A 72,089-nucleotide genomic window follows, 5' to 3' on the forward strand; every position below is an offset into this window, starting at 1 on the left:
ACCTAAAAGTGGACAGCTGCTGCCCTCACCCTGTCTTTGGGACATCTCTGAAGGACAGTGGTGAAGGGAAAGCCTCCCTGGAGACAGAACTTGAGGCAGTTAGCTTGGCTGAGGGAGAAGCACTTGGGAGGAGAAATGGTCAGACACACCGAGTGATCAAGGACTTGAAAAAGTCATGATTGGCAAATTGGTCACAAAGAAAAGCAGGGAAGAGGGATGTGGGCAGACTTCTTTGAATAGTTGAAAGACATGAAGATATTTGTGTCTTATGTGAACGTTTCTCAAAGGGAGATCTCAGCAGAGGAGGATTTTAATTATCAAGTAGATAGAATGATACAATATTTATTCCCTCTGCCTAGAATGTGCTTCCTCAGCTTGGCTTGACTGGCTCCAAAATGGTATTCAACTCTGAACAGGAACATCACTTTTGCTTATGCAAATAAAATTCCCCAATTTTCCCTAAACTTGCTTCTTACCTTCAAATCATTTGTGATAAAAAAAAAAATTGCTGATGTGTTATTTAAAGTTTTGCTTTCTGAGGCTACCTTACCTAGGAGTTGGTGACTACATGGGGACAGAAACTCTAATTTTTTCCTCACCACTGATCGCTCACGTTTTGATTGAGAAAATACTTGGGGATATCTATTTAAATATTGATCTTTGAGCTGATCACTGATTAGAGGTCTGCCTCCATCAACTATTGCTCTCTACTGTTTGGTTTGTAACATCAGCATATTTATGGTTTACAGTAACATTTTTATGTTTGTTATTAATTTTGCATAAATTCACCCTCTAGGATTTGTGTTCAATAATAATTTGTGTTATTTGTGTTCCATTTTCTTCCCTGGAGAAGGAAATGGCAACCCGCTCCAGTATTCTTGCCTGGAAAATCCCATGGACTGTAGCCTGTAAGGCTCCTCTGTCCATGGGGTCACAGGAGTTGGATACAACTTAGTGACTAAACCACCATCACCACCAATAATAATTAGCTGAAAGTCTAATTTTATATGTTAGGTTCTGCTGGTTTTCCACTCATCTACTACTGGTTTTTCAGTATCATGTGTTGAAATAATTTTGATAAGTGCAGAACTATTTTTTTCCCAAAGTTATTTTGATATTAAACACTAATAATACATGTTCCCCTTTTTTCTGAAACTGATAAAAAAGACTTAGTGCTGAAAGCCTTAGTAAAGAAATTCTCAAATCAATGAAAACAATTGCAATTGAAGCTTTAAAATTTAGGAAGAAATCTTCTGGTTTAACTGTGGCATTGTTCTTCACAGAATATTTCTATAATTATTAAATTTATTTAATTTTAGGTGTTAATGTATACTAGAAATCAATTTTTTATATATTTCTGAAAAGTCAACTTGGCTTAAATGTCTATTATTATTATTGTTATAATTTAAGTGCAACTAGGTTAGGAGGATAGGGATTCAAAATTACACATTTAACACAATTTAATTCATGAGAAAATAAGTCACATGTGTTAATTCTTTTTTAGCTCTGATAGCCATATAAGTTTTTTTGCTGATTTTTCTGAAGAGATTAAATCCTTAAAGTGAAAATTTTTTTTTTCAAAATGGTGAACTACACAACTTCAGAATTATTTTGACATAGAAGATTGCTTGATTTTAGGCAACAATTATACATTTTATTTGATTTAACTGTTATGAATGAAATTTAAATTCCTCATCAAATGTACTACACTCAGATGAAAAAGGCTGCATTCATCTGCAATGCAGATCTCTCATTTTGCAGGAAGCACAACTTGCCAATACTGACTGGGTCATTTTTGGTGGTATCAGGATGCAAATTTGAATACAACCTTGATTCTGAGAAGAAAGGGAGAGACCAGAAAAAAAAAATGAGCTGAGTGAATCCTTACTTCTCCCTAAGGGAAGGAAAAAAAAATTATATATATATATATATATATATATATACATATATACTCATATATATGTTGATTCCAATCATTTGTAAAAGCAAATAAAGCAAGCACTTCTCATTTAACAAAATGGAACTAGATGGGCCTCACATACACATGGGAAAGGGTCTGATTTTGTGGTAATTCAGGACTTTAATCTAAAGACAGGTTTCTCTTTTCAAAGCAATTTCTTCAGTAGTACACACATTATGCCAAATATTCAGCTGGATCTCAGAACTCACTTTCTCTATATAGATAACAATTAAACTGTAAAATCTTGCATTGGTATACATTATTATTTAATATGATGTGAAAAGGGGCTTCCCTGATTGCTCAGATGTAAAGAAGCCACCTGCAATGCAGGAGATGCAGGTTCAATCTCTGGTTCAGGAAGATCCCCTGGAGAAGGAAATGGCAATCCACTTTAGTATTCTTGCCCCCAAAATCCCATGGACAGAGGAGTCTGTTGGGCTGCAGCCAAAGGGTTGCAAAAAGTCAGACACAACTGAGTGGCTGAGCACACGCACGATGTGAAAATGCTCCAAGTTTATTTACAGTTTTGAGGGCTTGACCTGTCCCCTTTAAAAGTCTGTAAGGATTTAAGAGGAGCTCTATATTATTCTTTTCCACATATTTTTCTGAGTGTCTTTTGGCCAGGCAAGTACAGTGTTGCCAGAGGCCCACAAATTTATTCTCCTAATATAGGTCTAGTGTTACCAATTTATGCTGCATGTCTGGCCCCTGAAATAATCTGAGTTTGAAATGAGATTTGCTTCAGTCCACTTATTTGACAAAAGAGAAAATTAAAACCAGATTGTTTAAGGGATTTGCCTAAATCCTGATAGTAGGACTATTTTATGACTTTCATTGGTTTACTCATTTCCTGTGACTGCTATCATTAATTCCCACAAACTTAGTATCTTAAAACAACAGAAAACAATTATCTTAGAGTTTTGGAGTTCAGATGTCTGAAGTGAGTCTTCTGAACTAAATTCAAGCTGTCAGCAGGAGGCTCTGCAGGGAATCCATTCTCTTGCTTTTTCCAGCTTTTAGTGAAAGCCCACATTCCTTGGCTCATGGCCACATTCTCAATCTATGAACACATTGCTCCCACCTCCCTCCTGTCATCATATCTCCTCCCTCTTTCTCTTACATCTGCTCTGTCTTGTAAGTACCCTGGTGATCACACTGAGGCCCCTGGGGTGGTCCAGGATTCTCTTACCATCTCAGGATCCTTAATGTGCAGAGTCCCTTTTGCCTTTGGAGGTGACACACACAGGTTCTAGGGATTAGGTTGTGGGCATCCTTGGGGTCACTGTTCTCTCTAACATCGTGGGGTTTTTTTCTGGTGGGCTACTTCATTACAAAGCATTAACAGATACACTGTATCACTGTCTTAGTCTAAAGACAAATATAATTCAGGCTCAACTTTTTATGAAACACATTATTATTATATTCATGCTTTCTCCTAATTTTAAAAGAAATGAAAATTAAACCAGTTCAATGGCCTGTCATACCTCATAGATAAGTAGGCCCTGGATGAAAAAGGTAAAAATGCAACACAGCTTTGTGAATTTTCATTTTCTTCATCTTTACACTAAAATTTCAGGCCTAATTTGGAGTTTCAGATGAAACTGTTGTTAATTACACACTGCTTTGGAATGTGCTACCACTTATGGCTACCTTTAACTTGAATCAAGTGTTCACTAAGCAATACAATGTTTTGGCCAATGCCTGTTGTCACTAGACTGTTTTTAGACAAAATCCAGCAGCCACACAGGAAAGACAGACATCACATCTACATAATTCTTTTCTCAGCAGAAAATGCTTTTCCCAAGAGGTGCACTACTTAATTTCCTGCATCCCATATTCTTTTGTGCATTCTAGCTTAGTCAAAGATCCAGGAAGAAATTTATTTTCCTCTGAAGTACAAATCTCCCTACATTCCTTCTCCAAATTGCCAGTGCAGTCATTAGCACATGGCATGAAAGAAGAATCTGATGATTTATTCTGTGACTTTTCAACTATTAAGAATGGCACATTGGTGTCAGTGTCTTTCCCCAGTGAAGGGGCAATAAGACAGCCCAAATTCTCAGGCTGCATTGGGTCTCCTGAGCTCCCTGATTTAGTTTCTGTTTTTTGTTTTTTTAAATTATACAATGTTTAAAGTTTCCTTTCCTTTTACAATTATTACAAAATATTATCTATGTTTCCCATGTTGCAGAATATATCCTTGAACTCCTCTTCCACCCAATAGTTTGTACTTTTCCACTCCCGCACACCTCATGCCCCTGTCTCCCATAACCACTGGTTTGTTCTCTATATCTGTGAGTCTGCTTCTTTATTGTTCTATTCACTAGGGTTTACTGTATTTTTAGATTCCACATATAAGTGATAACATAAAGTATTTATCTTTTTCTGACTTATTTCATTTAACATAATACTCTCCAAGTCCATCGATGTTGCTGCAAATGGCAAAAATTTCCTCCTTTCTTATGACTGAGTAGTATTTCATTGTGTGTGTGTGTGTGTATATATATATATATATATATAAATCACTTATTTATTCATTCATGTGTTGATGGACACTTAGGATGTTCTCATGTCTGGCTATTATAAATAATGCAACTATGAACACTGGGGTGCATGTACCTTTTCAAATTACTTTTCTTGATTTTATCAGATATACAGCCAGAAGTAGAATTGCTGAGTCATATTGTAGTTCTGTTTTTAGTTTTTTGAGATACCTCCATACTGTTTTCCACAGGGCTGCACCGATTGACATTTCCACCAATAGTGTACAAAGGGTCTCTTTTCTCAAAATCCACACCAATATTTGTTATTTGTAGACATTTTTTTCCATTTATTTTTATTAGTTGGAGGCTAATTAGTTTACAATATTGTAGTGGTTTTTGCCATACATTGACATGAATCAGCCATGGATTTACATGTATTCCCCATCCCAGTCCCCCCTCCCACCTCCCTCCCCACCCCATCCCTCTGGGTCTTCCCAGTGCACCAGCCCCGAGCACTTGTCTCATGCATCCAACCTGGGCTGGTGATCTGTTTCACCCTTGATAAGCATCGAAACATGTATATTTGTAGACATTTTGATGATATCTCGCTGTGGTTTTGATTTGCGTTTCCCTGATGGTTAGCAATGTTGAGGATCTTTTCGTGTGCCTATTGGTCATAAGCATCCCTTTTTTGAAAGAAATGTCTATTCAGTTCTTCTTCCCATTTTTGAATCAAGTTATTTGGTTTTCTTTTTTTTTAATACTGAGTTGTATGAGCTGTTTATGTTGGTTATTAATCCCTTATTGGTCATACTACTTGAAAATATTTTATCCTATTCTGTACATAGTCATTTTGCTTATAGACTCCTTTACTGTGCAAAAGCTTTTAAGTTTAATTAAATTCTATTTATTTTTTTTTTATTTCTTTTGCCTTAGAAGACAGATCCAAAAAATAATGCTTTGATTTATATCAAAATGTATTCTGCCTATGTTTTCACCTAGGAGTTTTATGATATCCAGTTTTACATTTAGGTCTTTAATCAATTTTGTATTTATTGTTATCTACAGTGTTAGAAAATGTTCTAATTTCATTCTTTTACATGTAGCTTTCTAGTTTACCCAGCACCACTTATTGAAGAGACTCTCAATTGTATATTCTTGCATCATTTGTTATAGATTAAATGACCAAAGTGTGTGAGTTTAGTTCTGGGCTTTGTATTCTGTTCTAGTGATCTATGTGTCTGCTTTTGTGCCAGTAGCATACTGTTTTGATTACTGCAGCTTTGTAGTATGGCCTGAAGTCAGCTGAGCTCCTTGATTTAAGAACCAGCCTCCATGGGGGCAAGCTATAATTCTGAAAGCAGAAGAGTCTTGTCTTCATCATTAATACACTGTTTGTTCAGTTGCTCGGTCATGTCTGACTCTTCACAGTCCCATGGACTGCAGCATGCCAGGCCTCCCTATCCTCCACTATCTCCCAGAGTTTGCTCAAACTCATGTCCATTGAGTCAATGATGCCATCACACTGTGATGTACTTTTAAAAATGCTATCTTGATCCAGCATAGAGAGCTCTGGCTAGAGGCAATCAGTTCCCATTCTTGAACAGCCTATTAACTCCACATCCAGTCGTTTCCCTTACAGGGCTTTCACGTGTTTGCCCACTAGTCACCTGCCTTAATCGCTCCAGGGCCTGGTAGCTGACAGTTAAGAACAACTGCTCTGCCTCAGAGCCCACTGGAATTATTTCAAGTAGCAAGTCCTAAGCCTGCTTACCATGAAATGCCCATTCTTTCCCAAAGAAACCACAATAAAATCTCTTGTCCATAATTTCCATTCATTCGCTCAGCCTCCTGCCCTCATTCTGGTGATTCTCATGTGGCTCTCCATGGTGTGGTGTGTTCCCTCCTGTTGTAATCTGTGAATATAATAAACTACCTTTTCAATGACCACCATCTGGTGATCTGTTGGCCTTCCTAAAATTAAATAGTAATAAAATCTATTAAAGCATACACCTCTCTACAACAAATACTCATTGAAATAATGAGACTCTTAATCCAAAGAGTGCATGGAACCCAGAGTCACACATGTAAAAGAGTTCATAAATTTAACAATGAGATTTGTAAGTTAAAATATTGAAACTATAATATGAATAGTAAGCCATTTGGAATGTAAAGATGAATGAAGGTATGTTTAAGTAAAGAACTAATGAATAGGGTCTGCTTCACAATTGGTCTTATGGGAAGAAAGAAAAATGCTCATTCATTGAATATTAATTGCACATAAAGCATTTTATAAGAACTGCCTTAGTTAATCCTTATCACATATGTCGAGAGGTCTCCTTATTACAAATTTAGAAATTGAAGATCAAGAAATGAAAATAATTCTCTAAAGTCATATAACTAGCAAGATGTACAGCCAGATTTTCAATCAAGTCTGACTCATCCTTGCCATTTTCAAAATGTAAATTTATACTTCTAGGTTTCCTCAGATGTTTTTGAAAAATATTCAGGAGTTAGGAATTGAGGCCAATTCACAGTAACAAGTTGAATATGGAAAAAATCTTTTAAAAGGATGCCAAAATTTTAAAGTCATTTTAAAAGAGAAGAAACTACAAAATGTGTTGGGTTTGGTAGGGAAAAAAAAGTCATCTCCATATCTTCAGAGACAAGTCAAAGGCTCTGGTTCTTTTGAAGTTGTTTACTTTATCAGGGAAAGGTGAAAGCCTCTAAAATGTAAGGCAAAGGGTAGGAAACCTGCTGTTAGAAGCTGCCTTGATTTCACTTTTTAGTCCCTGCCATTTTCATTTAATTCAGGTTTTGACCTTGCTATTTCCTCCTGAGGGTACTGTAAACAGAATGTTCAATTGCAATGATCTCAAAAGATTATTTTCCCAATAAAATTTTGATTATAGTCTATTAATTCTTTGATCAAAGGTTTTGCAGTGCAGTTTTGAATTTTTTTAATTACTATTTTTATTTCATTCTAAGTGTTTCAATAATTTCCATTCCTTTCTTTCTATGTTAATTGTAGAGAAATAATTGATTTATTAATTCTTCCTTTTGTAACATCACATAATATTTTACTCAGTCTAACTTTTCTCATAGTGCATTTTTGTGTGTGTGGACATTACTTTAGTTAATCAGTTGCAATTACCCAAGGTCTTACAGATTTAAACTTTGTCAACTTTTACCCAAAATGTTTTACCATGTGCAGTTTTATCTTTTGTCAGTATTACTTTGGACCAGTTATTTCTACTGATTATAAAATTTTGCATGTTTATATTGCCATTTTCAATATTGTCAAACTATGTGATTCAGCAATATTTTTACCTGCAATCAGTTAGTACTGTCAACTCTAATTTATCTTGGCTCCTTTTACCAGACAAATCACTACAAATTAGGTAGTTTTAGATGTGCCTACCATCATGTTTTTATGATATATATTTTAAATTGCTTATAAATGATTACTTGACCCAATAAGAAATCACCTACATATTCTCTTCAGTTGAAAAATATAATGTTTTTCATCCTACAAATACCGAAATAGAGGTATTATTTCAATAAATAGTATTGTTGGGAAAGATGATAGTACATAACCTGCCATCTCTTATATAATCTAATAAGCGTGGCCTCAGGCTTGGAGATTTCCTTCCTTATAGCCTGTGCTGGGCTTATTACTTGGTTTGCGAATATCTTCACCTGTTCTAAATTTAGCATGTTCTTATTTGTTCTGTTTAAAGGTGCACATAACATGACATCTGGCCAGCCCCACTGCTTTATCTGTTCCCACCAGGGAGGAAATGGTTCCCCTGAAACCAAGAGGGGTGTGTGCACAGCATCACCTTACGTGGGCTGTGGGTGAGACCCAATGGCCATAGGAGATTAGTCACTATTGAGGCTAATCTCGATCTGTCTCTTCTTTATGTGAGTAAAGCATTGTTCCATCCCACGCTTGTGTAAATTATCTCTTTTCTGGCAACCCCAACATCTGTAAGCCCTGCAAGGGGCTGACACCCTGGCACTATTGCTCCTGGTGGTGGGAGCCTCCAGCAGGGGTATCCTCCCCTGCTTACTTGACAATAATGACAAGACTCCAGCTTTATTTGACCTTCCACACAAGACTGTTTGTTCAGCTAAATAAGCATAATATTAAGCTTGCCTTGGATTTAGTAGAAGGAGTGTCCTATATTTTTGAGAATCTAAGAAATATCTATAAATTGAAAATCATTCAATCAAAACCAAAAAATTCTAAGCCATAAAAAAAAGTTTCTTCATCCCTTTCTTCCCTCCTTCCTTTCTCCTTCCTTCTTCTTTTCTAATGAAAGTATTCCCTTGACCACAATTTTTTATTATGAAACCTTTGAACCTCATATTGGTATTTTTGTGTTCTCTATCAAAAAGATGCTGTAAAAAAAAATATATCAAGCTCTGTAATTCAAAAGGTTAAGGTTGACAATGTGATTTTGACACATTTATCTAATCACACTAGGCTTTAGTTTCCTCATCTGTAAAATGAAGTTGACAATACATTTATCACAGACCTGTGTGCAGACTAAATGAACTGATGAATCTGCATTCACACTCAGAGTTACTGGCATATATTAGATCATCACTGGCTTCCCTGGTGACTCAGTGATAAAGAATCCACTTTCCAATGCAGGAGACACAGGGAACATGGGTTCAATCCCTGGGTTGGAAAGATCCCCTGGAGAAGGAAATGGCAACCCACCCCAGTATTTTTGCCTGGGAAATCCCATGGACAGAGGGCCTGACACAACTTAGCGACTAAACAATAACAAATTAAATCATCTATACACAGTAGTCATTAGTGACTTAGCTTTTTTCCATGAGGAAAGCCTAAATTTAAAAGCAAGAGCTCAAATCTGGACTGAATTTTTTCTACTGAATTCTATCAATAGATATTTTTCTCTTTTCCAATTACCTAAATCCAAGCAGCTCTTCTGACAAGCAGACAAGATTTAGGAATAAAGCTCAAACTGAGGGAGAAGTTTCCCTCTATGCTTCTCAGATCTTTTAGTTAATAAACAATATAAATATGATCATTTGTCTTAATACTACATTTCTCCAATGATGACTTTATTTTCTATGTATGTGTATCTTTATGGATGAAGCAAGATGGGGAATAAAGGAATGAATGACATTTGGTGAGAACCTATGTGTCAGGTGCTGTATTAAAAGATTTCTCATTATTTCTCTTTATTAGTTAGTTCTCAGAGCATCCCCTGGAAGTAAATATTATTCATTGATTTTATTTATAACAAAATTAATACTTGGAAAATCTGACCCATCTTTGCAAAGATAACATACCCAGGAAGAAATGAACTGGGTTTTGAATTCCTGTTGATTTTATGTTCTTTCTACTATACCAGGTTTCCATGGACATAGAGACTGTATCCTCATAGTCGAATGGTATGATTATTTGTATTACTTTTCAAAGATTTCCTATAATAAAATATGCTATTTACATCCACCATAAATATTTTTATTGATTATATGTATTGCCTTTAGATTGAGTGTTTCTATCACCATAAACTGCAGGCTTAGCTGGGCAGAATCCTGAGCCTTCACTAGATCTGCGTATAGTGTTGTTCTTATTAGAACTCATGTATCCAGCTCTCCCACTGACCAGAGCCAGAGAATATGGGCCAGAAAGAAATTACAAAGTTATCAGGGGAAGTAAGCAAGACAAAGGAGAGTTGTAATGTTTTCTGTCTTCAGTGATAGAAGAAGAATACATTGAGTATCCTTCTTTTTTGATCAGTTTTTATCAGGAGGCTTAGAATTGACCACAAAGACTTGAGTTATCATATTGTTTAATTTAAATTAGTATAATCTATTGATTTTTTTAAAAAAATGTATATTAGACCAACTTGGTGAGAATATATGTGACTCATAAAAGTGATTTAAATTGAATTGTGTCAAATCACATTTTTCTGAAACAAATTTAATGTAGCAAAGAGTTTTTCAAATGTTAATGCCAAATTGTAAAAGAATGAAAAGGGAGGTGCAGTTGAATCTGAGTAATATACACAACCAAAATACAAAACACCACAGTAAATAGACAGCAATAAAATATGGTATTTCATTTGCACTACACTAGCTCAACATTCAGAAAACTAAGATCATGGCATCTGGTCCCATCACTTCATGGGAAATATATGGGGAAACAGTGGAAACAGTGTCAGACTTTATTTTGGGGGGCTCCAAAATCACTGCAGATGGTGATTGCAGCCATGAAATTAAAAGATGCTTACTCCTTGGAAGGAAAGCTATGACCAACCTAGATAGCATATTAAAAAGCAGAGACATTACTTTGCCAACAAAGGTCTGTCTAGTCAAGGCTATGGTTTTCCTAGTACTGTGGACTTCAAGGACTGTGAAGAAAGCTGAGCGCCGAAGAATTGATGCTTTTGAACTGTGGTGTTGGAGAAGACTCTTGAGAGCCCCTTGGACTGCAAGGAGACCCAACCAGTCCATCCTAAAGGAGATCAGTCCTGGGTGTTCATTGGAGGGACTGATGCTGAAGCTCAAACTCCAATACCTTGGCCACCTCATGCGAAGAGCTGACTCATTGGAAAAGACCCTGATGCTGGGAAAGATTGAGGGCAGGAGCAGAAGGGGACGACAGAGGATGAGATGGCTGGATGGCATCACTGACTCGATGGACGTGAGTTTGAGTAAACTCCGGGAGTTGGTGATGGACAGGGAGGCCTGGCGTGCTGAGATTCATGGGGTCGCAAAGAGTCAGACACGACTGAAGGACTGAACTGAACTGAACTGAATACTTTTGGGAGCATTGAAATGAAGCTTTGACATTACAAGGTCCTGAGCATCTTTGTGTAACAGTGTCTCCATCATTCAAGCTCCTGAGATTCAGTCCAATAGCAACAATGAAAACAGTCCACATGCCTGGTTACAACAATTCTCTCCAATCACCCTTTAGGTCACTTTCAAACTTGAGCCTTCTGATCTACCGAGAGTGTCTGTTGCAATACAATAATGAGGCATTGCCATACATTATGAAGATTATTTTTTGATTTTATGGAAGATGGTGGCAGAATCAATGGCATCAGTTTTCCTATGTAGTCATCACTTGAGAGGACACATGATATACGAGAGATCAGTCAATGAACTTCAGGATATTTGTATTTGCATACATCCAGATGACAAGCAAATATGACACATCCTTTCTTGCCATTTGGTACACTTTTCCTTGAAAGTGTATTCACATCTATAAATAACTCAATTTAAGGAGATATATATTTTTTCAGTGAAAATTTTAAATGCTTAAATCACAGCAATGCCTTGCACAGTAAATCAGAGAAATAAAATGTATAGGTCTAACTCTCCAATTCATCTGGAGTTCCAGTTTCTACCTCCACTTTTGATTTTGCATCATATTTCTTTCTGTGCTGAACATTTCCATTTGGAGGTTCATATTTATGATTTTCCACCTGACAATATCTGTGCTTTATGATTTTTAGCTTCTTGTTCAAAGGAACCATTTTTGTTGTAGATCCTGCACTCAGAGCCATGTTCATCTGAGCAAAATAAACTCAAAATTTAATTTAAAAATCTTCCTCATTAGGAAGTCTGTATTTATGATTTTCAAATAGAATATTGATTATTCTTTATGTGGCAGTTTCATTTGTAATCATATTTTACATGATTTGTAAAGTAATGAGAAATGCAAGGCATGTTTCAATGCTTTGACTATTTTCTAGCTGCATGTATTTTCTCCTTGTCGCTAACTTTTCATAGTTTGACTAGGAAGTACCAATGTATTATTTTCCTTATCCTGTTTAAGACTTAACAAAAATCTCTGTGTTAAAATTTTTCATCATAGAAAATTCTCAGCTAGTATCTCTTTAAATACTTTGAATTTTGCCTCTGCTTTATTATTTTTTCTCCTATTGAGACCAATGACATATATCTTAGAAATGTTGAGGATATCTTAAATGTCTTTTACAATTTTAATCTCCTTGATTCCTATTTTCTCTTGTTGTGGAACCTGGAGTCTTCAAACACACTCGGAGGACACCGAGACAGTGGAGTGCGGCTCGTTAAACCAGCGGGTCAGAGGGGTCCGTTCCCAACAAGGACCCTGGTGTCTCTGAGAGGCCCGGTTGCACACCCTTCGCTCTATGACTGGTTACACGTCAGCAACCTTTTTGTTGTATATGATTGAGTTTTACAGCAAATAGGTGCTAAGAGGACAAACTATTAAGGTTGGGGGGGGCAATGATTTCACCTCGAGGGGGATGTCTCCCTGGCTGATCTGCCAGCGGCAGCCTGGCCTCGGCTACAGCCTCTGCCGTCTGCAGGGCAGGAGCTCTCCACGAGACTGGTTTTCACTGGCCGCAGTCTCCTCACTCTTGGGCAGGGTTCAGGCCCAGCTCACATCCTGTCTTTAGGATGGATGACAGGCTTCAGGATGGAGTCTCTCCCGCTTTCCTCACACTGGCCCCAACAGTCTCTAATCCGTTTTAGATATTTTCTATTGATTTGCTTTCTAGTTCAACAATCCTGTTCAAACTGCTCTTAAGTTCACCGTTGTCATAATTTCAGATACTGTATTTTTCAGTTCTAGAATGACCATTTGATTTTCTTATAGACTGAGATTTTCTGATAAACCTTCCATTTTTCTCTTCTTCATTTATTTCTTAAATGAGTCAGTTATTTCACTTTTTTATTTTTTAATTGAACTATAATTGATTTACAGTATTGTTTTAGTTTCTGGTATACAGCAAAGTGATTCAGTTAAACATATATATGACTACATTATTCATTTTACTGGAGTATAATTGCTTAACAATTCCGTGTTAGTTTCTTCTGTACAATGAAGTGAATCAGTTATATGTATGTATATATATCCCCTCCCTCTTGGATGTTGTCAGTAAAGCTAAGGAGTCTCATTCAGGCTCAGAGGCACAGAGCAGAGCACTGCTGTGGCTCTCAGCCACCCCTGCTCTGAGTGTCCTAAGAAAACCATGATAGATGGGAGAGCATCTTGGAAAAGTTAAATGCCTAGAGGAGGTCTGGCCAACTACTCCCTGGACTCAGCAACATTCCAAGATTTGCAGGACAAAGCAAACAGGATTGTAAAAACTTAACATAATACCAGAGCTGCAGTTTTGCTCACAAACTAATAGTGATATGGGTTTGTGACATGGGGATTATAAGCAAGGACCTGAGAGAGCGATCTAAGTCTCACCCACGGAGCAGACGCACCGCCTGGGACGTCCTCCCGGTCGGAACCCTGGACTGCTGTTACGCAGAGCTTCACAGCGCTCTTCACGTCCGGACGTTGGCAAACCCAGTTTGGTGATCTACGTACTATTGCTCTCCACTGCTGTCTGTCTTTTTTTTTTTTCTTTCTTGTAATGCTAGTGTGTTGAAAGTAGACTAGATAAACATAAATATTTGTGTTGTTCATCTGTATATAACAAATGGCTTAGTTTGTTAACAAATCCTTTGAATCTGAGATGAAAGTGAAAACTTTTGGCAAAGCAGATGTGCCTCGCACCATCCGCGCCAATCACCTGCCTAGATCTCCAGAGCTCCAGGCTGAGCTCGCTGTGCTGCAGGGCGTCTTTCTGTTCGCTCTCTGTCTTACACATGGCGGTTTACACTCTCTCAGCTCATCCCGCCTTCACCACCCCTCCATGTCCACGTGTCCCTTCTCTGCCTCTGCTTCTCTGCTCCCACCCTGCAAAAAGCTTCCCCTATGCCATTTTTCCAGGTCCCACATATACGCATCAGTATGCAATGTTTGTCTTTATATTTCTGGCTGATTTCACTTTGCATGACAGACTAGGTCCACCCTGCATCTCTATGAATGACCCAATGTTGTTCTTTAACATGGCCGAGTAATATTCTATTGCGTATATGTACCACATCTTTTGTATCCATTCGTCTGCCCGTCGACATTTGGGTTGCTCCCAGGTCTTGGCCGTTGTAAACAGTGCTGCAGTGAACACTGGAGGGCAAGTATCTTTTCAAACATGACCCTGCAATCCCCCTCCTGGGCATGTATCTAGAGAAATCCACAATTCAATGAGTTATCTTAAAGTCCTTGTCAACCACAGGTAAGAGCTGGACTATCTGTGATTCTGTTTCTGTTGTTGCTTTTTTCTCACGATTACCAGTTACAGCATCTTGCTTCTTTACATGTCTGGAATTTGAGAGTGTGCCTGGCCAGTCATTAGAGGACCCAGTGACATCTTCCACCACTGAAGGTGCTTTCCTTTGCTATTCACAAACCATGAGGGCTGATTCCCTATGTCAGGGGCTTAAAAATACTTAAGGATAAAATCTGCCAACCCAGAAAACAGCTCCACAGAGGTATGTGTAAAAGAGGCCTTTTATATAACCAGACAGACACAACCCATTTCATACATGTAAATTGTCTTTATGTATCAAAAAGAAAAGTGAACTTCTGCCATCTTTTCAATAAGCAGGAAGTCACAACCCGAAGCTAAGTGTCTAAGCCTGAGGTCCCGGAGACAGGAGGGCAAGACAGGAGGACATCTCTTTGAAACACAAACAGCAAGGAGGACTTGCTTCTCATTGTTTGTATTTCAAACAGATAGCTCCAGAATCTCCAAGAAAGGCATTCCTAGCATGTAAGACCAGCAAGAGTCTCATTTAACTTTCAAAAAGATGTGCATACACAGGGAGTCCAGCCCAGTGCTCTGTGATGACCTAGGAGGGTGGATAGCCAGGGGAGAGAGGCTTTAGAAAGGGGTGATACACATACAGTTAGGGCTGCCTGCAATGTGGGAGACCCGGGTTCAGTCTCTGAGTCAGGATGGTCCCCTGCAGAAGGAAATGGCAACCCACTCCAGTATTCTTGCCTGGAGAATCCCGTGGACAGATAAGCTTTGTGGGCTACAGTCCATAGCGTTGCAAAGAGCCAGACACGACTGAGTGACTAACGCTCCGTGGCAGAAAGCAACACAACATTGTAAAGCAATTTTCCTCCAATTAAAAAATAAAGTTTAAAAATGTGTGTACATCTCATAGAGGTAGGAAGACCACTTACAATTTCAAATTTCCTAAAGAAAATGCAAAAGAGGAGTGAGGAAGATGAAGTTATTTTGATCTTGGACAGCAAGGTAAATTTTAAACTTAACACCTGTCAGAGTTGCACTCCATCAGGATTGGGTAGCAGTTTTAGTGAGCTTTCTACGTTTGTTCAGTTCACGTCTGTTCCTTTCAACTGAGAGTCCAGTGTATCTAGTGGTTGCAGAAGATCCGTATCCTCTTTACAGCTTACTCTTGATCCAGCCAGACAACCGCTTCAACATCTCACAAACGTCTTGAGTGAATAAGTTATTATGTGTTACAGGTCCCTCAAGTCCCCGACTCTGTCACTTTAGTCCCTGCAGCTTTTCCCCAGCAAAGCCTTCTGCCAAAGTAGCACAGAGCCTCAGGCTAGAAGCAAGGATAGAGCCCAGGGTCAACTCGCTGCTCCCGCTAAGGTCTCATCTCAGATTACCTTGTTTCCAGGCCCGACCACTATAGGTCCCTGTTTCCTAAAGACCCTGAGACTACAGAAGGCCTACTGTTTCTCGGAAGTTTCAGCACAGCTCTTTCACCTTCCATGCAAAATTCACCCAACGTCTTCTGAGGAAAGCCAGAATGTGCTTAAAACCCCTGAAGACTCCCGTTGGACGACTCTGTGTAACTGCCAAGAGCTTTGCCACTTTCACTTTTTCCCAGAGGTTGTCCTTGATTTTTGCCGAGCCCGGGTTCTCAGCCAATGCCCAGAATTAGCAAATACCCCTTAGGGGTAGGGAAACTCTCAGCTTGCCTGGAATTGTCATCCCTCTTGACAATTGTACTTCACCTGGTTTTCATGCTCTCTATAGTCCTCCAATGTCATTAAAAATACAATCTTTGTAATATTTTCCTTTCTAGGTATTGTTAGCAAGACTGATGGTGCATATTGGTATATATTGGAAGCCTAGAATGCTCTCATGTTATTCCTTGAGGTTTCACTTTAAGGACAAAACATTGACCCCTGTTTCCTAATTAAAATAATATCCAAAACCTACAAAGAACTCATAAAGCTGAACATTGAAAAACCAAACAACCCAATTTAAAAAATTGGGCAGAGTATCTGAATGCACATTTTTCCAAAGAAGATGTACATATGTCCAATAGGTACATCAAAAAGATGTTCAACACCATCAATCATCGGGAAAATGAAAATCAAAGCCACAATGGGATATCACCTCACACCTGTCAGAATGGCTGTTATAAATAACAATAAATAACAAACGCTGGCCAAGATGTGGAAGAAAGGGAACACGCATGACTATTGGTAAGAATGTCAATTAGTGCAGCCACAATGGAGAACAGTATGGTGATACCTTAAAAAAATAAAAATGGAACTACCATATAATCCAGCAGTTCCTCTCCTTGGTATTTGTCTGTGTGTGCTGAGTCGCTTCCGTCGTGTCCGGCTCTTTGCGACCCCATGGACTGTAGCCCGCCGGGCTCCCCTGTCCATGGGATTTTCCAGGCAAGAACACTGAGTGGGGTGCCAAGCTCTTCTCCAGGGGACCCTCCTGACGCAGGATTGAGCCTGCATCTCCCGCGCTCCTGCCTCGAAGCTGGATTCTTTACTGCTGAACCATTGGGAAGCCCACGGGTATTTGTCTGAAGAAACAAAAACACAAATTAGAAAAAGTACGTGCACCCTTATGTTCATTACAGCGTTATTTACAATGGCCAAGATAGGCGAGCAACCTAAGTGCCCATCAGGAGATGAGTAGATAAAGAATATGTGGTGTACATACACACAATGGAATATTGCTCATCCATAAAAAGGATGAAATCTTGCCATGTGTGACAACATGCATGGGCCTAGAAGGTATTACGTTAAGTGAAATAAGTCAAAAGAAAAACAAATAAGGTATGGTTTCAACATGTATGGAACCAAAATCAAAAGAACCAAAAAGTAATAAAATCAAGAGTTTTAAATACAAAGAACAAACAGGAGGTTACAGACCAGAGAGGGATGAGAGAGGAGAGAAATAGATGAGAGAGATTACGAGGTGCAAAATTCCAGATGCAAAATAAATGATTCACAAATATGAAGTGTATATATGGAAGTATAGTCAATAAAGTCATTAAAACTATGTAATATCTTTTTAGTGTGACATATTGTAGCTAAAATTATTGAAGTGTATACAGGAATATTCATTATATAGGAATAACTATGTTGTATAACAGGAACTAACATAGTGTCATAGGTCAATTATACTTCAAACAAATAAACAAACACACTATGACACTATGTTAGTGTCATGGCTACCTACCCCAGTATTCTTGCATAGAGAATTCCATGGAGAGAGGAGACTGATGGGCTACAGTCCATGTGATGGCAAAGAGTCAGACATGACTGAAGCAACTTAGCATGCATGCATGCATGCACAGATTAAATGAAGAGTACAATGCAAGAAATATTCACCCTGAAGAATAAAGAAAAGAATGTGTCTTTGATGTGTCAGAGGTCACTTTAGAGAAAAGTAGCGATCTGAGTTATTAATTGACTTATTCATTGATACAACAAATATTGATCAAGTCTTTTATTAAAAGCTTCAGTGACCACTAACTGGTGGCTGTTTAGAATTCTAGTTGGTAGAGAAAGTGATTAATCATTTGCAAATGGATTTGTCAGATGACAGACATTGATTAAAGTGCTGGAATATTAGATATCAAGGGGGATATTAGCAGATTACCCGAAGAGGATATGAACAGCAAAATATGAGATGTTCAAAATTCCAAGTAACTTAAGTGCTAACAAAAAATTGATATGGGCCAAAAATAGTTTATCCCCTTCATGTATTATAGACATTGATTAGTAAAAGACAGTTCAGTTAAAAGCAAATAGCATAAATAACAGAAATTTTGGTTAATAATACCAATCTCTTGCTGTCTACTCCATAGAGATGTATTTTTATGTTATCAAGTATGAAAAAATTGGAAGTCTTTATATTTACCATGGGAAAGACTATAAAATTTTTAGCAAATGGGAAGATAAGACCATTTGTGTGTTCATTATTTAAAACTGCAGCAGCGGGGAGTCCTGCCTGTGAGATGCTTGGATAGTCTTAGGTTAGAAGAAATCTAGCAAGCAGTAGGGTACCAATGAGCTGGAGTCTGTTCTCAGCAACAGTAAATGTGTACGATATTTGAAGTAGTGAAGAGGCCTGTGTCTCCCCAAGGTGCAACCAATACAGAGAAATTTCCTTACACCTTATATTCTTCATATAACACCAACATCACCGGACTTTCGGTTATTCCTGACTCGATAATGCCTGTGGTCACAGATACTTGCATGTTGCTAGGTGATAACAAAGTCCCATCAATAGCAGCAGTCTTATTCAGCCTATTCCTGCAGGTGAGTGATATATATTTGGGTCATGATTCAAACATTAACTCAAGAAAAACTTTTAAAGCCATACCCACTAAATAGGATTAAGGAGTCAGAAGATCTGGGGTTCCTCTATCAAATTCAACTCCCATCTCTAGATACTGAACAGTATTCACTTGGGGAACTATTGATGGCAAAATACTGCAAACATCAAAACACACCTCCAGTTCCGCCCTGGGTGGGAGCTTGGTCATGTGGACCTAATCTGGCCATCTCTTTGTGCGAGAAGCTCCACCACTGAACCATGGACCCAGGAGAAGTTGGGGGAGTGAAACGAAGCACGGAATGCTTGGCCACCAAGGATTCCGCTGCTGGGCTAAGCTCACCAACAGGTCTTTTGAAACTTTATTGAGTAAAACAGAGTTTATTTATTTTTAATTTTTTATTAAACTTTGTGTTTTTTTAGAGTATGGCTGATTAACAATGTTGTGTTCATTTCAGGTGAATAGTGAAGGGACCCAGCCACACCTGTACAAGTATCCATTCACCCCCAAATTCCCCTCCCGTCCGAGCTGCCACATAACATTGAGCAGAGTTCCTCCTGCTATACAGTAGGTCCCTCTTGGTTATCTATATTAAATATAGCGGTAAGATGGAGCTTTAACTGTAAATAAAATAAAGTTCTCTCGTTGTTTTTGTTCAGTTGCTAAGTCGTGTCTGACTCTTTGTGACCCCATGGACTGTAGCACGCCAGGCTTCTCTATTCTCCTGTATCTCCTGGAGTTTGCTGAAATTCATGTTCACCGAGTCGGTGATGCTATCTAATCATCTCCATCCTCTACGGCCCCTTTATCCTTTTGCCTTCGATCTTTCCCAGCTTCAGGGTCTTTTCCAATGAGTCAGCTCTTCACATCAGGTGACTAAAGTTAAAGACTAAACTTTGAGGATTCACAGAAAGAGAGACAAAGCCACCTCTGAAATGGGTGTTAAAGTCTCAAATACACAGGGCAGCCACAGTAACCAGACCTGCATGGGACCAGAGAGACCTATGTTCTCCGAAACAGCGCGAGATCAGCATATGAGGGTGGGTGGAATATTAGGGAGATAGTTCCAAAGAAGCATGAGAAGCGGGATGTAACAAAGTGAGAGGGAAGAAAGGAAGGCAGCTCCAGGTGCACAGAGGAGCGCGTGACGGCTATGAGAAAGGGCTCAGTCACACAGGGGTCCCTGCGGGGCAGCACCCCTCAGAGCTGTCCCAGCTGAAGGATGAAGTATCTGGAGCATCGCGCCACCAGCTGTGCCACTGACTGAGAGATGAGACGGCAACCCAGGCACATTAACTTCCTGGCACTTCTGATCTTCCAAATGTGTATAAGCTAGACATGCTCTTCCATAGGCAGAGAAAGTTTCAGACAGAGCCCTGGGAGTGCTAGCAATAAACCCTTAGCATTATGGAAACGTAGGCGCCAACAACACCTTCTACACACAAGGGTGAGCGGCCCGGCAGAGCAAGTGAGAACGCTAGAACAAAGATGAACTTAAAACCACCACGAGGAAGGTCTTTTCTGATTTCTCAGCAGAGAGAAACCAATAGTGATACCACAAATTAGGAGTCATTAACCACTGCAGACGCAGAGTATTTCTATTTTGTATGCAGCATAAATTTAACAAATATGTATCCATATTTATATTTATGCTTACTCTAATGGAGTATGTTTCTCATTCCTTGCCCTGAGCCAAGAAATTGGCTTTATCTTTTCTCATTTATTTATTGCCTAAATTAGATAAGCACTGATGTTGAATGAATTAAAAATATGAATGTGCTTGCCAACTGGACAGCCCTTTGTAGAATGAGTGCAGAACCAAGTTTATCTGGGCATGAGTGAGTCATAGAAAAGTGCTGTCAAGATCCGTGAAACACTGCACAAATAGTTAATAAGAGAATGATGACCTGGGTGTGACATTGTGCATGGCAGAGGCTCCAAAAGAAAAGGGACATTCCCAGGATTCTTGGCTGCCCACAGATGGAATTTCTATTTTCTCTTTGACCCCATGGGGTAAATCAAATCTTGTAATAGAGCATGGGCCACAACCCACATGAAAATGATAATTACATACTCAAACAAAAAGTATGTTGAACACTGGAAGTCTGATTTTGTGTAGGAATCCACTATTAATTTTTTAAATTAATTTTTTTATTTTCAAAATTAATGTATGTTATAAAAGTTCTGAAATTTTAAAAATGTGCGTAGGAGAAAATATAAGTCCTTTGACATTCTAACCCTCTTAAAGTAGATGAGTTACTTTGGCATGTTTACTTTCAAAATGCTTCCAGTTCGTTTCTTTACCATTTGAGCACAGCTTTCTACATTTGGCATATTTATAATCAACAATGCCAATGTCTGAATATGACAGCATTTGGAAAGTGGGAATTGGTGATCTAATTTTTTGTAGATGGGTCTCTGTGTTCACTGAGGAAACTAAGGGATCTCAGGAGACCATCCATCCCAATTTGCCTGACCTGAGCATCTGGGTTAAAGACACACTCTTGGAGAGCAGAGATTACGCCCATGTGCTGAGACTACAGAGAGCAATGAAAGATGTGTGTTTATCACAAGCGTCTCACTCTATGATATTCTACTAGCAGCCTAAATTGTTTAAGACAGAAATTATTTACCAAGAGGTAATGGTCTTGCTGTAACAAAATACCATAAAAATTGTAGAAATGACTTTGAAACTGGGGAATGGGTAGAGACTGGAAGACTTTTGAAGTGCATGCTAGCAAAGTGTAGATTTCTGGGAACAGACTTCCAAAGATGATTCTGGTAAAAGCTCAGAAAGAAAAGAGAGCTGTAGAGAAAGTTTTCAACTTCTTCAGTTCAGTCGCTCAGCTGTGTCCGACTCTTTGCAACCCCATGAACCACAGCACGTCAGTCTTCCTTGTCCATCACCAGCTCCCGGAGTCCACCCAAACTCATGACCGTTGAGTCGGTGATGTTATCCAACCAAATGCCTAAACTGCTGTGAATAGAACATTGGTAGAAACGTGGACAGCAAAGGCCATTCTGATGAAGTCTCAGATGGACATGAGGACATGTTATTGGACAATGATTACAACTTTTATCCTTGTTATAAAATGGCAAATAAATTGGTTGAACTGTGTTTGTGCGCTAGCATTTTGCAGAAAGTAGAACTTTCAAGCAATGAACTTGGATGTTTAGCTGAAGAGATTTTTAAGCAAAGTGTTGAATGGGTCATTTGGGTCTTCCTGGCTGCTTACAGTAAAATGGATAGCAGGCAAATAAATTGCAGATGGAATTGTTAAGCAAAAAGGAACCAGAAATGATCGGTCTGCTCATATGACAAAAATCTGTGTTTGGGAAGGGGCACTAACAATGTGGCAAACCACCCTTTGGGTGAAAGGAGAGCAGAGTGGGTGAGAGCCAGGGCCTTCATCATCTTAGCAAGAACAGGAGTCCATACGAACTGTGCCAGTGAAGCACTGCAAGCTGGGAAATAAGGCAAAGGAAAACTGCCCTTCCAGGCTTCTTAGACCCTACATGATCGACCATATTCAGCTATGAATACGCATTACTGTTTAAGACAAGGGAGGCAGGACGCTGAAGATGCTTCAGAGATCATCAGGGCTGCCACACCCACCGAAGGACCAGGGAGCAGGGGCGGGGTGGGGGAACAGGTCCACTCGACTTCAGTTTCAAAAGGTGGAGCCCAAACCCAGGGCAGCTGTGAGGGCACAGCTGCCTGGCATAGCCACAGACAATTCATAATAAATGAGTGTGATTGATTGTTTTCAAATAGAAGTTTATGGTCACTGAAATATGAATATCAAATAATTCTAACTTATAAAATATACTTCTTTTGATTTTTCCTAACATCATAAAATATAAAATCTCTTCTTCATTTATGTGCCATATAAGAACAGGTTGCAGGCCCAGTTTGACTGGAGGGCTGTAGTATGGTGACCCCTGCTTTAAATTTTCACATGGATTTTAGAATCATATTGCCTTATCTATAAAAATTCATGTCGCTATTTTGTTTCAGATTGCATTAAATCTATTGATGAATTTGAGGATGAATGACATCTTCACTGGATTGACTATTCCAATACACAGACACAGTATGTGTCTCTATTTATAGACCGTCTTTGATTGCTTTCATCTGTGTTTACAGCTTTTAGCATATAGATCCTTTGCATATTTATTAGGTTTTTAACATGGGTAGTCAGCCAAAACACAATTAACATTTTGGGCTGGATAATTCTATGTTATGAATGGTTACCTGTAGCATCACAAAACGCTTAGTGCCATCCTTGGCATCACTTATTAGATGTCAATAGTGTGCATACCCCCATGCAACAACTGAAAATGCCTTCAGACATTGTGAACCAACCCCTTGTTAGGGATCATTTTTATATATATGATTTTATATATATATGTGTGTGTATATATATATAAAGAATCACATATATATAACATAATACTTTAATATAATACTGTATTACATATATAATACTTTAGACAATACTCTTTCAAATACAGAAGTATAACTCATTTTTTCAAGTTGACTTTTAACTTGCAATATTGCTCACTCATGTTTGCATTCTAGGGACTTTTTTGCAGAGCCCTAGGAACTTTCTGGCTTCCCTGGTGTCTCAGTGGTGAGGAATTTGCCTGCCAATGCAGGAGATGTGGGTTCAATCCTAAGGTTGGGAAGATCCCTTGGAGAAGAAAACGGCAACTCACTCCACTATTCCTGCCTGGAAAATCTCATTAACAGAGGAGACTTATGGGCTACAGTCCATGGGGTCACAAAAGAATCAGACACGACTCAGCAACTAAATAATAATAATTTTCTACTTAGGCAATCATATTGTTTACAAACAGAATATTTTATTTCCTCTTTTTTCAAAAATTTTTTCCTTGACTTATTGAAATTGCTAAAGTTCCAGTACAATATTGAATGAGAATCAGGAGGGCAGAAATCCTTGCCTGTTTCCTTACCTTTCAGTTTTTCATTATTAAGTACAGTTTAAGCTGCAGGGCTTTCTTGTTACCTTTATCAGCTCTTTTAAATTCCTAGTTTGATATGAAATTTATTTGCTGTTTTTTAGGAGCCAAGTCATGTTCAACTTTTTGCAACACCATGGACTGCAGCCTTCCAGGCTTCCCTGTCCTACACCATCTCCTGGAGTTTACTCAAACTCATGTCCACTGAGTCAGTGATGCCACCCAACCATCTCATCCTTTGTTGCCCCCTTCTCATCTTGCCCTCATCTTTCCCAGCATCAGGATCTTTTCCAACGAGTCAGCTCTTCTCATCAGGTTGCCAAAGTATCGGAGCTTCAATACAAAGTAAATAAGCCAGCTTACTATGTTCCCTATGTATTCACGAAAGCACTGAGTCCCCAGAGTTTTGATGTGAACACCTGCGCCATCAATCACATCCTCTTATTTGTAACCCAGTACCTCCCAAACACCAACAGAGCCTGCACAGGGCTGGATTTGGGGTTCATAGGGTCGCTTAAGAAAGACATTTTAAAAGACACAGATGTGCATGATCTGAACCTGGGGATGGGGTTCAAGGTGGCACATGTATAAGAACCACTGCTTCAGCTCATATTGTACAGTTTTATTTCCTACAGTCCACAGCAATAGCCTTCATAGCAAACTGCGTTTTGAAGTATATAGAGCATTTGAATATGTACACGTAGGAAAGAGTCATTCAAGCAGTCGTGATAACCAGTCACAGAAACAGTGGCAGCGAAGAGTGCGTCCTGCAGTGAGTCTTGATGACCGCTGGTCCAGCTCGATGGCTGGTTTGCTTGGAGTGTGGAGTACAAGTGCGTTTAGGAAATATCTGGGATGGGAGTGTAGATGGCCTTGCATGTCAAGTACATCCAGGTTCATTGCCCAGGTAAAAGGGAGTCAGTGGAGGTTTTCAAAATGAATGAAGATACGGTAGAGTTATGGGCCAAGGACATACATCTAACTGCCGACTGTAATAATAACTGATGTGTTGTGAATGAACGTGAGAGGCAGAAGGCAGGGTCAACAGGTGAGAGGAACCAAAGGTCAGAGGCGGCCTGGGGAGCACTGGGGAGCACTGGGGAGCAGATATTGGACAGTAGAAGGCGAGGAGGAGGAGATGTGGAGACAATTGCATTTCAGCCACAGATTTCAACTTTTAAGGCCAACTATAAAGTTTAAGTGGGGATCAGTGTTTTAATTCACAAAATCAAAAATCCACACTTAAGATTTACTCAGTGCAGAATATCCTGTGGATACATATTGGATAAATGTGCTAACATTTCCAATGTAAATTTAATTTGCAGTATCTCATTTCTGTATAACTTTTTGAAGACTTCTCAGTCCTTTATTAAATTGCATCAGAATAAATGAGTTAAGAACTTGGATTACTTTCTAGTTCAAGACCTATATGTAATTATCCTCTGTTGTCTTACATTATTGCTTTTTTACCTATGCTATTTCTTAACTTTAAGATTTTATTTCTCATTACCCTGTATCCACACTTAACTTGAGGAAATATAACCAGAACTAACTTCTGGGACAGTCTGTGAGAATTTGAGGACTTGAGGGACATTTTTAATGAGAATTTTTCCAAAGGATAGAAATACAGCAAAGTATGACCAAGGTATCCCTCTAATATACCTCAGTCAATAACCTCTAAGTCTTAATTCACAATATGTCTTTATTTCTGACTGATTTTTTCTCACTTTATGAAGGAGAATTCAACCTTCACATTTTACCATAGCTTTCATTATATGAGCAGTAATGATTTTGATTCTATCCCCTAAGTTTTTTTTTTTTTTTTTTTTTTTTTGCCAGGCCCATTTGCTTTTCCCCTTGGGGGCAAGGAAGCAGGTAGGGTAAAATCATATTTCCCTTTATCTTTCTTCCTTCAGATACAGCTGGTGGCCAGGAGGGCCAATAGGGAAGGTGAGTGTGTGGGGATAACCAACCTTCATTGGTTCCATTTTATGAATGAATAAAAGTTACCAGTTTGAAAGTTTATAAACCTAGCTTCTTTCACAACCACCCCAAAGTGGAAACAATCCAGAAGTTCTTCAACAGGTGAGTGGATTAACAAAGTATGGTACCTCCATACAGTGGAGTACTATTCTTTAACAAAAGGAACAAACCATTGATTCATGTGACAACATAGATAAAATAAATGGATAAAGTTTAATGCATTTTACTACTAAGATTGCTGGGAGGTGATGGAATTCCAGTTGAACTATTTCAAATTCTGAAAGATTTATGCAGTTAAAATGCTGCACTCAGTATGTCAGCAAATTTGGAAAACTCAGCAGTGGCCACAGGACTGGAAAAGGTCAGTTTTCATCCCAATCCTAAAGAAGGGCAATGTCAAATAATGTTCCGCTTACCAAACAGTTGCATTCATTTCACGTGCTGGTAAGGCTATGCTCAAAATCCTTCAAGTTAGGCGTTAGCAGTGTATGAACTGAGAACTTCCAAACATACAAGGTGAGTTTAGAAAAGGCAGAGGAACCAGGGGCAAATTGCCAACATTCCCTGGATCATAGAGAAAGCAAGGGAATTCCAGAAAAACACCTACTTCTGCTTCATCGATTATGTTAAAATCTTTGACTGTGTGGATCACAATTGTGGAAAATTCTTAAAAAGATGGCACTACCAGGCCACCTTACCTGTCTCCTCAGAAACCTATATGTGGGTCAAGAAGCAACAGTTAGAACCAGACTTGGAACAACAGACTGGTTCCAAATTGGGAAAGGAATACATCAAGTCTATATATTGTCACCCTGTTTATTTAACTTATATGCAGAGAATATCGTGCAAAATGCCAGACTGGATGAATCACAAGCTGCTGGAATCAAGATAACTTGGAGAAATATCAGCAATCTCAGATTTGCAGATGATACCACTCTAATGGCAGAAAGTGAAGAGGAACTAAAGAGCCTCTTGATGAAGGTGAAAGAGGAGAATGAAAAAGCTGGCCTAAAACCAACATTCAAAAAACTAAGATCATAGCATCCAGTCCCCTTACTTCATGGCAAACAGAGAGTGAAAAAATGGAAACAGGGACAGACTTTATTTTTTCAAGCTCCAAAATCACTGTGGATGGTGACTCCAGTCATGAAATCAAAATACGCTAGCTCCTTGGAAAAAGCTATGACAGACATAGGCAATGTATCAAAAAGCAGAGACATCACTTTACCTATAAAGGTCCATATAATCAAAGCTATGGTTTTCCCCTGTTGTAGTGTATGGATGTGAGAGTTGGGCCATGAAGAAGGTTGAAGAATTGATGCTTTTGAATGGTGGTGCTGGAGAAGACTCTTGAGAGTCCCTTGGACAGCAAAGAGATCATACCAGTCCATCCTAGAGGAAATCAACCCTGAATATCAATTGGAAGGACTGATGCTGAAGCTGAAGCGCCAGTATTTTGGCCACCTGATGTGAAGAGCTGACTCTTTGGAAAAGACCCTGATGCTGGGAAAGACTGAGGGCAAGAGAAGAAGGGGTGGCAGAGGATGAGATGGTTGGGTGGCATCACTGACTCAATGGACATGAGTTTGAGCAAACTTTGGGGGATAGTGAAGGACAGGGAAGCCCGTGCTTCAGTCCATGGGGTTGCAGAGTCAGACATGACTTAGTGACTGAACAACAAATACAGTTTGTGGTAATTATGCCTCCTTACTACCTACTGTGAATCCTGCAGGTAACCATGAAACCTGGGCTGAGAAACAATGGACATCATGTTGAAAAATATTATAGACAATGGACAGCAAGGCTGGACATCTAGACTAAGATTCTTAGGAGAGTACTTGTAGATAATAGAGAGTGTTGCACATATTTGACCAGAAAAATATGTCTATCAAGCCACAGCTTATACAAAAAATTGTGTTTTTTTTTTAGCTATTCCTAGGATAGACTGTAGAAGATAAAAGTAATATGATGAATTAATAAATTATTATAGGTGTTTGGATTAAAGAATATGAGCAGACAGTAGGAGGGCAAAAGAAGAAATTGATTTTTATAAGAAGGATTTATAAGGAAATAGATTAACATGGGAGTACTCAAAGTCTGCAATAACTGAAAGGCATCTGAAGAATGACCTACATTTTAGAGATTGAGAAAATAGGAGAAAGAAGCCTGCAGGGGCAGTTGCTTTCAGAAATGACAATGATTTTTACTCCAAGAACATTTGCAGTGTTTACTGCCAACAGAAAGAGAGAACCCAGTAGGAGCTAGATAGAAAGTGCATGCCTGGGGCACACAGCCTTTGGTGTGGTGGAGGTGACCTAAGTTCCATTTTCCTTCTCTTTCACTGAGGGAGAAGGCTTATCTGGTCTTTCCCTCTGGAAGGTCACAAAGACCTTTGTGACAAGACTGGGAGGCATGGGTAAGGCCTGGACACAGCGGTGGAGAGCAGGTCTTCCTCGCTGCCTACCCCTCTGACTTCATCAGAGCAGCAACTGCCCAGTCTTCCCATCCTCAGAGGTCTTTGGAACCAGGTGATGTGCAACACTTTATGCTCAGGTCGTTTTCTCTGCTTGAGTACCCCAGCTGCCTGAAAGGGAAGCGGCAACACCACAGATGCAGGAATCAGTAACGCTCAAAACTCTGAAAACTAGTGTTTCACTTTGCTGTCTATCCAGTCTTTATGACCACCGTCTTAGAATCAGGGATTCGGGACAAGATGTGGACGATGACTAGAGTCACTTTGACTTGCACCCCCAGCACTCAGGACAGCACAAAGCTGTGAGATATGCTCACAGCAATTTTGAAATGAAGTTGTTTCAAGCTCATTAAAAGCAGCTTTCTACCGATGGGAGTGCCCAGGATCCCGAGTGTCCAGGACACTATGAACCCACGATCCCTTTCTATGCATGGGATTGTACAATCTCCTGTTTGTCTTTTTAACTATTGGTTTTAAGTAAAGTATGTCTTTTTGCCCTATTGTTTTTACTGAAAGACTATTTTTTAGTCAAGTTTGTCAGTCTCCAAAATGCCTCCCACACCATATTGCTATGAAAAATTCCCTGAGATTTTTATACTACTTACAAGGTGTTAAGCTTTATAAAAATTTTTTTAATTGGAAATACATTTTTACTTAGACAAATTTCACTTAAATTTGCAGAAGAGTTTTCAGGAGCACAAAGGGTTTCTTTATATCCTTCATTCAGATTCCCCTAGTGTTACCTTACATAACCATTGGACATTTATCAATTCTAAGAAATTAACATTGCTACATTACTATCAACTAAAGTTTATTTGAATGTAACCCATTTTTCCACTGATTTCTCAAGACCACACACTGCATTTAGTCATCACATTTCTAAATTTTTTTTTAATCAGACAGTTTATCAATCTGTCCTATTTCTCCTGATGCTTTTGAAGAATACTGGTCAGGTATCTTGTAAAATGTCCTTCAGTTTGGGTTTGTCTATTGTTATCCCTTGATTAGATGGAGTTTGGAAAAATTGGAGGGAGAATTTATTTTTATAAAAATACAGTAAGGGTGATTTGCCTGTCTCATCACATTTTATCAGAAGATGTATGATTTCAAAATGATTTATTACTGGTACCCTTTTTAATTTAGTCACTAGGTTAATTGGTGTCTGCCCATATTTTCTGCTATAAAGTTATTATTTTTTCCTTTCTGTTCTCTATTTATTAGAAGACAGTCACAGTCCAGCCCACACTTAACAGAGGGGGATTAACCTTCACCTCTTGGAGAGAGAAATAACAAAGAACCTGCAGGCATATGTCACAATCACCACAGTGATTAACAAATAGTTGGCATTCATCCATGGGTATTGCCTGCAACAATGTAACTGTGATGTTCTAACAGTAATTTTCTGTTTTCTTCATTCTGCCCACATTTATTAATTGGAATTCTTCTATAAGAAAGCTTTTTCCCTTTTCCCCTCTTTATTTATTTAGTTATTGGAGACAGAATTGAACTCTAAATAGATTAAAGAGCAAAAGTAAGAAAAAAATAACAAAGCTAACCTAAGGATAAGGAAAACAATATAAATACACCAAAAACATTAAAGACAATTAACATTTTTAATCAACAGTTGATACCCATAGAGTGCTTTAAAACAATTTAACAGACAGGAAACAACATATATGAAGCATACTGTAAATTTTGGAGACATATGTAAAAGACAATAAATCAAAGTCTAGCATATCTAAAAATTCTTGCAAATGAACTACCAAGATGATGACAACAACAACAAGATGACAACAACAAATAACAACACAAAAGCAGAAAAGTTAAGGAGTTCCTATTTTTTTTCCATTTATTTTTATTAGTTGGAGGCTAATTACTTTACAATATTGTAGTGGTTTTTGCCATACATTGACATGAATCAGCCATGGATTTACATGTGTTCCCCATCCCAATCCCCCCCCTCCCACCTCCCTCTGCATCCCATCCCTCTGGGTCTTCCCAGTGCACCAGCCCTGAGCACTTGTCTCATGCATCCAACCTGGGCTGGTGATCTGTTTCACCCTTGATAGTATACACCAGCCCAGGAGTTCCTATTTTTAAAAATCAACAAAGGATATGGATGGGCAATCACCGGAAAACTACTTTAAAATTCCATTTGATAAACTAAGATACGTAAATTAAAGCAACGAGATACAAGGATCTTGTCAGTCAGCCTTGAGGACGTGAGTTACAATATGGATGCGGATCCTCTGTTCTAGCTCAGCTTGGAGAAGACTGTTGACACACAAGTTGGAATGCTTCTGATAGCCAACCTTGCAGAGTGCTTCAGAATGACAGAATTTCCTTTGTAAGAATGACAAAGGACGTGTCAGTGTTTTGCACTTAGACCGACAACTTAATATTGTTAGCCTAGAAAATTCTGAGAAGACAACTGTGGTTCTCCTTGCTTGTGGTTTTTTATTCTAGTCACCAACATGCACCTCAGGTTGTTTGAACTGGTCAAGAACTACGTGAACGCAATAGGAAAATATACAGTTAGACAAGGCACAATTTATCCTGTCAGCAAGGTATATAAGAAGCATCAAACTCTTCTTTGCCCATTGCCGAGTTATCATTGCATATCTTGCCACCAAGAATTCAAAGCAGGTGGAAGTGTGTGCATGGGAAAGACTTCAGAAGGAGTGGCTAGAGACTGCTCAGGTGCTCAGACACCATCGAGAGAAATTGGAGACTAGTAGCTGTGATAACCGGAAGGACTCACCTATGCCAGAAAGACCTGAATGGAGGAGGAAGTTGGCTGAACAAAGCCAAGATTTTAATCAAAAGAAATCCGTGGGTCAGAAGCAAAAGGTGTCCAAAGGTAACATTGCTGTGTGGGGCAGATTTATTGGGGTCCTTTGGTGATCCCAACTTGCAGAAGAATGAGGATTTCACCCAAATTGTAAGAAAGTACGAGCTCATAGGTATTACCCAGGCAGGGACTGTTGTTCAGAAATTCATCTGTGAACCAGATGTTCTGTGAAAACATCAGAACAACATTCTTCTGGTGAATGAATGGATCACCAATGACATCTTATTCACAAAGACCCAGCAAGGCCTCAGAAGGAGTTAGAGCATTCACTACTTGGTACTAGATCTTGTCCAAGAGTATACTGAAAAGCATAATTTTTATGACTCCAAGAGTGAAGAAAGGCATTTTGGGGTGATACTGGCTCCTTTGCAGAAAGACAGTGTGGATTCTAAGTCGTAAAAAATTCTACAGCATGATATTTTGGACTTCCTTTTGGGAATTTGAGACAATCAAAGTGTTAGTAACTGGGGAAAAGAATTGTGATCCTGTCTCTTAAACTAAAACTTAAAATTTTGATAAAAATCAGTAGTAAATTAAAATCAGTTTTGTCTCTCTATCAGAGTTGCTAAGGTGAATGTTTTCAATATGGTCTCTCTTTTTCGGGATGTACAAATCTTTTTATCTTTATTTTTGTTTTTCCAGCTGTGTTGGGATATAATTGACATATAGCACTGCCTAAACTTACAGTATAATTATTTAATTTAAATACATCATGAAATGATTACTGCAATAAGTTTAGAGAGTATCATTTTCTCATATAGATACAAAGTAAAAAGAAAAAAAATGTTTCCTTGTGATGTGAATTCTAGGAATTACTCTCTTAACAACTGTCATATATAACACAGCAGTGTTATTTATATTGATCCTGTTGTACATTACAGCCTTTGTACTTTTTATCTTATAACTGGAAGTTTGTACCCTTTGATTCCCTTCATCCAATTCGCCCCATCTCTGGTAACCTCAAATCAGATCTCTTTCTCTAGGAGTTTTTCTGTTTGGTTTTTGAAGTGTAATTGACCCACAACACTGTACACCTCACAATGATTCAGTACTTTTATACATTACAGAGTGATTACCATTGCTTTAGCTTTAAAACAAGGGATCCACAGCACTAAAGCCAGAAGAACATTTAATCAAACTAACTACAAAAAGAATTCAAAACGAACACCCTGGCTTTACCACATAAGAGAAGCAGAGTGCCAAGCAAGGGTGCATTTAAGATCCTAACTTCAGTGATGAAGAGAACTAACATTCTATGCATACCTTTTTCTGTGCAGTCTTCCCCCAGGATAGCCAAAGAAGTAATTCTTAAAACAGCAGTCTTGTAAAATGCACCACTGATCAGTCATCTCCAGCTCTGCAAAATACAGGCTGTGAATGCTTCTGGCAAAAACTTTATACCTATAATTTGTTCTCCAGCACACATCTGAAAGCCAATGAAACTTTGCCAAGACACACTTGCCAGCAGCACCACCTTTGGAGGAAGGGAGAGGGGTCTAAGACCTATAGAAAGTTGCACAGGTGTTTTTGATGCCACCCCCCCCCCCCCAGAGGTAGAAAGCCTCTCCCTTATATGTCTTATGTACATTCTCTTCACACTAATCTGTTGTGGCTCATGTTCTAGTACTGGTCATCCACCATCTGTCTTTAGGAACAACTTCAAAGATGACATCATCCTTCCTAGAACAGAGGAACCACAGAGAATGAGAGATCTTCCTCAAGGATTTTATGAAATATGAATGCTTTTAGCCTTTCCTGAGAGCTTAATCATCAAAAAGATGAAAGGACATGAGAAATATCACACTGGCTCACCCTGGAAGATCCTTTGGCTCAGGATTTGGGGCACTGATGAGTGACTTGTGGAAGAGTACCCAGTGATCTCAATCCAAAACTCTGGAGTTTCTGAAGAGCACTACTATTTCTATTTCAGCTAACTGTGAATCTGCCATTTGTTAATTTAAGGAGAAAAAGGGTCTATTTTCTTATGCTTTTTTTCTTCTTGTCCTTTTATATAGACTCTAATCAAAGTAGAATTCCCAAATAATAATTAAAGTCATTGTTGTTGTTTAGTTGCTAGGTCGTGTCCGACTTATAACCCCATGGACTGTGGCCCTCCATGCTCCTATCTCCATGAGATTCTCCAGGCAAGAATACTGAAATAGGTAGCCATTTCCTTCCCCAGGGCATCTTCCCAACTCAGGGATTGGATCTGGTATTCTACATTGGCAGGCAGATTCTTCACCACCAAATCACCAGGGAAGCCCAGTTTAGCTTTATACTAAAACATAAGCTTGTTACATAATTTTCTATTGACTAAAATTTTGTGGAGGGTTCACCAACTTACAAAGCAAGAGGACCAAGTTAACTTTTTATATAATAGTTTATATTCATGAAAGTCATTCTGTGATAGAAACAGGACTAAAGTTAAATTTGCAATGAAAATGGAATAATTTACTTTTTTGCAATTTCTATTTCATACCTACACCTGATGAAGGGTTTATAATTCTGCAGAGAAAAAAATACTTAAAACTGTTCAATCATATAGTCAGATCTGAATCTATAGTTTAAAAAGGGAAAATGTTAAATAAAGCAAATGCAAAAATAGCAACAACAATGAGCTACACTTCACATCCATCAAAATAACAAATAAGGCCAATATAGAGGAACTGTGGCTCCCGAGGCATGCTGGATGCAGAGAAATTGAAGATGTGGTCGACCAGATTTTGGAAATAACTACAACAGGAGGTCTGAAAAACAAAGAGATTGTTTTCATCTCATCAGTCCCAGATGAAGAGGTCAAGCCGTAAGCTTTTGGAGTGTGAGCACTGCCTCCGAGACCTTAGACTACCAGAGGACTAGCCCCAGGGAGTATCAAATAGCGAGAACTCATACCAAAAAAAGCCCTGTGCAGGGCACCTCATCTAAACAACAAGCAAAACAAAAATATAAAAAAGTCATCAGCAGACAGGATTACCACCTCACTCAGCTTTGCCCATCAGAGGGGAAAAAAGGAAAAAAAAAAAAAAAAAAACTCAGCACAAATCTCACCTTATACGAAGCTTACACAAACCACTGGACTAACCTTAGGAGGGCAGAAATCAAAAGGAAGAAAGAACTCAACCTTGAAACCTGGGAAAATGAGACCTCAAACACAATAAGTTAAAAAAAAAATGAAAAGGCAGAGAGATACTACACAAATGAAGGAACAAACTAGAAACACAGAAGTCCAAATAAATGAAGAGGAAATAGGCAAATTACCTGAAAAAGAATTCAGAATAATGATAGTAAAGATGATCAAAAACCTTGAAAACAGAATGGAGAAAATGAAACAATCAATTAACAAAGACCTAGAAGAATTAAAGAACAAGCATACAGGGACAAACAACACAATTACTGAAATTAAAAATACTCTAGAAGGAATCAATAGAAGAATATCTGAAACAGAAGAACGAATCAGTGAGCTGAAAGATAAAATGGTGGCAATAACTTCTGAAGAGCAGATAAAGCAAAAAGAATGAAAAGAACTGAGAATAGTCTCAGAGACCTCTGGGAAAATATCAAACCCAGCAACATTTGAATTATAGGAGTACCAGAAGAAGAAAAGAAAAAGGGTATGAGAAAATTTTTGAAGTGATTGTAGTTGAAAATTTCCCCAACATGGAAAAGTAAATAGTCAATCAAGTCCAAGAGGTGCAGAGTCCCATACAGGATAAACCCAAGGAGAAACACACCAAGACACATACTAATCAAACTAACAAAGACTAAACACAAAGAAAAAAATATTAAAAGCAGCAAGAGAAAAGCAACAAGTAACATTCAAGGGAAACCCCATATGTTTAACAGCTAATCTTTCAGCAGAAACTACACACCAGAAGAGAATGGCAGGATACATTTAGAGTACTGAAAGGGAAAAATCTACAACCAAGATTTCTGTACCCAGAAAGGATCTATTTCAAAATTGATGGAGAAATAAAAAGCTTTTCAGACAAGCAAAAGATAAGAGAATTCAGTACTACCAAACCAGCTTTACAACAAATGTTAAAGGGAATCATAGAGTCAAGAAATACAAGAGAAGAAAAAGATCTACAAAATCAACCCCAAACAATTAAGAAAATGCAATAGGAATATGTATATCAATAATTACTTTAAATGTAAATAAATTACATGCTTCAACCAAAAGACACAGACTAGCTGAATAGATACAAAAACAACACCCATATATACGCTGTCTACAAGAGACCCACTTCAGACCTAAAGACACATATAGACTGAAAGTGAGAGGATGGAAAAAATATATTCCATGCAAATGGGAAGCAAAAGAAAGCTGGAGTAGCAATCTTCATATCAAACAAAATAGAGCTTAAGATAAAGAAGATATAAGAGATAAGGAAGATTATAAGGAAGGACAGTACAGAATGATCAAGGGATCTGTCCAAGAGGAAGACATAACAATTGTAAATACCTATGCACCCAACATAGGAGCACCTTAATACATAAGACAAACACTAACAAGACATAAAAGGAGAAACTGACAGTAACACAATAATAGCAGGAGACTTTAACACCCCACTCACACCAATGGAGAGATCATCAAAACAGAAAATTAATAAGGAAACACAAGTCTTAAATGATACATTAGATGAGATGGATCTCATTGACATCTTCAGGACATTCCATCCAAATGCAGAAGAATGCACCTTCTTTAAAAGTGCACATAGAACATTCTCCAGGATAGATCACATCTTGGGTCATAAATCAAACCCCAGTAAATTTAAGAAAATTGAAATCCTATTAAGCATCTTTCCTGACCACAACACTATGAGACTAGATCTCAAGTACAAGAAAAAAACTGTAAAAAACACAAACACATAGAGATTAAACAATATGTTTCCAAATAACCAACAGGTTACTGAAGAAATCAAAATGGAAATAAAAAATTTCTAGAAACAAATGACAATGAAAACATGACAATTCAAAACCTATGGGATGTAGCAAAAGCAGTTTTTTTTTTTCATTTATTTTTATTAGTTGGAGGCTAATTACTTTACAATACGTAGTGGTTTTTGTCATACATTGACATGAATCAGCCATGGATTTACATGTATTCCCCATCCCGATCTTCTAAAAGGGAAGATTTTAGCAATACAATCGTACCTCAAGAAACAAGAAAATCATCGAATAGACAAACTAACTTTACACCTAAAACAGCTGGGAAAAGATGAACAAAAAAAAAAATTAGTAGAAGGAAATAAATCATAAAGATCCAAGCAAAAAGAAATGAAAGAAACAATAGTAAAGATTAATAAAACTAAAAGCTGGTTCTTTGAGAAGATAAACAAAATTGACAAAACTTTGGCCAGACTCATCAAGAAAAAAAGAGAGAAGAATCAAATCAACAAAACTAGAAATGAAAAAGAAGAGGTTACAACAGATAATGCAGAAATACAAAAGACTATAAGAGGCTATTATGAACAATATATGGCAATAAAATGGATAACCTGGAAGAAATGGACAGATTCTTAGAAAAGTTCAATCTTCCAAGACTGAACCAGGAACAAACAGAAATTATGAACAACCCAATTACAAGCACTGAAACTGAAGTTGTGATAAAAAAAATCTCCCCAAAAACAAAAGCCCAGGACCAGATGGCTTCACAGGAGAATTCTATCAAATATTTGGAGAAGAGCTAATGCCTATCCTTCTAAAACACTTTCAAAAAATTGCAGAGGAAGGAACACTTTCAAACTCATTCTACGAGGCTACCATCACCCTGATACAAAAACCAGACAAAGACAACACACAAAAAGAAAACTACAGGCCAATATCACTGATGAACATAGATGCAAAAATCCTCAACAAAATTTTAGCAGAATTCAGCAACACATCAAAAAGCTCATACACCATGATCAAGTTGGGTTTATTCCAGGGATGGAAGGATTCTTTAACATATGCAAATTGATCAATGTGATATCCCATATTAACAAATTGAAAGATAAAAACCATATGATCATCTCAATAGATGCAGAAAAAGCCTTTGACAAAATTCAGTACCCATTTATGATTAAAACTCTTCAAAAAAATGGGCATAGAAGGAACCTACCTCAACTTAGTAAGGGCCATATATGATAAGCCTACAGCAAACATTATTCTCAATGGTGAAAAACTGAAAGCATTCCCCCTAAGATCAGGAACAAGACAAGGGTGTCCACTTTCCTCACTATTATTCAAAACAGTTCTGGAAGTCCTAGCTACAACAATCAGAGAAGAAAAAGAAATAAAAGGAATCCAGATAGGAAAAGAAGAAGTAAAGCTCTCACTGTTTGCAGATGACATGATACTGTACATAGAAAACCCTAAAGATAGTATTAGAAAATTACTAGAGCTAATCAGTGAATTTAGCAAAGTTACAGGATACAAAATCAATACACAGAAATCACTTGCATTTCTATATACTAACAATTGATGAATCAGAAAGAGAAATTAAGGAATCAATCCCATTCACCATTGCAACAAAAAGAATAAAATATCTAGGAATAAACTTACCTAAGGAGACAAAAGAATTATACACAGAAAATTATAAGACACTGATGAAAGGAATCAAAGACAACATAAACAAATGGTGAGATATTCCTTGTTCCTGGGTAGGAAGAATCAGTATTGTGAAAATGACTATACTACCAAATGCAAGCTACAGATTCAATGAGATCCCTATCAAATTACCAATGGCATTTTTCACAGAACTAGAACAAAAAATTTCACAATTCATATGGAAACATAAAAGACCCCGAATAGCCAAAGCAGTCTTGAGAAAGAGGAATGGAGCTGGAGGAATCCACCTTCCTGACTTCAGACTATACTACAAAGCTACAGTCATCAGGACAGTATGGTGCTGGCACAGAAACAGAAATACAGACCAATGGAACAAGATAGAAACTCCAGAAATAAATCCATGTGCCTAAGGGTACCATATTTTTGACAAAAGAGTCAAGAATATACAATGGGGCAAAGACAGCCTTTTCAATAAATGGTGCTGGGAAAACTGGACAGCTACATGTAAAAGAATGAAATCAGAACACTTCCTAACACCATACACAAAGATAAACTCAAAATGGATTAAAGACCTAAATGGAAGACCAGAAACTATAAAACTCTTAAAGGAAAACATAGGCAGAACACTCGATGACATAAATCAAAGCAAGATCCTCTATGACCCACCTCCTAGAGCCATGGAAATAAAAATAAAAGTAAACAAGTGAGACTTGATTAAATTTAAAAGTTTTTTTCACAGCAAAGGAAATTATAAGCAAGGTGAAAAGACAACCCTCAGAATGGGAGAAAATAATAGCAAATTAAACAACTGACAAAGGATTAATTTCCAAAATATACAAGCAACTCATACAACTCAATACTAGAAAAACAAACAACCCAATCAAAAAATGGGGAAAAGATCTAAGCAGACATTTCTCCAAAGAAGACATACAGATGGCTAACAAACACATGAAAACATGCTCAACATCGCTCATTATTAGAGAAGTGCAAATCAAAACTTCTATGAGACATCATCTCATACCCTTCAGAATGGACATCATCAAAAAGTCTACAAACAATAAATGCTGGAGAGGGTGTGGAGAAAAGGGAATGCTCTTGCACTGTTGGTGGGAATGTAAATTGATACAGCCACTATGGAAGACAGTATGGAGATTCCTTAAAAAACTAGGAATAAAGCCACCATATAACCCAGCAATCCCACTCCTAGGCATGTACCCTGAGGAGACCAAAACTGAAAAAGACACATGTATCCCACTGTTCACTGCAGCACTATTTACAATAGCTAGAACATGGAAGCAACATAGAGGTCCACTGACAGATGAGTGGATAAAGAAGTTGTGTTACATATACACAATGGAGCTTTACTCAGCCACGAAAAGGAACACATTTGAGTCAGTTATAATGAAGTGGATGAACCTAGAGCCTATTATACAGAGCCTGTTATACAGAAGTAAGTCAGAAAGAGAAAGATAAGTATCGTGTCTAACACATACATATGGAACCTAGAAAAATGGTACTGAAGAATTTATTTACAGGGCAGCAATGGAGAAACAGACATAGAGAATAGACTTATGGACATGGGAGAGGGAAGGAGAGGGTGAGATGTATGGGAAGAGTACCATGGAAACTTAATTACCATATGCAAAACAGATAGCCAATGGGAATTTGCTGTGTGGCTCAGGAAACTCAAACAGGGGCTCAGTATCAACCTAGAGGAGTGGGATGGGGAGGGAGATGGGAGGGAGCTTCAAAAGGGAGGGGATATATGTATACTTATGGCTGATTTATGTTGAGGTTTGACAGAAAACAACAAAATTCTGTAAAGCAATTATCCTTCTATTAAAAAATAAATTAAAAAATAAAATTAATGACCTGAAAAAAAGACAAATAAGATGGATAATAATAATATGTGTTGGCCCAAGATGTGAAGAAGCAGAATTTTTCAAGCCCTTCTATGTGAGTGTAAATTACAGAGCATTCTGGAAAACTCTCGTCTTTCACCTTCATCAAGAGGCTATTTAGTTCCTCTTTGCTTTTTGCCGTAAAGGTGTTGTCTTCTGCATATCTGAGGTTACTGATATTTCTCCCAGCAATCTGGATTCCAGCTTGTGTTTCATCCAGTCTGGCATTTCACATGATGTATTCTGCATATAAATTAAATAAGCAGGCTGACAATATACAGCCTTGAGGCACTCCTTACCTGGTTTTGGACCAGCCCATTGTTCCATGTCCAGCACTAAGGGTTATCCTAATGGAGAATCATTAACACGGATTAAAAGCACACGCTCAAAACAATCACATATTTCACAAGGCATATACCAAACATACTAAAGTGAGAGTTTTTGTGGAAAAAGGAATAGAAATAGTATGAGGATGAAGGTAGAAAAATAACATAAGAAACCACTGGTCTTTTGCATACACTAGATTATATTACTCTGTACTAAAGAATTTGATTAGCTTGATTTTAAGTAACTGAGTGAATTTTTTTTTAATTAAGAAACTTTACTATACAAATGCCCTAGGGCACAGGAGAAGCCAGTACCTACAGAGAACTGGGTGAAGACAGAAAATCCCACAGATACATATACACCATGGAATATTACTCAGCCATTAAAAAGAATTCATTTGAATCAGTTCTAATGACATGGATCAAACTGGAGCCCATCATACAGAGTGAAGTAAGCCAGAAAGATAAAGACCAATACAGTATACTAACTGATATATATGGAATTTAGAAAGATGGTAGTGATAACCCTATATGCAAAACAGAAAAAGAGACACAGATGTACAGAACAGAATTTTGGACTCTGTGGGAGAAGGCGAGGGTGGGATGTTTCGAGAGAACAGCATCGAAACATGTATATTATCTAGGGTGAAACAGATCACCAGCCCAGGCTGGATGCATGAGACAAGTGCTCCGGGCCTGGTGCACTGGGAAGACCCAGAGGGATCGGGTGGAGAGGGAGGTGGGAGGGGGATCGGGATGGGGAATACATGTAAATCACTGTAAAGTAATTAGCCTCCAACTAATAAAAATAAATGGAAAAAAGAAAAAAAAGAAAAAGAAAATCCCACAGAGAGTATATTCAGGATATAGATAAATAAAGTGTGGTCTAGCCATATAACAAAATATTACTCAGCTATAATATGTAATAAAATTCTGAGACAAGCTGCAACAAGCTGCAACATGGATGACCTCAAAAAAAAAACAAAGGTAAGTAAAGAAGGCTAACGCTAAAGGTCACATATTTAAAATTCCATTTACATGAAACATCGAAAATAGGCACATCTATAGAGACAGAAAACAGATTAGTGGCTGCCAGAGGCTGAGAGAGAAAGGGATAGGACGTGACTGTTTAATGGTATGGGATCTCCTTAAATCTGCCTGCAATGCAGGCCCGGCTCGATCCCTGGGTCAGGAAGCTCCCTGGAGGATGGCATGGCAACCCAGTCCAGTGATCTAGGCTGGAGAATCCCCACGGACAGAGGAGCCTGGTGGACTACAGCCCACGGGGTCACAAAGAGTCCAACACGACTGAGTGACTAAGCACACAGGGGTAATGGTTGCACAAAATCATGAATGAACTAAGTTCCAATGAATTGTATACTTTAAAATGGTAAACTACATGTCATATGAACTTTACCTCAATAAAAAAAAACATAAACTTCACAGATATCAGGCGAAAGGGTAGATAACTTCTCTCTGAAGAAATGTAGCCTTATTGTAAATTCAATTAATCTCAGTCTTCAAAACAGGAGGAAGCCCATCTCCCAGACTGGATCATTTAAAGGAGAAGCAGAATACATTTCATGTCTTTGTAATGTGTTTTTGGACCAGGGTGCATATAATGGATTTCAATAATGTTTTTGACTGTTTTATTATGTTTTCATTAATGATATGTGTCTCACTTTACCAACAAAGGTCCACATATTCAAAGCTATGGTTTTTCCAGTAGTCATGTGTGGATGTGAGAGTTGGACCATAAGGAAGGGTGAGCACCAAAGAACTGATGCTTTGGCCACCTGATACAAAGAGCTGGCTCACTGGAAAAGACTCCAATGCTGGGAAAGAGTAAAGACAGGAGGAGAAGGGGGCAACAGAGGATGAAATGGTTGGATGGCATCACTGACTCAATGGACATGAGTTTGAGGAAACTCTGGGAGACAGTGAAGGATACGGGAGCCTGGTGTGCTGCATTCCATGGGGCTGCAAAGAGTCAGACACCACTTAGTGACTGAATAACAACACCAACTAGTTCTTTCAGTGGTTGTATATATATGTGGTTATTATCCATAATGGGCATGCAAAGTTGCTTCAGTCTTGTCCAACTCTTTGGGACGCTATGGACTGTAGCCTGCCAGGCTCCTTTGTTCATGGGATTCTCCAGGTGAAAACACTGGAGTGGGTTGCTGTGCCTCCCTCCAGGAATCAAACCTGCATCTCGTGTGTCTCCTGCATTGGCAGGTGGGTTCTTGACCACTATCGCTGCCTGGGAAACCCTATTATCCATAATACATAAGTATGTTTATGAATTATATAATTATTGCACACATTAAATACAATTTTATCATTATAATGAACACTATACCTATACAATTGACCCTTGGCTATCTCAGCAGCCCACCAAAGCTCCTCTGTCCTTGGGATTTTCCAGGAAAGAAACAGGAGTGGGTTGCTATTTCCTACTCTAATACTTTATGATATGTGTATGTATATATAGCCACACTTCTAGACACTGGGGGAGTGTGACATTGGAAGTGGAGTTTGATACCTTATCCTGGAGACTCATGCAGGTTTTGTTAAGGGTCTTCTTTTTAGCTCATAAACAATGGAAAGCCATTAGATGTATTATGAAGGGGGGTGACCAATTGGATAAACATTTTTAAAAGACTACTCCAGCTGTGATTGGAAAAGAGATGACAGGAGTCAAATGTGGTTGCAGGTGAAACAGTTATGAGTTTCCTGCTGAAGTCAAAGAAAACAGGTACCTTGGATTTGATTGATAACAAAGAAGAAGAATTTATGTAGCCAAATTTGAAATATACTTATGAAAGATCAGGATAACTGCATATTAAGAGACAAAGATGTCAGACATGACTGCTGGGGTTTTAGTTAGCCTAACCTATTAGATAATATTGCCAATTGTGTGATCATGCATTCAATTTCAAATATGGCAGAGTGGATGTGTATTTGATGATCCCTAACATGGCTGACAAGTGATCAATACTTTCAAGTTGAGGCTGAGGCTGTATGATTGCTCAGCCCATAGTTGTTAACTGAAGTCACAGGCATGGGAGTGATGGATTATAGCATTTTAAAGCGAAACCAGCATGCATTTCTGGTTAATGACTTGGGGAAGGATCTTCAAGCATATGTGAATTTAAGTTTTTATGCCAATATTTAAGTTAAAGGGAGTAAGTAGTTAACATTTAGTCCAAACTCAAACTTGTATTTGAATATCATCCAACGTTTTCAGCCTTTTGTCACATTCTAATTAGTTCTGTATAACAAGTACCAAATCCTTTTTCTCAACCAGGGCGAATCTGTAAAAATCTTACCATGTTTATTCCCATTAAAAATAAAACACTACAGGAACCTACGCCCTGAAGGAGGAAAATCCCATAACCCTTGGCTTTCTGTCTCCTTATGGCTTGTTGTCCTTGCCCTGGGCTGGCTCCTGATAGCCAGATTCATGTTTAAATCTTCACGACAAGACCAACTGCTGGCTGCTTCTGTGTGGACTAGATATATGAGCTTTCAAAGAGAATTCTGTTTCCTTAACAAATGAAAAAGCTGTGGGGACTTCCCTGGTGGTCCCAATGCAAGGTGCCTGGGTTCAGTCCCTGGTCGGGGAACAAGATCCCACATGTCACAGCTAAGAAATCCCCGATGACACAACTACAGAGAGACAGACCTTTCCAGATAAGCAGACGGTGAAGGACTTCATCACCAATGAATCAATCTTACAAGAAATGTTAAAGGAAGCTCTACAAGCTGAAATAGAAAGATGTTAATTAGTAAAGAAAAATACATCAAAGTATAAAACTCCCTGGGACAGATAAGTAAACAGTTAGATTGAGAAAACTCCAATGTTGTAAAGCTAGTGAGTGAAACATTTATATAACAGATCACTCATAAGTCATGTAAGTATACCATTCATAATTCCAGTATGAAGAAAGAGATTAAAGTATTAAAAATAAGCATAACCATAAAAAACTAAAGGAACCATATTTAAAGAATTAGATGACAATATGATAATAAGGCAACAAATAGAGAAACTCAATGAACAGCTACAAATTGATTAAAACTGAAGCAAATACAAATTCTGGAACTGAAAACTATGATAGTTGAAATGAAAAAAATGATTAGAGAAGTTCAACAGCGCATGTAAGATGGTAGACAAAAGACTGTAAACTTGAAGATGGATTAATAGAAATCAATGTAAAAAAATGAAAATATTTTGAGAAAAAATGAGCTAGGGGACCCATTAAGCACACTGGCATATGTGGAAAGAGTATCAGAAAACAGGAAGAAAAACAATACTTGTAGACATAATGACTGGAAATGTACCAAGTCTAATGGAAAACATTAAAAGACAAAACATTAGGAAGATGGCAAAATAAAAATATTCTCAGATAAACAAAGACCAGGAGAATTTTCTGCTAACATTCCAACTTATAATGATTACTGAATAATTAAAGGAAGACATTTGAACAGGAAAAAAAAAAGCTTGATTCTCTTAGATTTGAAATTTGAAAATTTACTGGACTGATTCATTAAAGATGAGTGTGTATCTGTACAAAATGTTCCAAAAGTTTTTGTTAAGTTTATTAATTTTAGAAACAAAGATGTTGGAAACTTATGAAAAATTTACTTTGAAGCTTAACTATTAGAATTTGTTTTATACTTCATAACTTTTAAATTTCATGTGGTTATTGATTTAATTTTAAGACCCTGTATCTACATCTAGTGAAAATTAAATGAAATTTTACAATTTTCTTAATATTTCCAAAATTCACATGGCTAAAAAATATGAAAGAAATTTTAGTTCCATGCCTAGGTCGATGCAAGGCACAAATATACTATGTGGAAAATTTGGAGTTACAGACAAGGGAATCCTGAGAGTAAGAATTCCTGGAATCAACCAAAACTATAGGGACAACTCCAGATTTTTAAAAGCCATTTATGGGGCTCAAGTAGAGATTTGGGAAAAAAAAAAAAAAGAAAAAAACAGTATTGTCTGAGTTCCAGATGGGATGAATTGAAACTAGACTAATATTTCTGTCTAACAGGATGAGAAGGTAGGACGGGAAGGCTCAGAGAAGGGAGATGAATGAAGCTGTGGGGATGGATGGTTAGGGAGGGGCTGTAGTCCAGCCGCCACCTCCTCTGCTAATCCCTCTCACCCCCGAGGGCCCTTTGTGACGGGACCACAGGTCTAGGATGCAAGCCTAGTACTTTAGTCCCCAGGTGCACACCCTGGCTCAGTTGCCTGAGGGCAGTGGTGTGATTCAGATGATGGAGAATCTGCTCTTTTCTCTGAAAAGCACTTTTGATACTTGGCTGAACTCCAGCTCCCCTTTCTGGGCGATCGATACCATCCTTGCCTTTCTATGTGGACTGGGGCTCTTTTTCCTGATCCTTCCCTACCTGGAGAATAACCCATCCTTTGCTCCCCCTAGGAAACATGGAAACATCAGGAAGGTAAGGAAACTTTGCCCAGGCCCACAAGCACATGATTCTTTCTTCTTTTCTGTTATTATTTCCACTTTTCTAAACCAACTAGAGACTTTTGAAATGAGAAAGAACAGGGCATCTATTCTCAAGGAAGAATAGAACATCATGCCCCTAGGGACAAACCAGGCTGGGCAGGGGGTAGAGTGAATGCTAGGATTTCTACCCGAGAGATTTCTACCCTAGGAGATCTCAGACCAGGCATCCTGGTGTGATAGGGGCTCCAGAGCATGCCCCGAACAAAGTGACCAGGGACCGAGGATTGGATACTGAGTTCAATGTCAGCCAGAGCACAGAACTCTGAACACCAGTTCACCAGTCACGAACAAATGTCTTAGGCCAGGGCTGGTTGGCTGGCAGTACTGAAATCCTAAGAGCCTCAGAGCAGGGGCTGGAGTGGAGTTCTGGCTTCAAGAAGCAGAGACTTACCTCATGGAGCTCAGTTTCACCCATAGGTCTGCGAGTGCATGTGTTTTTTGAACAGAGGAACAGTGATGAAAGATCCAGGGTGAATCTCACTTGAAAATCCTTGTCAGTGAGTGAGTGAGTCAAAGTACCTCAGTCGTGTCTGACTCTTTGAGACCCTATAGACTATACAGTCCATGGAATTCTCCAGGCCAGAATACTGGAATGGGTAGCCTTTCCCTTCTCCAGGAGATCTTCCCAACCCAGGAATCAAGCCCAGATCTCCCACATTGCAGGCAGATTTTTTACCAGCTGAGCCACAAGGGAAGCCCAAGAATACTGGAGTGGGTAGCCTATCCCTTCTCCAGTGGATCTTCCCAATCCAGGAATCGAACAGGGGTCTCCCACATTGAAGGCAGATTCTTTACCAACTGAGCTATCAGGGAATCCCTGAAAATCCTTATATTCTTCAAAAAAGGAAAATAGAAAATATTTTTATACACTTTAAATATTAGTTTAAAGAATGAAAGACCACAGAGCTCTGTTGGTGAAACATAGAAAGTCATATTATGTATGGACACTGTTTGATCCTTGTCTAGAGAGGAGAGAGAGAGAATTGGCTCCCAGGCCCTTATTTTTTCTCTCTCTCAGCATCACATGGAGTGGAGGGGAAGAAGCAGGAGCAGAATAAGAAATGGAGCTTTGAAAGGTAAGTTCTGACATTCAGTCCTGTGAGCCCCAGGTGTTAGCCCTCACCTCTTCAGTCATGATGGCCCAGTTCCACAAATTTCAAGGAGACCAGTGGCAGGGCCATCCCACAGTAAACAGAACACCCAGGGAAACTCTGGGAAGGAGACCAGAACCCAGATATTTCCTAGATTCTGTGTATAGAATGAAGCCTAAGGGGTCTGGAAATGGACGTTGCCCAGCAGACATGTGTGAGATTCACTGGACCAATAAAGCCTGGATTGGGAGGTGGGACCTCTGGGTCCAACTATGGACACCTCGTTTAACTTTGCTCAGATGTCACTGCAAGGTGACCCACACCCATTCTCCTCAACAGGGGATTATGAGGGTAGCAAGGAGTAAAGGATATGGAAACACTTTGTAAATGATAAACCCTTTCATGAGCTTCACTTCACCATCACTATCAGGGATCATATGACCTTGGATGCTGGTACTTGGGCTCCCATCTCCCAGTTGCAACCCCTTCAAGGGACCTACAGTCAATGCCCCATAAGTCCCCTAGGCTCCTGCCTTCATCCTCATGATGAGTCTGCCAATTTCCAGCTTGCAGAGATTGTCTGGAAGCACTGGAAGAGGTCTGGGACCTGACTTCACTTCTGCAAAGGTAAAGCAACTTTCCCCTTCTCTCCTACGTGGTTCTTCCTCCTAGAGCCTATGGTATGACCACAGGACTGCAAGCAGCCTGGGGCTGAGCTAGGAGGGGGAGCACTGGGGCAGAGAACGGCTAAAGCCTTGGTGGGAGGGACAGCAGGAGCATTGTGAAGTCAGCATGGGGACTGTGCAGGGCCATGGGCTGCAGGTGCCGACCCCTGCCTGGCCTGCCCAGCCCACCTGGCCCCGGGGCTCTTGGCTACAGCTTGTTCTTCATGTATTCTGCAGACTTCTGAGGAGGCTCCCTGACAAGGGCGGCTTTCATCAGGTATCCAGTCAAGATGCCCCTGGGGATGTGTGCAAAGCAGGGCCGGCTGGAGCCCACCAGCCAAGTAGGGAAGAGGCCACTCCCACCATGCCCCCGCCTCCTCTGATCCAGTGGCCTCTATCTCAGGACTCCACCCACTCTCCACACTCAGTGTCTTCCTTAGATTCTGTTCACTCACTTTCATCTGAGAGTACCTCTCAGCGATCGGAGCCTTTCTTTCTCCTGGACAGCCTTTCACCCTGGCCACTGGCTCTTTCCACTTCCCCACCATGCCCCAGTAATGGGGAGGCCGGTCCTCCACCTCCAAGAGCCTCCTCCGACTCCCCACTACTAGGTTCTGTGCTGAGTCTCAATCAGGGTGCCTGCATGTCACTCCCACTGGGCACCATCCCACACAGCTTGTATCCACAGTCTCCTTGGAGACCAGCCATCTCAGGGCTTGTCCACTCAAGCTGTCCTCTTTCAGCCCTGTCTTGGTGGCATGGGGCTGCCAAATCTTGGAGTCTCTCTACCATGACAAACTTTGAGTCCCAGCAAAAGCACCTTCCCTGCCATCCACCAGAGGCCTCATTTTGGGGACACCCCAAAACAGGCAGATAGAGGCCAGTACCCTCTCATTTGTCAACCCGGATGTCCAGAAGCTGCTAGAGATACTAATCACCAAGAAAGTAGAACTGAAGTCTTGGAAGGAGAAAGAAAAGGAGGAGGAGGCAGGCTACCTCCCGAATTCTTTGGGGAAAAGGATCAAGTTGCTGGGTGACAAGCAGGACACTTTGGGTCACCAACACTTCTGGAACATAAAAGGCAAACCAGAGCAGCTGCTTGGTCCCGAGAAGCCCCCACATCCTGACACTTTGGGGGGCTGTCTACAGAAGACATGCAGCCAGCTCTTCTGGGGTCTCCCCTTTCTGCACAGTGAGTCTCGTAGCTGCTGTCACAGTACCTGGGTCCCCTCTACAGTTATGCCCTCTTGTTCAATGAACTCTCTAAGGCTGAAAAATTTCAAATTCAATCTAAAGTAACTTCACAACTGTCACTGGCCCAGCCCTTGACCCACTCTGTGGCCCAGGCTCAACCTCAATCCTTGACTCCAACCATGCCCCAATTGCAACCGTCACCTGTGGGTCACATGGAGACTCAGGCCCGACCCCTACCCTTGACTTCAACCATGTTCCAGTTTCACTCACCATCTGGGGCTCACATGGAGACCCAGGCTCCACCCCTACTCTTGACTCTGACCATGCCCCAACATCAACCACAACCACAGGTTCATGTGGAGACCCAGGCTCAATCCAAACCCTTGCTCCAACCATGACCCAGTGTCAATCACCATCTCAGGCTCACATGGAGACCCAGGCCCAACTCCAACCCTTGAATCTAACCATGCTTCATTTTCAACCACCACCACCTTGTGCTCATTTGAAGACCCAGACCTGTCCCCAACCCTTGACTCCAACCACAGCTCATTTTCAACCACCACCGTCTCACGCTCACATGGAGGCCCAGGCCCAACCCCAACCCTTGACTCCAACCACAGCTCACTTTCAACCACCACCGCCTCACGCTCACATGGAGGCCCAGGCCCAACCCCAACCCTTGACTCCAACCACAGCTCACTTTCAACCACCACCGCCTCACGCTCACATGGAGGCCCAGGCCCAACCCCAACCCTTGACTCCAACCACAGCTCACTTTCAACCACCACCGTCTCATGCTCATATGGAGGCCCAGCCCCAACCCCAACCCTTGAATCCAGCCATGCCTCACTCTCAACCACAACCTCAGGCTCATACACAGACCAGGGTCCAACCCTTACCCTTGACAAAACAAAGCCCCAACATCAATCACCACCACTTTGGGCTCACATGGAGGCCCAGATGCAACCCCAACCCTTACTCCAACCATGCCCCAAGGTCAAGCATGACTTTGGGCTCAGTTAGAGACCACTACCCATCTTATACACTCTTTCCCAATCAAACCATCTTCCTCTGAATCACAGACTAGGTACCATGATGTATCTGGCCCTATAGTCCAAAATAAGGCACAATCTTTCATCCAAAAGCAATTCATACCCTAGAACATCACTTTTTGAAAAAGCAAGTAGAAAGTGGGAGAACTTTACCCTCTTTGGTTAAAAAATCTCAGCAAGTGTTTAGCCAGGTCATTCCCAACCTTCCCCAGGAAAGCAAGTCTTCCCAGGCCCACACCTCTGTCTCCATCTTTCCTGGGGATTTGATCAGCCCTGAGGTTTGGGAGAAATTGGAGCACCACATTTCCAAAAGGTTCATGGAACAAGAGAGTAGCCTGCCCTGCAGAATCCAAGCTTCTCAAAGACTGATGCAGCCTCAGGATCAATTCCCAAGGCCTTGTCAGGCACAGGGCAGGGAGGGGCCCTCAAGTCCCTCTGCAGGTCTAGGCAAAAGGAGCTAGGATGCACAGAAGATGAGGTCCAAGTGCCCAGCACGAATCCTACCAGGGACAGACCTGTGCCATGATGTAGGGCAGAGCAGGGGGGGAGCCCATAAAGTTCTATACAGGACATCAGCAAACCACCCAGTGAAGGTTCTAATAGCAAAACCTCAGTCAGAAAGAGAGCTGAGCCCAGGCAGGAAGCATCCAGAAAAAGTCTTGGGAGTCCTTATAAGCAAGAAGGCACAGCAGATCTGTGAGGGTCAAATCCCTGTGAATGTCCATTGTTCCAGACTTGCTGCCAACCACTTTCTAGACCTTCCTGGAGAGTTAAATGCCCCTACAGGAACAGAAGACACAGATTCTTCTCAGGATGGGGAAGCCTCTATGAACACCTCCCATGAGTCTCTTGTTGTCAGTCCTTATATTCAGCAGGGGCTGGAAGCTTATGTATTAAAGTTTCGGGTGAGGCACAGATGGGTCCTGCTCCTCAAGGTCTTCAAGTTTATATTTAACTTAAAGTTGAAAGATGCTTACTGCACACGCCTTCCAAGATCCACCTTGAAGGCCACCAGTGACACTGGGGACCACCCAAAAGCCCAGCTAGCCAAGGACTCGGGAAAACATCCTCAGCCCCATCCAGGAAAGAAAGTCATAACACCAGAGGCGGTTCCCCACCTGGAGAGGCCCCTCACTGCCCCTTCATGGGCGACTGAGGAAACCTGGCAGGCTCTGGAAGGACCCCTACCTGGCAATATGCAGAAACCCTCAAAGGCACCTCTGACTGGACAGGAAGTCAAGCCATCTTCTCAGGACACCACATACAACTTTGTGGGCAGAATTTGGCACAGTGAGTCTGTCATGGAGGCTGACAGAGGCAGCCTGGAGTCCGGTCCAAGTCCAGCAATGGCCAGGAATGTGCCACAAGAGGGATCCGGGGGGTGGACCACCCCAGAATCTTGCTCTAGTGAGACAGTCATGGACCTCAATGAGCGTTCCCATCTTAGAGAACAAGAGGCTGTGGAGGAAGACCCTGTTAGAAAGATAATTTTGAACCAAGTCTACTAACCAAGTCCCAAATCATCAATATTGATATGAAGAAATCAGTTCCTAAGGTCCAACACAAATCCTTCCTTGAACACAAAGTCTGCTGACTCAAATCCAGAAGATGCAGACTTTGATGAACAGTTTTGTAAGCTTGAGCTCCAAGGGTTCACAGACTGGCTGGCCTTGAGCCAGCCCGCCTGCGTGCTCCTTCAAGACTGTGCCACCGAGCGGCTTCTCAAAGACTGTCACTCGGATATACTCACTGCCGCGAACACCTTGGCTTCTCAGGCATCTCTGTCCTGTTTCGAGACTCTGTCCCGTAGAGAATCATCCAATTCCCAGCTACTCTATGATGTTAGGTCGAGCGGAGAGCAGCCAGGGACGGCAGGAGGCCCTGAGAGGGCGGCCCCAACAGAAGAGTCAGCGCAGGAAGTTCATCCCCACTGAGGCGAGAGGCTAATGGGAGGCCCCGGCTAGCACAGCATAGAAAGGGTGGTGGCACGGAGGTTCTACCAGGCGCAGGATGAGCCACCCTGGCCAGAAAAAGGGACCAGCAGAGTCCCTACAAAGCAATCCCGCCTGAAGAAGGGACAGGTTTCTTCAGAAAACCACTTCAGAGAGAGGATTAAGCACTTTCTGCAGTGGATTTGCCCCAATAAAGGCAAAAGATTGGAAGAGCCCCTGCAAAAATGCAAGCCTGCCGCGGACACTGCCCAGAGCCACAGAACTGTCAAAAGTCGTCTGATTACAGACAGCAAGGCTGTTGAGGCTCAGGCTCTCATGACAGCTGTTGGACAGATCTTAGAGGAGAAGATGGTGCTTCACTGTGGACCACACGCCTCAGAATTAAACTGGTACAAAGTAGAACTCCAGGCCCCATTAGGTCCACCTTACTGCTATCATAGGTTTCTCTCCTATCAAGGACAAAGGAGAGTGATGAGACAAACAGCCCACCAGCAGCAAGCTACGCCCACGGGCCACGAGTGTCCTACGCAGAGTAAGTGGACCAGGCCCACGGACAGCACGCGGCCTTTCCCACCCAGGGAGCCAGGCCCCTGTCTGGGCAGAGCCTACCAGCGTGGATCAAGAACGACAAGTGTCCCAGGCCGTCCCCTCCACTGTCCAAGGCACTGTCTTCTTCAGAAATATGCCTCTTCTCAATCAGAACATGCTCGTTACAGCTTTCCTAGTAGGAAAAGCCTTTCCCAAGAGAAACATGTATACCATGCAGATAAAAACATGTTTTTCTCTTATTAGCACATCCTCTTTGTGCTAATGACTGCTTCCTATCACACATTTTCTTGTTTCCTGAAATAGATGCTTTTTCTCATGAGACGCGGTGACTTTTGTCTGTGCCTGTTTGGGGGAGGGAAGGGATCAGGGTCCACTCTTTCCAGGTGCCTGCTTTGACTTCCAGATGGAACAGGGCCATGGAAGGAGGGTGATCTCAGTGTGGAATACTCACCCTCACCCCAATTCCCTCAATACATCTCAGTTTCCATAATATCAGCGTTACAGAAACAAGCAATGGCATTCAAGCCTTGCCACAGCGAACTAAACCTAAAGACCTCGCTCATTTCAGGATCTGGCTCTGTCTCCTGCTGTCTCTACTTTGAACTTGTGCGGCTGTAGGAGAGGGATTTGCAGACGCTGAAATTCCCCTCTGGCTCAGAAAGTGTCAGAGACAAGTTCTCAAGCCAGAATAAGGAGGGAATTTTAGGGGCAGTGTGTCCCGAGTCCAGAGGAGGGAGAAATCTTGTCCCCATGTCCTGGTGGGATTAGATGATGCTGCCCTGGAAGCCCCTCCTCTCCCAGCAGGAGCTGAGTTGAGATGAGCCAGGAGTATCACTCTCCTTCTGTCTTTCTCCTGCTCTGGAGCAGAGTTGAGGATGAGGATCACACACTCCCAGCTCTGAGGGTGTGCAGTGGGGAGCATGGAGGCTCCCGAGGGCCAGTTCACCCCTGCCCCAGAGGCGAGGACAGCCTGCTCAGAGCACCCACCTGCCCTGGGTGAACGGGCAAGGGGCATGGCTGTGTGTGCAGTCACCTCATGGTCTGAGGACGGGACGCTGTGCCCCTAGGGTGGGGTGCGGGGAAGGAGGCAGGTGTCAGAGGTGCCCAGAGATGGTGCAGTGATCCAGGAGCCCCTGACGTCCCACCATCTACAGGCCCAGAGGAAAGAAGGCAGGGGCCCCACCCCAGAGTCCCCCTCTACTCCAGCTCCCAGAGCCCAGACAGAGGGAACCCCTGGACTCCTCCACAGAGGGCCAGGCTGCCAGAGGCGACGGAGCCTCCGAGCAGGGAAGCTTCGCTTCTCCACAGTGTAAACAATCAGATTTCACAGGGCGGGGAGCTGGGGACAGACTCATGGTCTGTGACCTCTACCTACACGTGTGGCCCAAGGAGGCTCCCAGCGGGCGGGCGGGACTCCAAGGCCCGGGGACTGCAGGGGGCACAGCAAGGCTGCCCTGCTCTCAGCCTCAGTCACCCCGGAGCCCGGGAGGGAAGAGGCCGTGACAGGATGTGTCACGCAGCGGGCGGGAGGCCACCTGTGGGGAATGAGGGAGCCGTCAGTTTCCTCCCCGGGCCGTCCACGCGGGAAAGTGGGAGACAGGAGCGACTCCCGAGTGCAGTCTGGGGCTCTGCGTCGCAGTCACTCCCATGGAGGAGAGACCTGCTCCTGGCGGGTCCCTGACCCAGGAGCAGCAGGACTGGCGCCGCCTCCGGGCCTGTCAGGACCCCACGTGTGGAGCCAGGCCCGGGGTGGGGGCAGGGGACACGGCCCGCCTGTGCTGGGGCTCCGCCCGCGAGCAGTCCTGCCTCTGGGCTGCATCCCCCACGGTGGGCCCAGCGGTCGGGGCTCGGCCAGGGCCTGAGGGAAGGGCTGGGACCCAGGCCACAGAGTGGCCTCCAGAGCTCAGGAGAAGGGTGCAGAGAGCAGGGACCCTGGGCCCGGCTGCTGCAGGTCCCCTCAGAGGCACCGCGAGGCGAGTGCTGGGGACGGGGGCCGCTGACCCCCAAGACGCCTGTTGGGAGCAGTGACACAGAGGGTCCCTGACAGAAGGAGCCGGGCCCTGAGCCTTCTCCTGCCTTCCTGGGCAGAACGGCCAGCGACAGGCGTCCTCCACCCAGAGTCCCCACAGAGGCCCGCACCGACCCCGCCCGGGGACCTCCCACACGCCCACTCCAAGAGATCTCACCCAGAGACCGCTCAGCGCATCCCACAGAGACCTCCCCGAGACCTCCCCCTCACTCACCTCGCAGGTGATCCTTAGGATCTGGGTACCCACCCGCTGACCCGTCCCTCGTGGGGTCTGAGGTCAGGTCACAGACAGGAGGCACAGGGGAAGGACCAGGGACGCTGCCCGGCCCCAGCCCTGCTCCCAGAGCGCCAGACATCCGGACACCTCGGCATCGCCCTAAGTGGCCACCATGTAGGACGGAGCACCAGACATCCAGACACCCTTGGCATTGCCCTAAGTGGGCACCATTTAGGACGGAGCTCCAGACATCCAGACACCCTCAGCATTGCCCTAAGTGGGCACCATTTAGGACGGAGCGCCAGACATCCGGACACCCTCGGCATCGCCCTAAGTGGGCACCATTTAGGACGGAGCTCCAGACATCCGGACACACTCGGCATCGCCCTAAGTGGGGTTCTCTGCTTGGGGACATTCTCATGCCTTTTGTCCTTTTGTAAGCATTGCCTCTGAACAGAAGATTCTCCATGTTCCACGTGCAGATCTGCAGAAGTCTTTCTTCCACAAATCTTCATTAGCTTGAGATCTGTCCCATGGCTTAGAGAATCACAAATTTCAAGCATGAGTAAAATGCTGCCAAACTCCAGTGCAAGCATCTTATTTGTCCCACTTCAGTCTTCACCATCTTCCAGTCAGATGGTGCCAATATCATATTTTTTTATTTTTTTCTTTCCTGGGTGACCAGATCTGAACTCAAGATGCAGATTTCTTTACTTTGGAAACAAGGTAAAGGACTGCAGCAAATGGGCTCTAGGAATAAAATAAACCAGCAACAAGGTGTGTGGAGTCTCACCACGCCAGGGGGCTGTGCAACTAACACAGCATTTTGTATAGAACAGCTTGTGTCAGGCTTGGGTTTGTTTTATTTTTAAATGAAACAAGCTAAAATTATGAAAACTTTTCAAATGAATCATATATCTGCCAATATTCCTCTTTTGTCCTCTGGCAAGAAATATACTTATTTGTTTTCTCAAAATGTGGCAATGCCCTCAAATGTTATTATGCATATTTCTAAAACATGATAAAATCCTAATGTCCAGGAACCATAGTTTAAACTGATGAACTATTTAGGATTCATTTCTTAAATCTTTTAAAATGTACAATCTCCAAGACTAGGACAGGTTCTATATTACATTCATTATAGGGCTATAAAAGGACACTTTGCTTCAAATTCTGTAGAATCTTACAAAAGGTATCATTCAATCTATGCCTAATGTATACATTAATAAAATGACCAGAAGGGTGTCTTCACATCTGAATGGAAGAAAGTCTACATAAATAATCAAAGTGTACATTAACATACACGAAGTGTGTATCAGTCATCAAAATCCTCACATTGCATACCAAGCCCTTTCCAAAAGGAGCATTTTAGTGATATTACATATATATTTCTCATTGCTCCTAAGCAACTAGTTTTCCTTGCCTTGTTAATATCTACTTTAATGATAACTGTCATGCATTTATCATTGTTAAGTCAGATTATCCCTCAGATGACAGCCCCTCTTCTAAGAAAAGCAGAACTGATGTGAGGACTCTTTTGGCCTACTTATTTCAACAAAAATTTCCTTCTTGTACTTTCCATAACTTACAAATTTATAACTAATTTTCTACCTTACTTACAATCGCATTGAATCACAACATGATAGAATATAGTTGTGGCATCCTGTAGTATTCTATAGGGTGGTACTTTTTATGTAGTAAAAGTTATGCAGATAAGTTTCATGAGCATAACAAGTAGGGAAAATCCCACACAGGAAATGCTTTACAAAGTGTAGTATTTTCTTTTCAAGTTGACTATCTTAACAGTATTATACTGATTATTGTTCAGTTCTTTGAATTTAAGTTGAACAAACTTAACAGTGAAAACGTAGACAAAAATCCAGAATAGTTTATTGCAATAACATGTGAATGTGATTGTCCCTCAGAAGCAATGCATAGTTTAATAAACTGTGCAAAACTGCAATGAGCAATGTGCATTACAGCAACGTTCCCATCAATCACTGCACCTGCCTCTATCACATGTTACCTCAAATGAGTTGTGTGTCCAATTTTCATGGCATAAACTTGCACTTTTACCCTGGATGAAACAATCAAGGGGATTCTATTATAAAAACATTGTCAGTATTGTCAGGCTTTATGGTCATGTGTTTATTGTTAACAAGATTCACCTACAGAAAATCTGTAAACTTTTTCCCATTTATATATACCAAACAGAAAAAATAAGATAATGGAGAAAGTAACAAAAGTAAGTCCTTTGCTTTTGGCATTTTTCACATGAAACCATTTTGCTGAAAATGAAGTGGTTTTTAATCTACAGATAAAAGATTGTCTCCATGATATTCAGTATCTATTGTCAGTCTGGTTTGAATTGAAGTGTATTTAAAACAGTTCTCACACTGATTATAATGAACCAGAAATTCTAGGGAAAAAAAAAAGTGGAGGGTGCAATTATGTGATGACTTCTTAATACTCCAGGGGTAACTTTTTTTCCAAATGGATAAACAAGAAAAGAAATACAAAAAGTAGTCATCTACAATGTTACTTCTGAAGAGCTCCCATCGATAGGTTAAAATGCTGTGTTCACTTTTACTTTATAAAGAGCTCCCACAGGAAGTGTGTTGGCAGTGTTCGCGCACATATACAGTTGGACTTTCTGCCATACTCACACCATGGACACAGCAGGGAACATCAAGGTCTGGATGATCCAGCAGCTGCATAACTGACACTGCCTTTCTGAGATCAGTCAGATTCATAATTATTCCTGGAACAGCATCCGCCTTTATCACTGTGCCTCTGGTCTCTATCCATCTGGATGGTTGCATTTCCCAAGAAGGCATAAGGCCGTATTACTCTGGAAGACCCCCTGGAGGAGGGCAGGGCAACCCACTGTCCCCGTGGACAGAGCAGCAGGCGGGCTACAGCCCACAGGGTTGCCGGAGTTGATCCCAGCTGAAGTGACTTAGCGCAGCACGTCTCCATCACCCAGATTTACGGGGCACCCTCCCTCAGCCTGGAGTCAGGCTGTGTCCACACACCGTGGTGACCATAGAGCCATTTCTCCAGGGATAAGCAATCTGTGCTCTCCACAGACACACGGTACCACAGAAATGCATGTGGCACCTAGGAAAATAACTTTCAGGCAGCTACAACATCATGCTGTGCCAGACCCAGCAGATGAAGATGTGGGACACGCCCGCTCTTTGGTGGCAAACCTGGGGGACACAGCTCTCTGACGTGAAGCATTTTTGTGCTTTCCAGTTCCTCACCCTCACTCACTGTAATGATGTCTGCAGCTCTTCTTCTCTCCTCTGAATCCTGAAATTGCTCTCACTACAACCTGCTCCATGTGGCTTCACAATCTCTGCTCTTTGTTTCCAATCAACACTGCAACCAAACAGACCTCTCCCAGCCACGTACTGCCCTTAAACTTCAGAAGCAAGACCACCCTCTTTTCCTTTCATTCCTGCCACAATTTTATGCTGGTGACACATCACATGCCCATTTCCAGTGTCAATAAATATTTCATAGAGTGTGTAAATTTATTTTGCAGAGAATGGTCCCTGGAGTGAGATAAACTTTTCACCTACCAGTTCTATGACTTGAGCAAGTCACTCAGAGCCTCCAAATTTATTTCCTTCATTTGGAAAATGGGGCTCAAAGTTAACAGAGTTGCAGTGAAGGGAAAATGAGTTAGAATATTAAAACACTGCATGGCTAGTATTGAATCATTTTGTTACTTTTGTTGTTTTTATTTTTTCATATTATTATTACCAAGTTACTTGTTATTTGTTAAAGTATACACAATTAACTATTTTTATAGAATTAAGTGATAAAAATTTTCTATCACAAAAGCTACTGTGTTATACATATTAAAAATTTAAACCTTGTCTGAGAAAATAACTGAATATTCTTTCAAATAATTTTCAAATCATTTTTTTTGGCACACAGTATTTAGTAGATATCCAAATGCTAAATATTAAAAATGTTTACTTTAAATGACTCTTCTGCAATCCTAAAGCATTGCTTCTTTCACTTTGAACAGCTGGACTCCCTGGGCACTTGAAACCAACTCTGTTCTCTCCACCGGTTCATACATGCTCGGTGGTGCTGAACCCCCAGGCCTCAGCTGAAATCCAGGGGTCATCTAGTTATTTTCAGTAACAAGAGGAAGTCTGCTTTCAGTAATTGAATCACACAGGCCAGAGTAACAGTCAAAATGCACGTTGCATTTCAACGCAAGGCCGCTCCTGTCCTCCAGAGGAGGCCGCCTTAGATGGAGAGGCTGTGGGGCAGAGCTGGGCCAGGAGCACCTAAACTTCTCCGTTTGCCCTTGGAGTCGCTTCCTCGTCTTCCCAGCCCTGTCCGCTAGGCTCAGCTGCTCCCTAGGTTGCTCATCCTGAATTCTGACCTCTCCTCCTCCAGCAAGGGGAGGGAGGGAAGGAAAGAAGGGAAACAGAGCAAGAGAGGCCCGTGTTACCGCCAGGACTCTGCTGGAAGCCCCCCATGGTACCACCCGCACTTGTCAGAGGTTGAGAGTGGACTTTCTCTTGTGGGCGTTTTATGTCATTTCCAGGGGCCTCACGCTCACAGGGCATTGTCCTGGGGAAGCATCTCCTCTGGTCGATCCTCACAGTTCCCCATTAATGGGCAGCACTCATGTGGTTGCCGTCTCCTCCTCTCTCTCGAGCTGGGCCACGTTAAGTCAGCAGGGAAACACCTTTAGTCCCAAGACTGAGAGAGCACTTGTTACCAAGTCTAAGCTCACGCTGCTCGCCAGGTGACAAGCCAGTCTGTTGGGAGAAGAGTTGTTGTGGCAAGGAATAAAGGCTTTATCTGGAAGGCCAGCAGACCAAGGAGACCACAGACGACCGTGCTGGAGAGCCATCTTCCCCAGTCAGAGCTCAGTCTTCTTGTATACCAAAAGGGGAGGGAGAATGGCTGGTGGGTGCAAACTTCTTGATGTTAGAATTCTTTACTGTCAGGTTAGTGAGGGTCTTCTAAACCTAAATGTTATTTTCATTTGTTTGAATAAACAGCACAAATGTTATTTTCTATTCTGCAACTTGTTATCTCTATATAAATGGAAAAGTGTTACTCAAAAATGACAGAATGATCTCTGCTAGTTTCCAAGGCAAACCATTCAATATCACAGTTCAGTTCAGTTCAGTGGCTCAGTCGTGCCCGACATGAACCGCAGCACGCCAGGCCTCCCTGTCCATCACCAACTCCCAGAGTTTACTCAAATTCATGCCCATCGAGTAGGTGATGCCATCCAACCATCTCATCCTCTGTCGTCCCCTTCTCCTCCTGCCCCCAATCCCTCCCAGCATCAGGGTCTTTTCCAATGAGTCAACTCTTCGCATGAGGTGACCAAACTATTGGAGCTTCAGCTTCAGCATCAGTCCTTACAGTGAACACCCAGGACTGATCTCCCCTAGGATGGACTAGTTGGATCTCCTTGCAGTCCAAGTGACTCTCAAGAGTCTTTTCCAACACCATAGTTCAAAACATAATTTCTTCAGCACTCAGCTTTCTTCACAGTCCAACTCTCACATCCATACATGACCACTGGAAAAACCATAGTCTTGACTAGAAGGACCTTTCTAGGCAAAGTAATGTCTCAGCTTTTTAATATGCTATCTAGGTTGGGCATAACTTTCCTTCCAAGGAGTAAGCATCTTTTAATTTCATGGCTGCAATCACCGCCTGCAGTGATTTTGGAGCCCCCCAAAATAAAGTCTGACACTGTTTCCCCATCTATTTCCCAAGACATGATGGGACCAGATGCCATGATCTTAGTTTTCTGAATGTTGAGCTTTAAGCCAACTTTTTCACTCTCCTCTTTCACATTCATCAAGAGGCTTTTTAGTTCCTCTTCACTTTCTGCCATAAGGGTGGTATCATCTGCATATCTGAAGTTATTCATATTTCTCCTGGCAATCTCGATTCCAGCTTGTGCTTCCTCCAGTCCAGTATTTCTCATGATGTACTCTGCATATAAGATAAATAAGCAGAGTGACAATATACAGCCTTGACGTACTCCTTTTCCTATTTGGAGCCAGTCTGTTGTTCCATATCCAGTTCTAACTGTTGCTTCCTGACCTGCATACAGGTTTCTCAAGAGGCAGGTCAGCAATACAGTATACTAATGCATATATATGGAATTTTAAAAGATGGTAACGATAACCCTATATGCAAAAGAGAAAAAGAGACACAGATATACAGAACAGACTTTTGGACTCTGTGGGAGAAGGTGAGGGTGGGATGTTCTGAGAGAATAGCATTGAAACAAGTATACTATAAAGGGTGAAACAGATCGCCAGTCCAGGTTGGATGCATGAGACAAGTGCTCAGGGCTGGTGCACTGGGAAGACCCAGAGGGATGGGATGGGGAGGGAGGCGGGAGGGGGAATTGGGATGAGGAACACATGTAAATCCATGGCTGATTCATGTCAATGTATGGCAAAAACCACTACAATATTGTAAAGTAATTAACCTTCAACTAATAAAGATAAATGGAAAAAAAAAAAAAGAGGCAGGTCAGGTGGTCTGGTATTCCCATCTCTTTCAGAATTTTCCACAGTTTATTGTGATCCACACAGTCAAAGGCTTTGGCATAGTCAATAAAGCAGAAATAGATGTTTTTCTGGAACTCTCTTGCTTTTTTGATGATCCAGTGGATGTTGGCATGATCTCTGGTTCCTCTGACTTTTCTAAATCCAGCTTAAACATCTGGAAATTCACGGTTCACATATTGCTGAAGCCTGGCTTGGAGAATTTTGAGCATTACTTTACTAGTGTGTGACAGTGCAATTTGAGCATTCTTTGGCATTGCCTTTCTTTGGGATTGGAGTGAAAACTGACCTTTTCCAGTCCTGTGCCACAGCTGAGTTTTCCAAATTTGCTGGCATATTGAGTGCGGCACTTTCACAGCATCATCTTTCAGGATTTGAAATAGCTCAACTGGAATTCCATCACCTCCACTAGCTTTGTTCATAGTGATGCTTCCTAAGGCCCACTTCACTTCACATTCCAGGATGTCTGGCTCTAGGTGAGTGATCACACCATTGTGATTATCTGGGTTGTGAAGATCTTTTTTTTGTACAGTTCTTCTGTGTATTCTTGCCACCTCTTCTTAATATCTTCTGCTTCTGTTAGGTCCATACCATTTCTGTCCTTTATTGTGCCCAATTTGCATGAAATGTTCCCTTGGTATCTCTAATTTTCTTGAAGAGATCTCTAGTCTTTCCTATTCTATTGTTTTCCTCTATTTCTTTGCATTGATCGCTGAGGAAGGCTTTCTTATCTCTCTTGCTATTCTTTGGAACTCTGCATTCAAATGGGTATATCTTTCCTTTTCTCCTTTGCTTTTCACTTCCCTTCTATTCACAGCTATTTGTAAGGCCTTCTCAGACAGCAATTTTGCTTTTTTGCATTTCTTTTTCTTGGGGATGGTCTTGATTCCTGTCTCCTATACAATGTCACAAACCTCCATCCATAGTTCATCAGGCACTCTATCAGATCTAGTCCCTTAAATCTATTTCTCACTTCCACTGAATAGTCATAAGGTATTTGATTTAGATCATACCTGAATGGTCTGGTGGTTTTCCCTACTTTCTTCAATTTAAGTCTGAATTTGGCAATAAGGAGTTCATGTTCTAGGCCACAGTCAGCTCCCAGTTTTGTTTTTGCTGACTGTATAGAGCTTCTCCATCTTTGGCTGCAAAGAATATAATCAATCTGATTTCAGTGTTGACCATCTGGTGATGTCCACCTGTAGAGTCTTCTCTTGTGTTGTTGGAAGCGGGTGTTTGCTAAGACCAGTGCGTTCTCTTGGCAGAACTCTATTAGCCTTTGCCCTGCTTCATTCTGTACTCCAAGGCCAAATTTGCCTATTACTCCAGGTGTTGCTCGACTTCCTACTTTTGCATTCTAGTCCCCTATAGTGATAAGGACATCTTTTTAGGGTGTTAGTTCCAGAAGGTCTTGTAGGACTTCATAGAACTGTTCAACTTCAGCTTCTTCAGCATTATTGGTCAGGGCATAGACTTGGATTACCATGATATTGAATGATTTGCCTTGGAAACAAACAGAGATCATTCTGTCGTTTTTGAGATTGCATCTAAGTACTGCATTTAAGACACTTCTGCTGACTATGATGGCTACTCCATTTCTTCTAAGGGATTCCTGCCCACAGTAGTAGATATAATGGTCATCTGAGTTAAATTCACCCATTCCAGTGCATCTTAGTTCACTGATTCCTAGAATGTCGATGTTCACTCTTGTCATCTCCTGTTTGACCACTTCCAATTTACCTCTTGAGAAACCTGTATGCAGGTCAGGAAGCAACAGTTAGAACTGGACATGGAACAACAGACTGGTTCCAAACAGGAAAAGGAGTACGTCAAGGCTGTATATTGTCACGCTGCTTATTTAACTTATAGGCAGAGTACATTATGAGAAACGCTGGGCTGGAGGAAGCACAAGCCAGAATCAAGATTACTGGGAGAAGTATCAATAACCTCAGATATGCAGATGACACTACCCTTATGGCATAAAGTAAAGAAGAACTAAAGAGTCTCTTGATGAAAGTGAAAGAGGAGAGTGAAAATGTTGGCTTAAAGCTCAACATTCAGAAAACTAAGATCATGGCTTCTGGTCCCATCACTTCATGGCAAATAGACGGGAAAACAGTGGAAACAGTGGCTGACATTGTTTTTCTGGGCACCAAAATCACTGCAGATGGTGATTGTAGCCATGAAATTAAAAGACGCTTACTCCTTGGAAGGAAAGTTGTGACCAACCTAGACAGCATATTTTCAAGCAGAGACATTACTTTGTCAGCAAATGTTCATCTAGTCAAGGCTATGGTTTTTCCATTGGTCATGTATGGATGTGAGAATTGAACTATAGGGAAGGCTGAGTGCCAAAAAATTGATGCTTTTGAACTGTGGTGTTGGAAAAGACTCTTGAGAGTCCCTTGGACTGCAAGGAGATCCAACCAGTGCATCCTAAAGGAGATCAGTCCTGGGTGTTCATTGTAAGGACTGATGCTGAAGCTGAAACTCCAATACTTTGGCCACCTCATGCGAAGAGTTGACTCATTGGAAAAGACCCTGATGCTGGGAGGGTTTGGGGGCAGGAGAAGGGGACGACAGAGGGTGAGATGTTTGATGGCTTCACTGACTCGATGGACATGGGTTTGGGTAAACTCTGGGAGTTGGTGATGGACAGGGAGGCCTGGCGTGCTGTGATTCATGGGGTCACAAAGAGTCGAACTCAAGTGACTGACTGACTGAACTGAACTGATGGACCTCAGGTTCTGTGATTACCATGTAGCCTTAGCCCTTTGAATTACGGAAACTTTTTCTAATTCTCTATTATATGCTTAATATTTCTAATGAAAATAAAATGAGCCTTGTTTTTTAAAAATCTAATCAGTTTGCTCAATTTTTCTCTATTGATAAAAATTGGTAATTAACTCTAAATTTAACTACAAAAATAAAATGAATAACACAGACATAAGTATGTAGGGAAATAACAATATATATAAATATAAGATATATGAACATGTAATAAATTCTGCCTTAATTTTTCATTTCACAAACATAAATTCCAAAGAGTTCTTATCTCTGTCTGTCTCTCAAGTTTGTCCAAAGGATATACTGAGAAGTATTAAAGAATATAAAGCATATGATATTTTTGTTTGCAAGTCAAAGATCCATCCAACTTTGATCCTAGAGAAAGATGTGCAGTTATAAGAAAGGGGAGAACAGAAGGAAGATCCTTGAACTAAAGTCAGAGGTCACCTATTTAAAATAGTTTAAAAAGGCAATAAAAGCAAACCAAAGGAGGGGTACTGTGTAAAATCAGCAATATAACAACTGAATCTCCTCCACAGAAATTGATTTTGACTGATTGTGATGTTCAGAATACATGTTTGAAAACTTTGCTCTATGCCCTGTCCCTTTTTAAAGTGAAGCTACAGATTTCAGATTTATTGAAAAGTGTCTCTTTGTCTTTTTCAAGAAGGAACCTCTCAACCTTCATTCACTTAGAGCAACTTCCTGGAATTGGCGCATGTATGGATGTTCATGACTCTCTTCTGGAGAGGAGGTAAGGCATCACTTAACACTGTTCTCATTTGCACATGAAGGCTTTTCTCTTGGATAGCATTAACAGTTGATCAAAGAATTCTGTTGAAATGCAATCTCTTATCTCTCTTTGTTCATTAATGTATTTGACAAATACAGCTGGAGATTTCTTGTTTTGAGGAATAAAAAATTGAGTTTCTTTCTGTCCCCATAATGACAAAACCTCAGCACTTCCACAGAGAACTCGGGATTATCTGGGAAGACACTTGGGGACTGGTAACTTGCCCTGGGCAGCTCCTGCAGGAAGGCCTGGACAGCACCTGTTAGTGGGTGAAAATAGCAGCTCATCTGATCAGGGGAGGTTCTGCTCCTGGAGGCCCCCAGGGACACAGCGGGCTCTGCTGTGTAAGAATGAAGTAGGGCACTCAGAGGAGTTGGGAGTGGGGTAGTGGTTGCAGGACCAGGAGGCCTTTCACACACACACCCCTACCCAGGGCTCACACATCAAGAGAGGGTCTGGAATCAAGCAGTCAGACAGGTTTGAATCCTGTGGCCCCCAAGACAGGCAACTCAGGGCAAGTCACTCACCCACCTTGCCTGACAGTTTCCACACCTGCATCCTGGGCACACAGCTATTATCTTAGGTCATGTACAGTACTCAGGACAGGGTCTGGCTATTCAGCCTTGTTATTGCCTCAGCCCCTGGCTCACAGTCAGCGAGTTACTGTCACTGATGGTGTGAATCAGACTCGTGCCAACACCAGGTGTGTTAGGGTGAAGAATCCCAAGTGTCACTGCCTGAGATGGCACGTCGGTGGATTTCAGAATTTAGTTTCAGTCTATGATGCTCCCAGCCTCGATGTACAGGGTAGTATGTATGCCCCATAGTAAAGGTCATGGAACAGGAAGATTCCAGTGATGCTTCTAAGGGCAGCAATGGGTTCTGCACTATAACAGCCCCTGTGGGCTGGAGGTGGTGCTCCTTTTAGGGGCTTTTCCAGAACCAATAATAAATTATTGGCACTGGTAGTAAAGAATCTACCTTCCAATGAAGAAGACACAAGTACTCTGGGTTAGATCCTTGGGTCAGGAAGATCCCCTGGAGAAGTAAATGTCACCCCACTCCAGTATTCTTGCCTGGAAAATTCCATGGAGAGAAGAGCCTGGAGGGCTAGTCCATGGGGTCACAATGAGTCTGACACGACCGAACACAAGCATCTCTCTCCTCTCTGCAACCAAAGAGTCCGCCCATCTGTGGGCTTCTCTTCGGAAGGGGTCTCCAAAACTGTGACTGCTTATCAACTCAGAAACCAAAGACGCCCTCATAGATGCACATCTCATTAGGTACATGTTATATAAGCCGCAGTACAATGTACAAAAAGAAATGCTAAGTACTTGTTAGACACAGATGAAAAGGATCTGCTAACCACTCTGGCCGTGTACCCTGCTGCACGACAGTCGCTCAGCCACAGTCCGTAGTTTCTGGGATGTTTGTAAATCCATATTTCAGAGGTTTTCTTGGCAACGTCTAATTTTTGCCAATCCTCGGCATTCACTGATTTCACCAGTAACTTGAAACACCTGTAGGGGAGCAAACACGATCAGCGCGGCCGCCCCTTGCTGCCGCCCCTTCCCCTCCGGGTGCTTTGCTGGCCTCTGAAGCCAGCTGGTTCTTGGCAGGAAACTTAAGCCCCTTGTCCATTCTGCGAGAGCCCTTTGGTTACAACCAGACAGTGTCGTCCGTAAGTCCACGTGGACAGGCACCCGAGACTGGCCCCCACATGCTGAGGGGACGGTGGAGGAGACCCCACTGTCAGCGCCTCTGTGTGGGGGGACACTCACCATCCCCAGGGGCCCTGGTGAGCCACATGGAACCGGTATGCCAAGGGCCACGGGAAGGGACCACTGCCATTCTGCCCACTAACACTGAGGAAAGTTAGTGATGCCGCCTCTGTTGAATGCACAGAGACAAATTCAAACACTCTGATCTGCCCCCACCTGGGCTGGCTTTACTGTCAGCTCCTAGGGTTTGCAGATGCCTCCCAGGAATGACCTCAGGTTTTCTATTTATTAGGCCAGTAAACAAACAAAACCCTTGGTGTTCCAAAATTAAGTTGTGATACAGTTTTGTTGTTGGCCAAATAAATACATTAAAATATTTAAAATAAAGCAAAATATAGCATATTAAACTCTCTTTATGACTTCGATTTCCTAAAGGAAGCTGAATTTTAATGCAAGGTGTAAGAAGGGCATAATCCTAGAATTAAGGCTGGGCCCTTTTAATTGAGCAAATTTGGTTTTGTAAAATACCTATCACATCCTCCTTCCTGTTCTCATTTCCCAGGAGACCCGGACCTGCACTGCTCTGGGACAGGCATCTGGGAGCCACCGGGTAGACAGTGCAGCCAGCATGACCGAGAGCTGGCTATGAGTGTGTCCTATGTCACATCCCTCCTACTCTCAGCCCTGAGGTCCCTCCAGGGCCTTCAGGGAGCGTTTGACAGCTGATTGAGGAATGAACAACCCCGAGGGGATAAAACACCAGCAATCCATGGAAGCTCCAGGCTTAAGTAGTGTGGACGGGAATTGACTGTGGGGGAGCTGTGGGTGATGCATTAGGCTGCAGGGACCAAGTGAGTGAAGCAATAGTCACAGCCGGAGAAGGAAATGGCAACACACTCCAGTATTCTTGCCTGGAGAATTCCATGGACAGAGGAGCCTGGCAGGCTACAGTCCATGGAGTCGCAAACAGTTAGACACGACTGAGGGACTAAACAACAAAGAATAGTCCCTGCCGCAAGAGCAGTTACCACTGAGCGATGGATCACCTCTGGGTACCTGCACTGCTCTCCTTGCTTCATAGCACAGAACTTTCCTCCAAATATCCAGATAACCAAACATAGTATCCTTCAATTTACCTGAAGTGAACCAGGCACAGAGTAGGGTGTGTGGTATATAGTAACGTATCAGAGTCATCGAAGTGACAATGTCACATTCACTATTTGGAAACTCTTTTAAACAATTTGAATGAGATATAGCTTTTTTGCAGCTTCTTTTGACTGGTTGAAAATAGAGAACTGAATTGTCCAGAGTCATCTGAATGCATCAGTGATTTAAAAAAGAGTAGGGAAAACAGTAAAGTGACATATTAAACAGCCTAACTTCCTCTCGATGTTTGCACATAATGTACAATACTGCAAAATGGACGTCTTTTTTGAAACCACCCCACCTCTAGCCCCCATGGACATAATTAATGGTGGTATTAGATAGCACTTCAAAGAACAGTGATTTCATTTTCTTACAAAGTCAGAGAAAATTGCGTCAATATTTCAAATAAGTGAATCCTAGAGGAATTTTTATTAATTGATAAAGAAAATTTTTCTGAAGCAGAAATAGCATCATAAATATAATTAAATTGGGGAACATAGTAAAAATGTTGAGTGCAAGCCTCACTCATTTCATTCTGTGGTGATAAAACTTCATGATTGAACTTAAAATTTCCAGAAAAGTGTACAATGGCCCATGTCTGAAAGAAAGTCCAGTGTTTCCTCAGAGACTGTTATTTGTTGCCTTTCCAAGGTTCATAGAAAAAGGAAGATGATTAAAATTTAAATGATTATCATATCTGTGTGAAGACAGAGTATCCACACCAAGTGCTCACTGAGGGAATTTTAACAAAGGGCTCATGGGGGTAGAGACAGGTTTAAGGGAAGCCCTGAGGACATGGGCATCCAGGGACGGGGGGAAAGTGAAAACAAGAGGACGGCTCTACCCCAGATCTGCAGGGGCCTCGTAGGGGAGGTCCCAAAGCTCGACCATAGCCTGCTGTGGAAGGAAGACCCTTGCCCCGCTGAAGTTGTGGCTACAGAAGAATCCACTCGTTGCCAAGGTTGCATCCAAGGAGGGTGATGGAAGACAGCGAGTGCGGGCCTGGTCTCCCCCTGCTCCTGCCCTCTTGTTCCCAGCAGCATCTCTCACTGGCTGAAGCTGCATGTGGGATGGCTGAGGGGTGGAGCACAGAAAATAGTCGGCCAGACTTCTCCTGGACAAATGTCAGAGAGTACTGAATGTCATATGTGTTCATACATTAATCTTCTCATGCCTTTAAAATGCTTCCCATTTAGCCAACAAAACTGCAGTATATATTGGTAAGGTAAGCACTTAGCAACTCTGATGGGAATGCTTTCTGTAGTACAAAGCTTTGCCAGTTTTCCTCGATTTATAATGCTTTTTTGTGTTTAGAATATTACCAAACTCAAATAATGGCTGAGTCCAAGAGATGACCTAAAACAACAAACCACCACGGATAAGAGGCAGCATGATGTGGAGGCATGGAAAGTTTATGAAAACGAAATGTCAGAAAAAGAAGCAAGAACATTATGCATCAAGAGAAACAAATGTCGTCTGTGTGCTTTTTCACTCAGTTGTGTCTGACTCTTTGCAACCCCATTGACTGTAGTCCACCGGGCTCCTCTGTCCATGGGATTTTCCAGGCAAGAGTACTGGAGTGGGCAGTCATAAGGATTAACACAGAGAGACTGTTTCTTAGAATGACAAAAAGTCACTGATGAGAATTTTTAAAGAAGAAAAAAGACAGGAAAAGAGAAACAGATTTTTATTGACAAGGTCAGTAGATATAGTAATGAGACCATAACAAGGAAGGGCTTTCCAGTATATGACAAAATTGAACATTAGATCAATAAACTGCTTATAATGGTTGAACCATGTTGCCTTAAAGATGTTGAAATCCTAATTCAGCACCTGAGAAGTGACCTTATTTGGAAATGGGGTCTTTGCAAATGATCCAGTTAAGGTAACAGATGTTAAGATAAGCTCTAATCCAATATGACTGTGTCCTTAGAAAAAGAGGAAATTTGGACGCAGAAACAAACAATCACATGTGAAAATGAAGGCAGATATCAGAGTGGGGCATCTACAAGTCAAGCAATACCACAGACCTCCAGCAAACCAGCAGGGGCTAGGAGAGAAGTCTGGAACAGAGTCTCCCTCACGTCCCAAAAAGGGCCGAGCTCTACTGACACCTGGATCTCAAGCCTCCAGAACTGTGAGGCAATGAATTTCTGTTGCTTCGGCCGCTTAGTCTGTTGTCTCTCGTTACAGCAGCCCCAGCCAATTAATTGCCTGCCTTTACTGGAAAATAGTCACAGCTAGCAAGTGAAACGACACTCGTTGGCTGCTGAAGCTTTGGTAGATCTGAGACAACTTTTCAGCCATCCTGTTGCTCTGCAGGTAAAATTTTAAGACATCTGAGAGAGACAGGTGTTCACTCAATAGTCAAGTTATTGGGGAAAGGAGCATCTTCAGCTGTCAGCACTTGCCACGATGAAGGATGACATGTGAAGAATTAGTCGAGACAGAACACTACCTTAATTTTGATGCGAAAATCCTTCTCTTTGAACATAGATAATGGTTTGACATAAGAGACTACTGCTAACTCTTTGCACCATCCGATAATCTTTTGCAATGGATGTGTCATTATTTCATATACTCTGTGATCACTAACACAGTGAGGAAAGAGGTCATGGAAACCTTTCAAGGTGGAGATGGATGTTAGGAGAAGACTCAGTGAAGGCATGAAAAAATCAAAACTGCTCTCAGATATAAAATCAGTTCATTTCAGTTCAGTTGCTCAGTCATGTCCGAATCTTTGTGACCCCATGGACTGCAGCATGCCAGGCCTTCCTGTCCATCACCAACTCCCAGAGCTTGCTGAAACTCATGTCCATAAAGTCGGTGACGCCATCCAACCATCTCATCCTCTGTCATCCCCTTCTCCTCCTGTCTTCAATCTTTCCCAGCATCAGGGTCTTTTCCAATGAGTCAGTTCTTCACATCAGGTGGCCAAAGTATTGAAGCTTCAGCTTCAGCATCAGTCCTTCCAATGAATATTCAGGACAGATTTCCATTAGGATGGCTAGTTTGGTCTCCTTGCTGTCCAAGGGACTCTCAAGAGTCTTCTCCAATGCCACAGTTCAAAAGCATCAATTTTTTGGTGCTCAGCTTTCTTTATACCCCAATTCTCACATCCATATATGACTACTAGAAAAATGAAACCACATAAAGGAAAATTACCTTGGATCAAGGTATCAGCTTCATCAATGCATTAACAAAGAAGAAATGGTAGGAAAGACTGTAAATTAGAAACTTGAGTAAAGTGATCCTTTTGAAGAGCATGCCATTGGTTATTTTATCATGTTTATATTATTTTTATAGTATGACTTTGTCCCTTTATAAACATATAGATAATTTAGCACTGGTGAAATACTTCCTGATTAAACCTTCATATTCAATTTCTGGGCAGACTTTATACAATATGTTTTGATAATAGTGTGCATGTAATCTTGGTGTTAGTAAGAGGTAAAAATGAACAACTCTCATGAAAAAGTCTAGTAGAAAAAGAGGAAGTAAAATCATCACACTATAATGTAATCATATGATAGCATGTAAAATGAATGAAGTAGATATTGTTTTTAAAAGAGCTATTCATGACATGATCTCCGTTATAGTAAACTCTTATGTGCAGAACACTTGGCTATAAACAATGTTTCGGAAACTATTTTTCCTGTAACTTTGAGCACAGTAATTAAAACCTCACTAGTTGTAATTCCTTCATCTGTTAAATAGCAAGTTTGATGCATGAAGAAGTTCTCTCTAAGCTGGTGCTCTGGGACAACCCAGAGGGATGGGGTGGGGAGGGAGGGTTCAGGATGGTGACACAGGTACAGCTGTGGCTGATTCATGCCGATGTATGGCAAGAACCACCACAATATTGTAAAGTATTGTAAAGACTCCAATTAAAATAAATAAATTAATTTAAAAAATTGAGGACATTGTCCAGGATATATACTTAAAACCAGAAGTCATTGTGAGGGGAAGAAAAAGCAAATAGTAATAGAAAAATAATAGAGAACAGAGAATAATGTCAATTAACACATGGTACATATGTTCTATCTTACTATTAATCAGGAACCTTCAAACTAAAGCTATGTGATATGATGTCTTATTCAGAAAGTGAGCAAGATTTCAAAAGTCTGATAATATCAGGATCTGGTTTAGACCATAGAGAAACAATAACTTTTGTATACTGTCCCTTTGGAAGTCAATTGAACAATGCCTATTAAAACTAAAAATATGTATATCTTACTCTCCAGCAATTGTATCCTTAAGTATCTACTCCAGAAACATTATTTTTCTCAAGTGAGACATAACAATGTACTTGTCTATCTTTCTCAAAAAGTTAATTTTATATAATGGCAACAAGCAGGATGTTTAGTGCCTGGGAAATATTGCAAGAAATTTCCATATAAAGAATCATACTACTTTGCTGATTAATGTTGCTACCCAAGAATCCAGCCTGATAGCAAAGACAGAAAGCAAAGAATGCAGAAAAGAAGCATTAAGAAGCAAAAGTATAACTGACTCTTCGTGGTGTTGAAGTCTAAGCATTTTGACAAATACATTCAGTCATATACTTAACATCAAACTTATCATGGAGAACAGTTTTTTCACCCCAAAATTTCCTCCTGTTGCCCTTCATATACTCCGCTTTTACCATTCCCCACTCCTGCCAACCATTAAGTTCTCCAACTCAATAGTTCTTCAGAATGTTATAGAAATAAAATTCTATAGTATGTGGTTTGGGGGTTTGGCTTCTTTTGCTTAGCAAATGCTTTTAAAATTCAACCATGTAGTTCATGTGGATCAAATCTGTTCTTTTTT

General features: G+C 41.1%; 2 protein-coding genes and 1 pseudogene across 2 annotated transcripts; all 3 read left to right on the forward strand.

Moving 5' to 3' along the window:
* The first annotated feature begins 18,790 nt into the window (after nt 1-18,790).
* LOC110152096 (nicotinamide/nicotinic acid mononucleotide adenylyltransferase 1-like) lies at nt 18,791-31,644 on the forward strand (annotated as a pseudogene).
* Nucleotides 31,645-45,140: 13,496 nt separating this feature from the next.
* On the forward strand, nt 45,141-49,665 carry LOC139032065 (putative spermatogenesis-associated protein 31C2). Its single transcript, XM_070458403.1, has 4 exons — nt 45,141-45,438; nt 46,525-46,582; nt 47,164-47,224; nt 47,500-49,665. Exons 1-4 carry the CDS (start codon nt 45,250-45,252, stop codon nt 48,137-48,139), a joined length of 948 nt encoding a protein of 315 aa, XP_070314504.1. The 5' UTR covers nt 45,141-45,249; the 3' UTR covers nt 48,140-49,665.
* On the forward strand, nt 49,580-52,328 carry LOC139032003 (spermatogenesis-associated protein 31A6-like; the record flags this gene model as incomplete). Its single annotated transcript, XM_070458017.1, is given in 3 exon segments — nt 49,580-50,983; nt 51,095-51,354; nt 51,478-52,328. Coding segments are annotated over 3 exon segments (2,439 nt in total), but the record flags the coding sequence as incomplete, so codon positions are not given.
* Between the last annotated feature and the right edge of the window lie 19,761 nt (nt 52,329-72,089).

The sequence above is a fragment of the Odocoileus virginianus genome, chromosome 29 (assembly GCF_023699985.2).
Source record: "Odocoileus virginianus isolate 20LAN1187 ecotype Illinois chromosome 29, Ovbor_1.2, whole genome shotgun sequence".
Classification (NCBI taxonomy): Eukaryota; Metazoa; Chordata; class Mammalia; order Artiodactyla; family Cervidae; genus Odocoileus; species Odocoileus virginianus.

What these genes read in the sequence shown, in the direction of transcription:
- LOC139032065 (XM_070458403.1), top strand. Translation starts at nt 45,250, where the DNA reads ATGATGGAGAATCTGCTCTTTTCTCTGAAAAGCACTTTTGATACTTGG. An exon ending in AACATGGAAACATCAGGAAG is followed by an intron (nt 45,439 to 46,524) that starts GTAAGGAAACTT and finishes TCTCTCTCTCAG; the next exon opens with CATCACATGGAGTGGAGGGG. An exon ending in AAGAAATGGAGCTTTGAAAG is followed by an intron (nt 46,583 to 47,163) that starts GTAAGTTCTGAC and finishes GCCAATTTCCAG; the next exon opens with CTTGCAGAGATTGTCTGGAA.